Here is a 63,900-nt window from a genome sequence, read left to right as displayed (position 1 = left end):
CACATTTTTAATTACCTAAAAGAAAGTATCCATTAGGAGGTGTGTATTGGGATCAAAGTGAAGGGTACGGTTTAATGCTTCCCCTTGGAATTCATTACTAGTAACTTGGTGTTTCTTGGAGGCTAAAGCTAAGAGCACTTGGAATTACTGTTTATTAAGTGCTTATTGTAATTGTTAATTTAAATCTTTGTTCTATTTCTCAACAATTTCTTCTATGGTTTCTCTTACTGCTTTGTTGTTTTGGTGTACATGCAGTTTTCATGTGAAATCTCATCTCACCACACAATGCTATTCATGAATGGACAGAATTAAGCACCCCTATGTTTAAAGAGGTAAATGTGTATAGGATTACTTAGAAGTCACTTAATAGCCTATGGACTGGAGTTGGTAGAAGCAAAATGAAACATGTGGATTTTGTACTGACACAATCCTTTGTGAATGCAGAGGAGAACAGGCAATTGTGCACCTATGTCAACGCACCCTATGCTCTCAGCTTTTACTATGGAAGATTTGATGCTAGTTCCCCCAAACGCTCTTGATCTTGCCTGTTTGGGGACAAAAATTATGTGATATATTTATTAATTGTACTGTTGTGCTTCAAACATGAACAAAGAAAGAGGAATAGAAGCTGGTTGGACTGAAAGAAGGACCTTCGGAAGGAAAATTGTTGCTTTTCAAATATATTTCCCTATGTGTGGCATTACAGAGGTGGTCAGAAATATCTAGATCTACTCCTCTTCTAATGTCAACGTAGAATTATGTCTGTAAACTACTATTATATTGGTACGGTTGATAGTTGAAAAAAATCCTCAATTAGCCTTTCCCACCTGATACTCTTCAAGTGTGTTAGACTACTGTTCCCATCATGCAGTGATGGGATTTGTGTTATTTATCTGGTACAGTGACAAATTCTGAAGAGCTGATATTGGCAGCTCCTATAGATTCTTCAGCTGGCTGGATAGCTCAGTGAGTTAGGTATCTAGCTGTGGAGCCAGAGGATGGGAGATTAAATCCCCATTGGGCCTTCCGCAAGTAAAGCCAGCCTGTATGGTCTTAGGCAAATTGCACAATCCCACTGTGCCTCCTCCAGAAGGGAATGGTAAACCACGTCTGAGTATCATCTACCTAGAAAACCCTGGGAAGGATTGGCATAAGTCATAATTGACTTGATGGCACATGATGATGATGATAGATTCTTCTTCAGGATGCTTATAAGAGCTGTCAATTTAGCACCATACCACCCAGATATGTACTGTTAGTAAGAGTTACTTTTTAATACAGAGCTTTAATTTCATCAGCCTCCTTCCACAGAAGAATTTTAGGTTACATTAACTAACCTGAGATCAATAGGAATCAAGTATTTTTGAATATTTGAAAGCACAGGACCTATTCTCAATCATCACAGAGTGCAGGGCATGTAATAATTGGCTCAAGCTACAGGAAGCTAGATTTAGGCTGAATATAAGGACAAACCTCTTTATTGTTAGAGCAGTACAAAAACGGAACCAATGACCTGGGGAGGTGGTGAGCACTCCAAAGCTGGAGGCTTTCAAGAGAAAATTGGACAACCCTCTGTCAGATCTGCTTTGATTTGGACTCCTGCATTGAGCAGGGGGTTGGACTCAATGGCCTTATAGGCCCTTTCCAGCTCAGTAATTCTGTGATTCCATGAGTGATACAGTAAGTTTGGGGGGCACAGTTGGGCACCTGGGGGACCACCCCAGGGCACTCCAAATGCTTTCATGAGTACAGTGCGATGTTCCATATTTCTTTAGGGCTGGTACAACTCAAAGCCTGTGGACCTCATGCAGCTACCTCAAGACCTGTTAAACCCACCCCTAAGTCCTTTTTAAAATGAACAGATTACAGACTGACTGACTGACTGAATGAATGAATGATCTAGCTAATATATTTTTCTAAATCGGAAATTCCAGTGGAGAAATGGAGTTACTGTAACTATTTTCAACAGAATGTAAACCTACTTCTTTTTCCTGTGGTGCAGTAAGATGGGCTGTTGGAAAGCACCTAGCATCAGTGGGACAAGACAGACAGTTGCTCATTTTTAGTTTGGCCCCAGAGGCAGATTCTTTTTTTGAGGGGGGGTTACTTACTTCTGCAAAAATGGAACTAGATGGCTTTGTCTTCTTAGTCCATTTCGCAATGGCAGACAATGAATCCCCTCAGACTATGACAAATGGATACGGAGAATGTACCCATGTATACTTCATTTCCTCTGATGACAATTTATCTCTCTGGTTTTATCTCACAGCTTTTATTGGAGTTGATGTGCTGTTCTCAAGAGTGACTCATGTGTTTTTTCAGCTATGTTGAAATCTATTTATGGACAGGAAGATAATTATAAAAAGAATAAAAGATAAAGAGCTTTTGAAGTTGTAGTGTTACCACTAACCTCAAAAGGCCTTTTCACTACCTGCCATTACGTCACTTCGGACTTGGCGAAATCCTGTGAATTAATGGTATCCAAGAGGTCCTATCATGAATAGGTCTTCCAACCTAAATGAAGTGTGTACCTGTATTGAGGCAATTCATCTCATGTAAGATCTTCCTTTTTAAAAAATGGCCCTCACTTTCAACATTATTGTCTTTTTCAGTGTGTCTTCTCATGGTATGTCCAAAGTATAATATCCTTATTTTAGTTATTTTAGCTTTATATGAGAGTTGGGAGTTTCATTTGATTTGGAATCTTCTTATGTATGTTTCTGCTGGTTCATGTATCTGCAAAGCTTTTCTCTCACAGCACAACTTGAATAAGTTGATATCCTTATACTCCAGCCTTTTCCAAATTCCTTCATAGCTGCCCTTACCAATCTTCTTCTGATTCTTGGCTGCAGTCTCCATTTTCATTTCAAACTGAAGCATGGTGTAGAACAATTTTGATTTCTTTATTATTAACGAGAAATCTATTTAATTCTCCTCTACTCATAATTTTTGCCTTTTAATGGTTCCACTCTAATCCGGCATTTGTACTTTCTCCTTTAACCTTTTCAGTGGCTGCTTCCAGCCTCTTGGAATGACCATCACATGCAAGGCCTGGTTGTCCCTGTCAACCATCCTTTTGGTAACAAATAAAGTCCTTCTTGTCTATTCAGGATTTTAGCAATTAACTTGGACAGAGGAATGATGTGCATTTAGTTTTCTTTTCTGGAATGCTGTACCAGTATTATTTTGTGGTGCATCTTTAAACTGCTTTAAAATTATTTTTTAAAATATTATTATTATTTATTTTTTTAAAAAAAATAAGTTTAATTTAATTTTAAACAATCATTATGTTTTTATTAGAATGCATTTTTTTACGGTATGTGCACTGCCTTGGCACCCTATGCTAGAAAAGGCGGAAAGGCAGCGTGGAAACAAAATGGAACCAAACCAAGCCAAACATAAATCTTCATCAGTAGTCATTTCAAATTACTGCTGTTTTCTGCCAGTAATACGGTGTCACCTGGATATCTCATATCTTACTTTTAATAATTGATAATTTCTCTTCCTTTTTAAACTCCTCTTTTGTTTGAACCTAATTGACATTCTGTTTTGTAACATCTTAATCTAACCCTCTTTCTGTTTTATGTATGTTCCAAGTGAACAGGTAGGGAGAGAAGATGTACGGTTGCCTGACATCTTTGACAAAGGACTGTAGCATATGCTAAAATATGACCAAAACACAAAAAATGATGTAACTGACAGAGTATCCCGGACAGTGAACATAAAATTTTAATTACCTGTGAGTATAGTTATATTGAAGATGGATCTTGGAATATGTCAAGGTGTTAACAAAAGCGATTTATAGTCATGTGCTAGTCACATGATCTTGGAATCACCACCATCATCTTAAAATTGCAGAGCTATGCTTCATTGAGTCCAGACCTTGTGGAGGAGGCCCAGTGGGACCTGAACTTCCAACCTCTGGCTCTGCAGGCAGATACTTCAACCACTGAGCTATCCAGCTGTTCTGATCGCTGTGCGTGTTTCCTGGGGCAACTGCTAATCTAGTTTTTTTTTATATATAAAGGAGTCATCACCTTAGTGCTTTGCTGGCATCAGCACCAATGGGGAGAGTCAGTACCAGCTGGTCCTCTGCTGTGGGTGGTGGTGGCAGCTGGCAGCAGCGCCTTCCTTAGCAGCTCCAGTGGGGAGAGTTGCTTCCAGCTTGGGGAAAATCATTCGCTCCTCCTCCTCCTCTTTCAGAACCCTAGAAGCTCAGTTTTGCTTTGCAAAGGAAGGAATGACGTCCCCCTCATGCCAGACTTTGCTCTCTCTGCTGGCTCATACATTTTCATTCACTTCCCCTCTTGACAGTTCAGCGCACATAACATAAAAACATTTTTAAAAGTAATGAGGAGTGTAACAGTTACACTCTAACTGCTAATGAATTACAGGGCGTTGTTTCTTTTCAAAGTGTGTTTTTAATGTATTTACATTTCAAAAGTAGCATGTTGAGTGAGCAATGAGGAAGGCTTTCTGGTTATTTTTAAACATTAACAGAACATTTTTAGAGGCATGTTGGCCTCTTGTTTACATATTTTATGTAACATATTTTATTTTTCATTTCTATCAATTTCCAGGAGGAACAGAAAGGCGAAAAGCAAAGCAATGAACTATGGAGAAGAGGTTTTCGACACTCTAATGACCAACTTCAATTTTAAATGCTAAAATGAGTACTGGTAATCTATTCCTTTCAGAAAATTAACTTTTCAGGCTTTTTCTGCACCATACATCCGAATGTTGTGTAAAGAGACCCTCAGCTGTAAAAATATCAAACCAAGATACCACTGCATATGAAATATATAGGGCAGAGGAGCTGCAGACAGTTCAGAAATCACAGATGAGTAAATAACAACAACAACAACAACCAATCAATCAATCAATCAATCATGTCCCCCTTCCATTGGCACAGGAGGGGCTTGCATGCGTCAGTGAGGTTGAGAGCTATGCTGAAGGGTCTCCCAAGCCAGACAGTTCTCAGCTGAGAAACCAGACCAACTGCGTCCACCAGCTATTAACTATGATGAGAGGAAATAAACAGTAATCAATACCGGATTGGTCGTTGCCTGGGTGAGAGAGAGAGAGAGAGAGAGAGAGAGAGAGAGAGAGAGAGAATTTCTCAATTGTTACTTAAAGGACTGTCCCCAAATCACATCAGAGATTACAGCTACGTTTTAAAGAATAAAGTGTTGCTACTGATCTGGTAACCCAAGTGCCTCCATCAACATGGCATCAACTCTGCAGAACAGAGGTGTCAAAAGGCATGGAAGTACCTCAAGATCTGAGAACATTCAAATAAATACTTAGGAAAAAAAAGGCCCCAAAACAGACCAGTGAGGTTGAGCATCGTCAGTAGACGTAGAGCTGGCAGCTGGGATTAGAAACTAAGGGAAAAGAAGGAGGAGAACAGAATGAAGTTCCTTTGAAACTTAACAGTAGCACTTCTTGCAGCTTCTACTTGTGCATAATTAACTTGGACCTGAGGTGAACCCCTTTCACTTGACAATTTCCTGGGAATTGGACATACTCGACCAGCAGGTTCGCAGTCATTCAGCTGATTAAGCTCTCCAGAATACAAAACTATCTGACTAACCACAAGAGTCTCATAATGAATATCTCAAAAGTGGGTCTAAGTATCAGGAAATGCCTTACAAAGTTTTAAAAATTCTTCCGTCATGATCAACCAAGTGTACGTGACTTTTTAAAAGGAACTCATCCTGTCACTTCTTTGAGTTTAACTAACGTATAATTATTGTCAGCCCCTCTAAAAAAGTGCTAGTTATGTTGTTTATTGCTAATGCTTTGCTGTTACTACTGCATCTAGGGATGTGCACAGTGAAAACTTTCATTTTGGTTTTGTTTCAGGGTTGCATCTATCCTTTTATTTTTCTTTCTTTCTCTCCTTCTTTGTGCACTGGCCCTTTTGTATCACATGAAAGGGAATGCCTCATTCGAGTCATTTCATTTCATTTAATTCCATTCCATTTACCATATTTTTCAGTGTATAAGACATCCCCATGTGTAAGAAACCCCCCACTTTTCTAATCCAAAATTAAGAAACTTAAGTGGGGATTAGCAAGTGTAGGGGGAAAGGGATCAAAGCACTGCAAGATCACTTTGATCGCTGCTTTCCCCTCGACTTGTTTTTGTTCTCTCCTCAGCTTACTTCTGTGTATAAGACGACCCTCAATTTTCAGTCTAAAGTTTTTAGACAAAGGACCAAGTGAGGATGTGGTAGGTTGACAGCTTGCCAGCACCCTGGAGGCTTTCTCCATTGACACCGGGTTAAACTGGAGCAATCAGGGACTAGTCTGCTGATCAAATCAAGATCAGAATGAATGGCCTCATATATTAGTTCAAAACTCCTAAAGAACCTTCAAAACTATTCCAAAAGCAGGGGCGAGGCAACAGAGAATCAATCTAATCCAAAGGCCGGCAATAGTGTAACCTATCAACACCAACACCAAACAAAAAAGTGCCCAAACTCTCACCAAATATACATTTTGATGGAATAAACACAGTAAATTAACAAAGTATCTATTTTTAAAAATCAGTTCAGAACAGAATCAAGCACCTCCCTCCTACAAACAAGGCAAAAATAGCAAAATAAGTGCCATTAATTTTTATAGTAGACAGCTTATACATTATATGTGATATTCATATACTGCCTTTTAATAATAATAAAAATGAATTTCTGAGCAGGATCACAGATGTAAATTTTAACCAGAATGAAAAAAATGGGCAGAATCCTGTTCATATTGGCATAATGTAAAGTAACTCTGGCATAAATGTGCCAGGTGTTGCAACAAGGAATTGCACTATATAATAGTACAACTGGCCATGTGTCTCTTGCACAGCTGATTGTGCAATAGGCTGGTGGAGGTGCTAGTACAAGTACCACGGGCACAATCTTGAGTGGCATATGGGTACCTGCACAGCAGGATTTGGGCTATAATAAAATATTTTCAAAAGCATTTAAAACAAAGTCAAGAACATCTGTCAAGAAATTAATTTGTGAAGAACCAGTGAAGCAAAAAAACCCGTTGAGCTATTTGTCGATCTCATAAAAGACTAGAGAGAAATTAGGAACATAAATGAACCTCCCAAGGAAGAGTAACCCCCAGCTGTGGAACCACAACAAAAAGACCCTGTTGCTCTTGGTGACCACTAAAAATACACATTCAGTGAAATCCATCTTCTCCACTCTTACAATACTTTCTTTCCAGCAACATGATCTGCTTTTTATAGACACGGGAGACGGCCTCCTTTGTTGCTGCTCCCAGACTCTGGAACTCCCTCCCACAGGAGACCAGACTGGCCCCATCTTTTCTCTCCTTCCACAAGCAGGTGTGGAAGGACCCCCCTCTTCAGGCAAGCCCTCCCTCAGTGACTGGCTGCCTGAGTGGGATTGTTAAATAGATTGCTGTTCCTTATTGCTTTGAATGTTTTTGTTTTCGTTCACTGTGTTATAATGTGTATTTGACCCTTTCTAGTATTCATATACTTACTGTTTTTGGCTTTAAATATTTGTCTTTTAATGATGTAAGCCACCTTAGGTCCTTTTTAAGGAGAAGAGTGAGGTAAAAATATTTTAAATAAAGACATGCATTTGTTACACATGACTCCAGAACTCGGCATAGAAAGAAAGTTGTTTACATTATAGAGATAATCCCAATGGCCCTGTGTGTTTCCTTTTATCATGTTTTTATAATTATACTCTTGGTTTTTTGCCGCTTGAAGGAATGTTCCTGTTAGAAGTGAAGCATGTGCTTCGGTCTTTAGCTATAGGGATGAGGTGAAGACTCAGACTGGGGTGAGGTCTTCAACATGTGAATCAACCTACTCACCAAAAAATAAAAAATAAAAATAAAAAAGGGGAAAAAAGAAAGATCACTTTGATTTTTCAAATGGCTCAGAAGCACCCTTCCCAGATGTTCTTGCACATGAGGGAATATTTGACTCTTGTAGGTATGTGAGTATGCTGGCTGCCCTGGCTATACAGTGGTGCCTCGCTTAATGGGCGCCCTGTTTAATGACGAATCCGCATAGCGATTAATATTTTGTGATCGCAAAAGCGATCACATTGCGATGATTTAAATGGGAAAAATCGCTTTGCGATGATCGGTAAGCTGTTTCGCTTACCGATTTTCACATAACGATGATTTCCCAACAGCTTATCGGTGGTTCCAAAATGGCCGGCAGGTAAAAAAATGGCCACTCGCTGTGTTTTCGCGCCAATTCCTCACTTACCGGGCAGTGAAAATGGCAGCCATATGGAGGATTTTCGCTTAAAGGGAAGTTTTTTTGCCCCTTGGAACGCATTAAACGGGTTTTAATGCATCCCTATGGGATTTTTATTTTCGCATAGTGACGAAATCGCTTTGCAGTGATTTTTGCTGCACGGATTTTCGCCGCTATGCGGAGCACCACTGTATATCAGAGTTGCCAAGTTTCTGTCTCTGTGATGCTTTGCGGGTTGCAAGGACTACTGAAACTGAAAAACGGCTGAAAAAAAACACTTTTTTTTTTGCTTGGGGGGAGCATGTGACCTATTTAAAATGTCAGTCACTGCTTCTGGAGATTTTCTGGGAGTTCAGTTTACCTTTTTTGGGTGGAGAAAACTTTAATATTTGTTAAGAGCAGGAAGGTCTGCTGGAAACAATGTTCTGGAAAAGCCATCATAGAATCACAGAATCATGGCGCTGAAAGGCTCCTATAAGGCCATCAAGTCCAACCTCCTAATCAGTAAAATAGTCCAAATTGAATTATATCTTGTGTTGTAAGCCGCCTAGAGTGGTCACAATTGTCCAGATAGGTGGGGTATAAATGGAATGAATGAATGAATGAATGAATGAATGAATGAATGAATGAATGAATGAATGAATAAATAAATAAATAAATAAATAAATAAATAAATAAATAAATAAATAAATCTGACAGATGGCTGTCCAATTTTCTCTTGAATGTCTTCAGCATTAGGGCACTTATCATCCCCTCCCAATGTAAGTAGTTCCATTGCTCTACTGCTCTAATGATTTGGAAGTTATTCTTGATAGTCATCCAAAATCTGGTTTCCTGTAACTTGAGCCATTATTACGTGTCCTGCACTCTGGGATGAATAAGAATAGAGCCTGCTATTGCGGGCTACACCTTTCCATGTCTGCTCTATAGGAAACTCTTTTCAGTTCTGGAAAGATAGTGCTTGTGGGGTGCTGTTGTTTCATTCTGTCAAAGCAACACTGTGACTTGACAGTGACTCTAATTAGGTTTTCAGGGTAGCTGAGATGTCCAAGCGGCATGAGTTTCCACACCTATGCAGGGATTTGGACCCAGGTTTCTTGAGTCCTAGACCAGCCTTCTATCCATTGCACCACACTGGACCTCTGAGGGTAAGGTCGGCGATCTTATTTGTCAATTTTGGGGACAATGAACCAATCTTGGGTAGTGGTGGCAACCATTTTTATTAATATTTATCTTTTTGCTGACACGAGTAGTCATCATGGCGCTCCTACTGGAAGCTGCTTCCCAGTCATCACCCTTTCCCCCTGACCCATATCATGTCTTCTCGCAGTGAAGCTGTATAGCATCGTTCTAAAAGCACTGCAGGGACTGACAAGACATAATAGCCTCATTCAGGCATTCAATGTATCAACACGTGAGGAGGTAAGAGTACGAGTCACTCCTTCCATTCTCACACTGCCCATGTGAATTGAGAGAACAAATCCTTGGCCTCAAGATCCCTGAAAAAGATAGGCTTCACAATGTCACAAAGAGCCTTCAGAGGTAGAGAAGTTTCTACACCCCAAATCTATGTGGAGAGCAATAATGGAAGAGGTGGGACAGGTGCTTTCTCATATGCGTGTATTGATATAATCCTTATGTTGAATGCTTGCATGGGGTAATGATATACAGTGGTGCCCTGCTGGACGATTACCCTGCTTGACAACGAATCTGCTTAACGATGTTTAGATGGGGGAATTTCGCTTAATGTTGATCGGTTCCCTGCTTCAGGAACTGATTTTTCGCTTTACGACGATCAGCAAACAGCTGATCGTCAGGTTTCAAAATCGCCACCGGCTGTAGAAAATGGCTCCCCGCTGTATTAGGGACGGATTCCTCCCATTACAGGCACCAGAAAATGGCCGCCGTATGGAGGATCTTCGCTGGACGAGCAGGTATTTCACCCAATGGAACAGTTTTCAATGCGTTTCAATGGGTTTTTTATTTTGCTTGACGACGATTTCACTCTACAGCGATTTCGCTGGAACGAATTAATGTCATCAAGTGAGGCACCACTGTAATACTGTTCTGACACTTAACAGGGTGGTAATGGTGGTGGTTTGCAGGAGCTGACAGACACCAGGAGGTCTGTGTCCCATTTTCTACCCCTGGATCTATCAGACAGACTTTTCAAATGTGAGTTATTCATACAACAGGGGCATATCCAGAATATCTATGGGCTGAGGAATTTATTTGGTTATCTGAAATACCATTGCAACATTTTTGAGGAATGTCTTTCTCTCTTCTTTCTGGACTTAAAACGATAAAACACCTGTTATCACTGCTCTTTAGAAGAGAAAGCTTGAAGAAATTGACATCTTTGGTTCCAGTTGACACGATCCACTTCCTCTGTTAACTTCCATGTCATTGTGGTCATCCAATGTCTAATTTTAGATCAGCAGCCCACCCAGGAACTGGATTTCACAATATTAACCACATCTTCCTTTTCTCTGTCATATTTATAGGCTTTGGGGCCTGAAAAGAAGTAAATAAATCCTAAAAAGAGAGAGAGAGAGAGAGAGAGAAAGGAAAGGCAAACAAAATAAGTGCTGTTTCTCATGTCCACAATAAACTTTTTAATGTGATCTGTCTCCAATCCACCAATATTATTCATTTTTTGTAAATTAAAAATCAATGTAATTATATTCTTCTTTCACATTAACACACACACACACACAAACAAACAGAGAGAGAGGGAGTGAGTGAGAGAGCGAGCAGTATGCAACATTATACAGTGGTGCCCCGCATAGCGATGATAATCGGTGCAGCAAAAATCGCTGCAAAGAGATTTCGTCGCTATGCGATTTTAAAAAGCCCATAGGAATGCATTGAAACCTCTTCAATGAGTTCCTATGGGCTTAAAACTCACCTTAAAGCGAAAATCCTCCATACAGTGGCCATTTTCGCTGCCCTGTAAGCGAGGAATCGGTGCGAAAATACAGCGGGTGGCCATTTTGTTTACCCAGCGGCCATTTTGGAACCGCCGATCAGCTGTTAAAAAATCATCGCTTTGCGATGATCGGTAAGCGAAACAGAGTACCGATCATCACAAAGCGATTTTTCCCCATAGGGAACATTGCAATGCGATTGCAAAAGCGATTGCAAAATCTTCATCGCTGTGTGGTTTCGTCGTTAAACGGGGTGCCCGTTAAGCGAGGCACCACTGTAATAGCTAGAAATAGGATTTTCGGATTTTCTCAGAATTCTTCATTCTGAGATTTCTCCCTACCTTGCAGATACCTTACAAACATGTGAATGGGGTGCACCTGAGAGAAATATCAATTGGAAGTCTTTGAGCTTAACTATGCCAAGTTTTGCCCAAGTATCCTGCTTAGAAAGAAAGCTCTCAGCTAGCATCAGGGCAGAAATAGTACTAGCTTGACTATTATGACAGCCAGGACGTATAAAATAATTTGTGAACGAAACTGTGAGTTGATTGTGTTGCATGGTTCCTGTCTGGACAGATCTGTTGTGTGTGAATGTATTTGTGAAAGAGGTAGTCAGTTACAATTTGAGAGTGGGAAAGAGAGAACGAGAATGAATGTGATCTATTTTTAGAAGGGGTTCTGAACAAGAGTTCAGTCTTGTTAGTGGTTTTGTTAAAGCAAGCATCTATCCAAAAGTCTTTCAATTATAAAGGAGAAAAGTGAAGACAGATTGTTGTATGTGGAAGAAAATCACAAGTTGAAACACTAGTCTTATGTTTTGCTTTTTCCTGTTCACTGAATCTCTTCGTTTGTGGTTTTTGTTTTAAAAATAAAAGACTTTTTGTTTTATAAATATTGCATTTTATTTTACAGATAACAGTCATCAGATATTACACATACCTAAACAGCAGCTCCCAGTATAGTGTTGGTGATTGTGTCAGTGTGTGATTATCATTTGGGTTGTGGCACGAACATGGCTTGTATGTACATGATCCTATGTAACATATGCCTAAGTACTCACACCTACAGTGTTCCCTTTTCCAAGAAATTGTTGCCTTGAAGTGCCTTGGCCTCCACTGTCTAGTTTAATTTAATGACCTGCACCCTGGACAAAGCACTTTCGGGTTTATGTATTTCACATCACTCTCATTTTGCTCAATTATAATTACTATGCAGGAGGATCAGGGGTCCCTTAGACCACATATTGCTAAGGTGTTATTTCTGCACCCATGTGGGCTATTGATGTGGGGAGAGCAAAATCTACTAATGCCTGGTTCTGGAAACTGTGCAAACATGCAGAGCTGGCCTTTGCTTTACACGGAGTGAGATAACCTCACAACTAGTAGAGTGGAGGGATGGCGAACTGTTTCCCAGCTCCCTGAAAGACCCTCCCTGTCTGATCTCTGCCTATAGTCTAGGTCTCCAGAACAAGGCACTAGCCAGCTCCTCAGAGGTGCACCATTTGATACAGAGGAATGGCTGGCATGTGCCTTCCTAGAATTACTCTTGCTTCTAATGCATGAACCAGGCATTCTGGGAGACTATCCTGGAATTTATTTATTTATTTATTTATTTATTTATTTATTTATTTATTTATTTATTTATTTATTTATTTATTTATTTATTTATTTATACATACCCTTCCCATTTTGTCAACTGACTACTCTGGGTGGCTAACAACATATAAAATAAACCATTTAAAATATAGAACTAATAGTACATCAATAGACAAGGACTCAAGATGAAGGAACAAAATAAATCAAGAGGTGGCTGGAGGGCCTCATCTATGCCTTGGAACTAGGTGTTTGGCCCTTGAAGGCTATGTGGAGCCCGCTTCTTTCCTAGATCTATAGAGTGTTCCCTTTCCTTCCCATGCAGGTAGTGGAAAATCTTAGGACTTTACTGCTTACACATCCAAGGTCTTTAACTATGGCATATAATGTCATGTCTAAATAGGGCCTCATTTAGAAGGAACAGAGTAAGCATGCATGTAGGAAGAGCCATTGCTATGTCATGGTTTCTGTGGTAATATAAGGGCATTAGGTTTTTAGCTCTGGAGCAAGTCCAGTCAATTGTGTAATAGGAGCGCTGTGTACTTTAGAATACCAGGTGGGTGGGATACTCATGTCTTTATGTCTGACATCCCTACCTCATTTCATAATGTGAGAATAAAACTGCTTTGAAACAACACCGTCTTCATGAGGAAAATACTCACCATTCACCTCTACTGCTGCATCTATGTTGCCCCTGATTCCTGAGAATTCTTCCTCGATGCTCTTTGGGTAATCATTCTCCATTTTTCTTTTTGCTTCATCATAGCTTTTAAGAGATGGGAGAATCATAAAGAGGAACTTCATATCTATCTGTCTCTATATTTGCTATGTCTCAATATCTATATATAGAGACAGTTGGAACTTTGACTCAGTTGAAGTGTTGTTTATGCAATATTTATGCTGTTCCTTGAAAACCATTTCAATGTAGCTACTGCACTAGAACTCAACTTTTGTTCACTAACCACTGCACTTTCAACCATATGTAGGCATTTCTGTGCTGAGTCAGCTCTGTTCGATTGTCTGGTTGTGGCTTTGTGCTTCCCGTCTCATGAGCAAATAAGAAATGCCTTCTTGGAAGAGACTAGGGTCCATCTCCTCCAGTGGTTCTTTACCATGGGTCCCCAGATGTTCTTGGACTACAATTTCTAGGAATCCTGGCCAGCATAGCTGGTGGTGAAAGCCTTTGGGTGTTTTAGTCCAAGAATATGTGGGGTGTAAAGTTTGGGAACCACTGATCTATTCCATCATTATGTTCAGATAGAACTTAGAAAAGTTATATTGTATGGATTATAATTCTGTAAATCATCCAGACAATAATGTCCATTGGCCATGTTGGCTATAGGAATCCTAAAGGACATCATTCAGAAAAATTTGTTTTTGTCTTCAATCAACCATAACCAGATAGATGTATGCTAGTCATGGCAAGCAAGTCTTAAAAGAGGTAGCTGACACCTCCTAGTCTTTGCTATATAGAAAGAGGCATGTTGCCTTTGTATCTGGAGGTTCTATGATAGTTCTCAACATATATGTCTAAGCATCACCATACCTTATGGCAAACAATTTCAGTAAAATAATTGTGTATTGTTGGGGTAGATAGATTAGATTTTCCTAGTTCCATATTGTTAGTTTTCTGAAGATTGCTTGGGGTACCCTGTGTTAGTTCCCTGTTTCTTCTTGTTTCTTTGGGGGATGCCTACAATTAATTTGGAAGGTTCACACAAACAGATCCTTCTGTTTGTTGCACTGTTTTTTCCCCCACTTCCTTTTGAAGGCCAGTCATGCTCCACTATGCACATAAGAATTTTGCCTTTTTTGCTGCCTTCAGTGATAACACGTTGGTTACAATTAAATTCCTATGTCATCCTCGTTGGGCCAAGAAAGGCATGGGTGTTTTATCCAGGATAGCAGAATAATTAATGTGACTAAAAAGTGTGGCTGGTTTAACAGTTTTATGCTGATTCAGGTCAGGAAATCTGTATTAGAGTGCCCACCCAGAAATGTCTGCTCAGGTCTAGAACAAGATACCTGAGTGCCAGTCGAGTTATTTTATTCACCTCCACATTTGTAAAAAACCCAACAGCCCCAAACCACATGGCAGAGAATCTACTATGAAAGATAATGACAAGCACTATTGACTTATTTACATTTTGACCAGACCACTGATTACTATATACTGGAACTACTAACTATGCAAAACTCAACATTTCTGAGCACAATCTTTTTTTAAGTTCCCTTTACTAAACGATAACATTTTCTACGCTAACAATTTCTCAACACAATCCTGGCCATTCCTGATATGAGAGAACGTGCGCTCCACCCCCTTTCCTTTACAATGCAATCTCATCAGCAACTTTTTCTTAAAAATCTATTTTTATTAGGAGACAATGATAGGGGGAACCTGTAATATTCGTCTCCTACAAAGAAGAGGGTCTTCTTTTCATCCTGAAGGTAGACAGCAGCATCTATATGTAGCACATTTCTAGGAAATCCAAAGTCCAGAATGGTCCGGGGTGGACCCTGCATCTGGAATCCACGAGTTACCCAATAATGAGGACCTGGCAAACAAAAGATAAACCCAACAACACAGAGACTATTGTAGTACATTTACAACCAGAATCTCCCATCATCTAACTTGTGGATCTGTGCCTCATTCCATTGAAAGAGAAGCCCAGGGAGCCTATTCATAGGTAACAGCTTCCATCCCTTTATTGATAAATTTCAACTTGGTTTCCTGTAAACATGAAGTTTGTGATCAATTCTTTTTTCTAGCACCTTATTTCTTTTGCTGTCACATTTTGTCACCAACGGGGGTGGGGAAACTGGCTAAAGCAAATAGAAACTCATGAAACTTGCTTTAAAAGTGCAAAACATTTGAGCCTTATTACCTTAAGGCTGAATGTAAAATGTTAAATTGGACTCAGGCTCTCATATTTCCCACCATCCATGCTTACAGGGGATTATGGGAGCTGTAACCCAACACATCTGGAGGTCACTAGGTTAGGAAGGTCAGGTTTCAGGAAGCAGGGTGTCCCCCAAATACCTCTCCCTTCAGTTTCATCACAACATTTATGTGGAACAAAAATATAGAATGAGTTCCTTACTGTATATGCAGCAGCACCTCTTCTGTTTTGTTATGTTCTAGGCTAATAATATTTTTTTAACATCTGCTTCCTGAACACCTTTTAAACTTCAGATAATATTGTTTTGTCTGTCTCAGGGGTTAAGATATATGGCTCAGGGGTAAAGATATGTGGCTGCAAAACTAGAGGTTGGAAGTTTGATTCCCTGTTGTGCCTCCTGGGAGAAGAGACAGTCTGTGTGGTCTTGGGCAAACTTCACATTTACACACACACACACACACACACACAAAGAGAGAGAGAGAGAGAGAGAGAGAGAGAGAGAGAGAGAAAGAAGCAAAAATGACCATTCATAAATGATTGTTCTGATAATTAATAAGAAGAGCTCTATTAAGTGCTGTGGATAGAAATATGATGAATGATCCCGCCCCCCCATAATCAGGCTTTGGAAAATGAAACATAACTCTGAAATCAGGTAATAAATACTCCGAAAAATGACGAACCCTTGAAAAAATATGCTATCCCTCTATCCGGTAATTCATAGGCAGCATCTACATTGGACATGAGCTGAGGGAAAGAGCTTCTGATGGAAAGTGGGTGAATACTTGCGGTTAGCTGAGCTTGCCTTCTCCAGAAGATCCTGTATAGAATGAGGAGGAGGAGAGGGAGAAGTAAACAAAAATTTAAAACTTTTTTTAAAAATTAAGAAGTTTATTTTACAGGATGTTTTAAAAACGGTGGAATTACCTGGCAGATTTGTTCTAGTGAACAGAAACGACCCTCAAGAACGTCCCAACTGGTCAATCTTTCGGTTTTCAGACAGTTATCAGAAAAGGAAAGATGCCTAGCTGAATATGGCGATAATACTGTAATTTTTGTTCTGGGCTTAACAACATTTTTTTAATGTTGCCTCCCACTCCTAGATACATCCATGTTGCTGGGCTCCATATTACAGTCCCCCAAACTCTCAGCCAGCACCAAAAGGTGGCTTTCCTAGTATAAATAATAGCAAACTTACATTGGTACAAAATACTTTCAGTGTTGATTGATCAATTGCATAAGTGTATACTGTATTATTTCCTAGACAATATTTTGAAGCTGTACAATATTTCTGGCAAAACAATGGAGCCAATGACATTATTTAAAATGAGGGAAAGGTTCTTATGTCATTACAGGCATTTTAGTTCAACCCGTGTAGGAAAAGAGCCAAGTCATCCTACAAGAGGAAGCAGATAAAAGGAATGCTCAAATGAGTTGAGTTCTCCAGAGCCTTGAGCGGCATAGGGAGTCATGCCTGTCTAGTCTCACTGCGAGAGTCTATTGCAGTTTGTTATGCCAAATAAGGGAATTTGAACTGAAAGGCCACATTTGGCTTATGTGACTTGGGAGCAGAAACAGGGTTGTGTCAATTCAGCAGCATCCCATTTCATGGGATTTCAGCTCCAGAATCAAAACGTCCGGTGATGTTGTGGGGACAAAGGTTGGGAGGAGGTCTAGAGTTATCACTTGACTAGCATGTTGCATAAATCTGGGGAAGCTGAGCAAATGGGTCCAAAACCCAGTTTATTTGACAATAAGGCAAGTCAAAGAGGGGTGGTTTGATGGATAAGAAGGTGGCAAAATATGCCCTGCAACTGCAGCAGTTCTGTCATTCCTCTGAGCCTCAAATCCTGTACAGGTTTAGTGACATCCTTTGGAGGCTGGTTCTTTAGAACAAATGAGGTACCAGACCCACACCTGTTGATTGAAACTGGTGGCTGAGGCCAGCCTTTTCCCTTCAGCAGAGCCTTAAATCGATTGTGTAGAAGGCTAATAAACAGGCATCAAATAATATTCTTCAGTACTGTTTGATGTAAAATGTTAAGAAGTTGTGTTTCCATGTCATTGGAAGACAGGAGGAAGAAAAAAAAAACAGAATTAGCTTGCCTACTGTTGACTTTGGCTTCCTTTCCACTGACCACCTAGTTCTATCAGTCCCAGTGGGCATCAATTCACACTGCACATATGACACATGGGAAGTTTTCCCAGAACAAACACTGTTGCTGGAGCATGTGGAAAACTCGTGATGAGCTGAGGGGTAGTTACTCCTCCTACGCTTTCTGTCATTGATTCCAAGATCTTTATCTGTGCAGGAAGGCTCATGAATCATGATAGTGGTGCCCCTCTTCCTGTTTGCTTCAAAAATTACCTACACCAAAATGTATGTACTCACCATCTCTTTCCCAGTCCTTTCCCCTTTTGATACATATAAAAACATCTTCACACTGAACTAGGCTGTCCTAGTGCCTCCTGTGAGTGGGTGCCACCACTTTTGCACAGAAAAATCATGCACCCTCTTACTGCACTGCCTCAGGGACCCCATGAGTTGTCTCCCCATTGGGAGACCCAAAGAGGCACATCAATTCCCTGAGACTTCAATTGGCATACCTGAGACCCAGGAACCATAAATAGAATTGCTTACAAACGAACGAACGAACGAACGAACGAACGATCGAACGAATGAGTGAACGAATGAACAAACGAACGAACGAACGAACAAATGAACCAACCAACCAACCAACCAACCAACCAACCAACCAACCAACCAACCAACCAACCAACCAACCAACCAACCAACCAACCAACCAACCAACCAACCAACCAACCAACCAACCAACCAACCAACCAACCAACCAACCAACCAACCAACCAACCAACCAACCAACCAACCAACCAACCAACCAACCACAACTTGTAGTCCATAAAAAAGAATAACATTTCCGAGCTTCAACAAACAGACAAACACTGGATACGCTGCTTTTACACAACAAAATTACTAACATATTGTGGTCCCTGGAAGATTTGATAAATCTGTCTTACCTATCTTTGAAGAAAAGGAGTTCTCTCCCCAGCATTGTAACTGCATCAAATGAAAAGGTGGAATCACAGTGATCTGGATTATTTGGAGCTGCTGGTTTGGGGACTGGCTGATTTGGTATTTCAGGTACCCCAGATCCAGGCTGCCGTGCCCCTAAAATACCAGATAGCAAACTATTTGACTGAGAAGTGGAAACTATGCATACTTATTAGGAGTCATTTGCCGGGATCACAATGGGATCTAGACATGGCAACCACTGTTTGGGAATTCTGTGAGTTAAAGTCCAGAAACAGAAATCTGCACACTCTAATTTCTTTGAATTTTGTGTCTGCTTAATGCAAGATTGTGAATTCTTCTACACATTATTTAATGTAGGGCCGCGCCAAATATCTTTGCATTTTGTTTCTCAGGTGGGAAATAAGATTTTGTTGAATCAGATTTCTGTTTGTTTGTTTTCTAAACTAAACAATGGAAATATTCACCTTTAAAGCCATATCTGTTTGCTTTACTGTCTGCTTTCTTTTTGAGAAATCTTTACTGGATTAGTCACATCAACCATCCCAGACAATCAAACATTGGACTGCAAATGGAATGACCTCACAGCACTATGCAGCCATCTGGCCTGGCCTTGTGATCTTCTTTATTCGTATCTGAGCATTGCATAATCTAAAATTATTGATATATGAAATTTAGGTAAAATTAAAAACAAATTAAAATGTGTAGATAATTAGACTATTTTTGACCAGAGAAGGGCTACTTCTATTGCTTTGTGTCGTGTGACTGATTGCATTTACTGGCAGCAAGTGAAGGCACTTGGGAATGGGGGCCAAATATGAGTCCTATTAAGGAATAAGGGTTGGTGTTTCTAAAAGTAGTGCTGACAACTAGCTGGTTTCGCAGTTTGGTGCAGTTCATTTCACAGTCAAACAGCTGATCTGTGATTTGGCACCCCGCTCCCCCCACAGGTGCCCACTAAGCAGCAGCACCCTGCCCACTGTCTCTGAGTTGGCGCTCACTGAAGTGAATGGGATGCTGAACTGTGGACCAGTTGCTGGGCCAGGAAATGAACTGCTCTGATCGACTAAATGAGCGTTTCATGCCCATCTCAAGTCATGAAACTGGATCCAGTTTTCCTAAGTAGAATATTATCCATAAAGTTGTGACCTTGTTCTTTTGACTTATTTACAACTTTTAATTTTTTATTTTTATTTATTTATTTATTTGATTTATATCCCGCCCATCTGGTCTGGTCGACCACTCTGGGCGGCTTTTCATTTTTTAAAAGCCCCAAAGTGATTTGCAATAGTGAAGTGTGTGTGTGTGTGTGTGTGTTTGTGTGTGTGTGTGTGTGTGTGTGTGAGAGAGAGAGAGAGAGAGGGGGGGTACATATCAATACAGTATGTGGTTCCAATCATCCAAAAATACAAGTACTTGTGGAAACAGGTTAAGTTCTTCTAGTTTCGTGGTTACTAACCTTTTTTTGAGTTGTGACCTCCTTTTATAATAGCCAACTAACCTGTGAACACCCCTCTTGTCATGTTTGCATAAAAAGGCATTTTTAATGGCTTTCCTTTCCCTAGTGTTTGTCCCATCTTGCTGTAAGTTTCTCCCTTATGTAAATTGTTTTTATTATATCGGTGTATTTCTTGTTGTAAGCCGCCTAGAGTGGTTTTAACCGACTAGATAGGCGGGAAATAAATAAAATTAAATAAATAAATAAATAAATAAATAAATAAATAAATAAATAAATAAATATTCATTCATTCATTCATTCATTCATTCATTCATTCATTCATTCATTCATTCATTCATTTATTTATTTTATTTATATCCCGCCTATCTAGTTGGTTAAAACCACAAATAATAAATAAATAATGGGCTAAAATAGTCCCTTCTCAGAAAGTAGAAGCTTCTTTCTCCCTCAAAGGGCTTGTTTCTCACATACATGTTTATATAAATCTTAACTTTAATAGCCCGCACTGAAAGGTCATGGAAGAAATTATTTAACAAGAGCAACAACACATTATATAAGGTGACTCATAAACACCCCCTGCAGAAAACACTTTCAGGAAATATATTCGCGAAGGCTTTCATGGCCGGGATCTAATGGTTGTTGTGGGTTTTTCGGGCTCTTTGGCTGTGTTCTGGAGGCTGTTCTTCCTGAAGTTTCGCCAGTCTCTGTGGCCGGCATCTTCAGAGGACAGCAACCTGTGCTCTGGTGTAGTTGGCTTGGGAGTGCAGTATTTATGGCTGTGAGACAGGCTTTTGTCTTGACAAAAGCCTATCTCACAGCCATAAACACTGCACTTAGGAAGAAAACATCCTGTTGTGTAACTGTTTGTCAATGTAACTTGGATTGGGCACGAAACATTGAATTTAAAGTAATTACAAGTTTCCCACCTCCTTCCTTTTAGACTCCAAGGCTCCCTAAGGCTCCCTTGTGCCCTGGAAGTGTTTGGCAGCCCTGGGAAGAGGGAGAGGAAGGTTTTAATAGCAAAAAATAATAGTGGGATCAAGACTGCTGGCAGTGATCTGGCTGCCATTTTTACTATTAAAGCCCATTCCAAGGCTTTTAAAGACTTCCCCAGAGCAAAGGGAAGCCCCGGAGAGCCTTGGAATGTAAAAGAGGGGGATAGGAGGCTTTTAATTGTTTTAAATTAAATGCTTCTGGCGCTCAAACTTTGCTTTGCAAAGTTATGACACAGGATTTTGCCCAGTAAAAAGTGACACAGAACATTGTTTCTCCCCATGAATCCAAAGGTGGGCAATGTTACATTTTGGACCAGAAGCAAGGCTAGATGGCAAGCAGTGTTGGCTGGAGGATTTTGGGGATTGTCCAAAAAGCTCTGGGTGGATCACTTGGATATTTTTTTTTGCTATTAATAGTAGATGTATTATGTCTTCCTTTGCTATGCAGAGAGAATATAATTTATTCCATCAGATGAAGGTCAGAAAGCAACAGAAGAATGAATCTAAGGAATGTAAAGAATTAGGGGAGATAATGCTTATTAAAATAGGAAGAAGCTTCATTTTTATGTTATTACCATATAGTGCCTGAATTCCTTTCACATCATCTTTAGGAAGGCGGAAGCCAAACGGATGCTGATATTTATATGTTGGATACATCAGAGCTGACGGATCAGAAGAATGGGCAAGGCCCAGGGCATGGCCAAATTCATGAGCAGCAACAGTGAACAAGTTAAATCCTATGCAATACAAAAGGATATATTTCATGTGAGAAGTTACGTCTGATTAGAATACTGTATGAACTATCAAGCACTCATAATTGTACAAGTCAAAACAAATATGTATAAATTTCTAAGCATGAAAAACCACAACCAAACAAATAAAGTACTAATATACCTTAAATAGACACTGTGTAGGAACTACAAAATTGAGGAAAAATGTGTATGGAGTAATACATGATTCATAGAGACAACGTTGCATACACAATACTTAAATAATATTACATTCCAAACATGGATGTATGTTACATGTACCTTGCTATCAGCATTTCTATGGTTCTGGACTACTGTAATCCGTTAGTCTATTTTGGGAACTCCCATCCACTTTTATTGCCTGTGAATGATCCAGAAATTAGAAATGTTTAATAAATGCTTTCATTAAGCATTTCTAATTTCTGGATGCTTCACAGTCAATAAACAATGCTGGCTGATAACTGAAAAGCAAGGGGAAAATTCAGATGACACCCACAATCTTCTTGTTAACAACAGTAGGTTCTAGAGATCCCATTTCTCTTCCATGGTTGACTGCCACATAGCCACCGATTGTATAACTGTTACTGAACAATGATGATGAGTTAGGATGTGTTAGTACTTTCCCAATGATTGCTAAATGCTGAATGATGTTTCTTCAAAGACATATAATCATCTTATAATTATAATTATATAATCTTATATGCTTACTATTTCAAGTAGATACCATACTGTATTTTTCCATGTATAAGATGCCCCATGTATAAGACACCCCCAATTTTCTAACCCAAAATTCATAAATCAACATTTTAAACATTAGAAAGGGACATATTTTTAGTAATTAGGCAACATTTACATACCAGTACTATGATATTATGCATCACACTTAGCTGAGCAAATCACTTCATTCAACCTAGTTTGAATAACTGATTACATTCAGTTTGAATTTTGCAGACTAAGACATTCACTCATTTTCTTTTTTATTTTCTGACATCTTTATGGGCTCAATTATCTTTACCAGTCACTGTCGCACTGCCTACATGCTCTCTTCCGCATCAGCTTAAGTCATTTACATAAGGCTCATGATTGGAGGAAGCCTGTTTGCAGAGACAAACTTTCGGCAGTTTGTTCATGACTGAAGGCAGACTGGTTTGCAGAGAGACATGGAAAGTTTTGCAGCTGCACGGTTTTCTTCTCGGCTTACTTCCATGTATAAGACGACCCTCAATTTTTAGTCTAACGATTTTAGGGAAAAGTAGCGTCTTATACATGGAAAAATACAGTAATACTATATGCTTCCTTTTTCATGGAGAACACAACCTTCTCTATATTCTGGTTATATCAACACATTTTAATAAACATTATTTTATCAAGTTTTTTTTTAGTTTTGGACCCAGTCTTTCCCCAGCTCCTGTTAACCATGTATTTATCACTACAGTAACAAGATATCTCACAATCCCAAGTCTTCAAAGCCTTTCATTCAGACAAAGAAAGTGAAAGCATGAGGGCTTGGGTAGAACTTTGTGTGCTTGTGAGATTTATTAATGATGCTTCTAATCTGTCAAAGGTATGTTCATGTGGCTGAAATTGCCCCCCCCCCAGTATGTGCTGCAATTCTTAAATGGAAGCGGCCATAATGCAGACGAAAGAAAGAAACTTCCCATGCACCAAATTCCATAGATGTCTTTATGGTGTTAGAGTGAGAATTTCCTTTAAAAAAAAGAAAAAGAAAATTAGATCCCTTCTTTCAACATGTTAACAATGACCTTGCATTCCAGAACAGCTTTCATTTTACTAATTTCTGCCATCCTTGGTTGTTTTAGAACAAATCCCCTCCTTGAAGCTTTCCAGTCAAGGCATACTTTTACTCTTACCATTCATTCCCATTGTCCACTTCTCTGCATTGTCAAAGTGAGTGTCTCCACCTAGGCCTTCCCCAGGTGCGAAAGCATGTGCAAGAGTCCCTCGTGGTCCATCAAATGGGTAGGAATCCCCGTGATCTAAGAGGGTACAAGAATACAACGTGATCCCATAATCCTGGCAGATGGAGTTGTAGTTTTGTTGTTGTTGTTGTTGTTGTTGTTGTTGTTGTTGTTGCTGCTGCTGCTGTTGCTGTTGCTGCTGCTGTTGCTGTTGCTGTTGCTGTTATCATCATCATCATCATCATCCTGTCCAAATAGTAGTTAGGCTACTACTCTACGATTAACAAACATTTAGCTTTTTGGTTTAGACATGTATCTGTTATTTAATACCAGTCAATGTTTTATAATTTTGATTATGCTTGGTATTTTTGAAAAATAATAATAACTGCATGTGGTCAAGTTGATTTGGACTTATGGTGACCGCTTCTGGGCTTTCCTAGATAGAGGATACACAGAAGTGGTTTCCTTCTTCGGTTTCCCTTCTTCTGGGGTCATCTCGGGACTGTGCAGTTTGTCCATAACTCAATAGGGTGGCTCTTTTCCCAGGAGGCAGAGTGGAGATCCAAACTCCCAACCTCTGGCTCTGCAGCTAGATACCTAAACCACTGAGCTACCTAGCCAGGTTAAGAGAGTGTGAATTGCCTAATGCTCTCATTCCTTATGTCCCAGACATTGGTGTTTTCATAGAATGGGCCTGTCTATGTAGAACCATTTGGCCGCCAAATGTGCTAGAAGTCAGAAGCTAAGACTCAAAAGCCCTTTTCCTTTTTAGGATGATCATTTAGCAATTGGAAGAGAGAGGAGAAGTTAATTTGACTCTGAAGAACTTGGAAAAGAGCTTTCCTCCAACTGACTTTACCTCAGCAGATAAGTGGACTCACACTTTTAACCATAACAACAAACCTTTGGCTTCTAGGGCATAGACATTGGCTAAAAAAAGTTTACCTCCATTTTCAAATGAAATCATGATGTCAGCTTCTCCTGAGATTGTTTTTATAAAGTTCAAGGGGGTGGCCACACTCCATGCTTTCAGCCCCATCTCCACAGCCTTGTCAACTTCTGCGTGACTTAAGGTGGATGTATATTTTTTCACCCTGGGGGAAGAAAAGGCACATTTCTCAATGTCTATACACAGATGTGGAAAGCGGATTATGATGTCTATGATTGGAACTTGGTAATTATTTTCTTAACTGATTAGACTAATCTACTAATTTTTTGCTGTCATGGTTTGGGCATATCATGAGAAGACAAGACTCACCAGAAAAGTAAAAAATGCTGAGAGAAGTGGAAAAAAAAAAAAAGAAAGATTGAATGTGAGATGGATTGATTCAATTAAGGAAGACACAGCCTTGAGTTTACCAGACCTGAACTGGCTTGTTAATGAAAACCTTTCTGCTTTCAACAGACTGAATTGGCTCAAAAAACTTCAGAGGTTTAGCTTCCAAGAAAAAAAATGTTTCAATGAAACCAACAAAAATTCAATTTTTCAACAAGGAAAACACATCCTGTCAGCTTCAGGATTATGAATGGCTTGTAAATAAATAAATAAACGAACGAATGAACGAACAAACGAACAAACAAACAAACAAACAAACAAACAAACAAACAAACAAATAAATAATAGGAGCTTTTGGAAGTCAGTAATCAATTAGTTATGTGCTGTCAAGTTGTTTCCGACTTATGACAATCCTAGTAGGGTTTCCAAGGTATGTGACATATTTAAGGAGTGATTTTACCAATGCCATACCCATTACATTTCTATGGCTGAGCAGAGAACTGAACCCCAGGTCTCCTGAGTCCTAGTCTGAAGCAGTACTGTGCACTACACTGGTTCTCATTAAGTAATAAGGTCATAATAATTTAGAAGTGACTAGGCAGCACCTAAAAACAATAGTTTTAACTTTTGAGTTGCACAGCTATTACTGACAGGCCAGAAAAATAGAGAAAAATGCTCTATGCTTCTCTCTGGTGGCCAGTTCTGATACTGCATCTAAAAATGCACAAGGCAAACCTGAAGAATATTTCCCTTGCTGCTTAGGACTGATAAGAAAATGGTGTAACACCTGAAAAGTTTCTAGCCAAATGCATTTACTGTAAAATGCTTTGAAATACTCTTAGAAATAACAGGGACAGTTCTCTTTTGAAGTTGTTTGATGTTTGAAGACAATTTCTCCAAGAAACTGTGTTTTAATATATTCACGAAGGCTTTCACGGCCGGGATCTAATGGTCGTTGAGGGTTTTTCGGGCTCTTTGGCCGTGTTCTGAAGGTTGTTCTTCCTAACGTTTCGCCAGTCTCTGTGGCCGGCATCTTCAGAGGACACTGACGATGCCGGCCACAGAGACTGGCGAAACGTTAGGAAGAACAACCTTCAGAACACGGCCGAAGAGCCCGAAAAACCCAGAACAACCATCAAACTGTGTTTTAACTGGCTTTTCTTTAGAAGAAAGAGGAGTGTCTATCACCTAATGGCAGTCTTCCTGCTAATGTGAAATATATCAGATTAAATCCAATTGTTGGAGTTATATTATGGTGTAGAAATAGCATATCTGACTAGGACTCAGGAAGCCTGCATTGAAATCCCCACTTGGCCATGGAAACTCTCAGGTGTGAGAGTGGCAATGGTAAACTACTTCTTTAACATCTTCATAGAAATATAGAATCATAGAATAACTGAGTTGGAAGGAACCTATAAGGCAATCGAGTCCAACCCCCTGCTCAATGCAGGAATCCAAATCAAAGCAGATCTGACAGATGGTTGTCCAATTTTCTCTTGAATGCCTCCAATGTTGGAGAGCTCCCCACCTCCCAAGGTAACTGGTTCCATTGTCGTACTGCTCTAAGAGTTCAGAGGTTTTTCCTGATATTCAACTGAAATCTGGTTTCCTGTAGCTTGATCCCATTATTACATGTCCTGCACTTTGGGATGAGCGAGAACAGATCCTGCTTCTCCTCCACCTTCCAACTTTATGAAAAGTGCTATCACATCTCCTCTCCATCTTTTCTGAAGGCTAAATATGGCCAGTTCTTTCAGTCTTTTTCTCATAGGGCTTAGCTTCTTGCAAACTGTGTTAAGACAGCCGTAAGTCAGAAGGGAATTGAAACTGCATAGCAACAAATCTGAATGCGAGCACCTTGTTAGAGTAGATGGATCACATCAATGAAACAGATGTAAGTACAGTATTGACTTATGAAACTTTCATTGATTCCATGCCATCCCATGCAGGTCTTGTAACAATCATGCACCCTTTCAAAAAGCATATGGTGGATAAGAGCACAACATTACAGCTAGTTGGCTTAGCATCTGTTTTAGATAAAATCAGAGAAGTTTTAATAGAGATAACAAGTAGCAAGCTTGTAGAAGGTAACCTTAGCTAAGAAAGAATCATTATGGCTTCTGCAAAGCTAAGACCTTTCTTACTGCTGTGTCTGAGGTCATTCAGTGTCAACAAACAAGGAGCCAAAGGTGATCCAGTATACATGACTTGCTATCTTGTCTCCTTCCCAGTGGCTTTGCCAGAATTATGCTATATCTCCATAACTCTGTGACTAGAGATGAGTGCAGATTGCCAGTTTGGTAGTTTGTCCTGGTTTGTCTACTGGTTCAACAGGTGTTCCGCTGTTGAGTGCTCCACCCCCTCTGGCAGCTCCTTGGGTTCTAGGACTCACCTCCTGTGGGTGCTGACTTTGAGTGGGCCCCCCCACTGGCAGAGGTGGGGCTTGAAAGCACTGAACACCTGCTTAGCTGGAAATTGAACTGGGATGAACTGCTAAACTACGATTCATGCCCATCGCTATCTGTGACACAAAAAGCCCAGTTTTCAACATGGAATTCTGAACAAAATCCACAGACGGATACAGCTAATCTTTCTATTTGGGTTTTCAACTTTGGTCTGAGGGCAAACCTCACCACCCCTAGAGGGATCCAGAGGTGAAATTAGGGCTTTTAAAATCCCAAACCTGGTTCCTTTTAAAAACTGGGGTGTTTTCCTGTGATCTTGGGGCCAGTGCCAGCTGGGACAGCATTAAAGAGGGATGAGATATATTCATGGAGGGTAAGGCTATCAATGGCTGCTAATCAAGATGGCTGCATATCACTTCCAGAATCAGAGACTACACACTTCTATGTATCAGCTACCAGGGAATATGACATGAAGGACTTCCCTGGGCAACAGGCTGGCTGCTACAGAAATAGAGAACTGGATGTCTTCTTATGTTCTTAAGATGCTGCCAGAAACATTAGCAGGGGATGAAGCAAAATGGAGAATAATGTGCAATCCACCCAAGAAGTGGACAAGTTGGTTTGCAGCAGTACCTTCAGGCAGCTTCCATTAGATGACATCTATGTTAATCTTGAGAAGAAAAGGTAGGGCTGGCCTGGTAAAGGTAAAGGTTCCCCTTGACAATTTTTATCCAGTCGTGTTCGACTCTAGGGGGCGGTGCTCATCCCCGTTTCCAAGCCATAGAGCTGGCGTTTTGTCCGAAGACAATCTTTCGTGGTCACATGGCCAGTGTGACTTAGACACGGAACGCTGTTACCTTCCCACCGAGGTGGTCCCTATTGATCTACTTGCATTTGCATGCTTTCGAACCGCTAGGTTGGCGGGAGCTGGGACAAGCGACGGGTGCTCACTCCGTCACGTGGATTCGATCTTACGACTGCTTGGTCTTCTGACCCTGCAGCACAGGCTTCTGCGGTTTATCCCACAGCGCCACCACATCCCCAGGTCTGGCCAAGCAAGGGTCAAATCATACATTACAACAAATTGTTATTGCCTCCTTTCAAACAGTTGTTTGGGAAACTAGATAGGCACACCAAGACCTGCTATCTGGCAGTTGCTCGATTACAAGACAAAAGCAAGCTGGTTTAGCAAACGTGTATTGAGGCAAGCTCATGTTAGAAAAAAAAATGCACTGTCTTTACATCTGAGGAGGAAAATGTTTCTACGTAGATGTGGAACAGCCTGCCAAATGAGTCCCAGGTAAACCAAACAAAATGGAATCAGTAACATAATTTCGCAGGAGGTCCAACAGGGAAAATGTCCACCAAAAAAATCCGCCAAAGAAATCTAATCTAATCTAATCGCTAATGATGGAGAATGGAAAAAAACTGATCACATGAGAAGTCTATTTAAATACTTTCAGTTTGAAAAAAGTTGAAGCCCTCAGTGGCCGAGGAAAAAACACTGCATTGGCAGCAAAAATGCTGAACTGGACTGATTCAAACTGGCTTTTGTGCCTTGTGAACTTTTTTGTTGTTTAGCCATAAAGTCATGACCCCATGACTCTTTGTGACTCCATGGACCAGAGCACGCCAGGCCCTCCTGTCTTCCACTGCCTCCCGGAGTTGGGTCAAATTCATGTTGGTAGATTTGATGACACTGCCCAAGCATCTCATCCTCTGTCGTCCCCTTCTCCTCTTGCCTTCACACTTTCCCAACATCAGGGGCTTTTCCAGGGAGTCTTCTCATGAGATGGCGACAGTACTGGAGCCTCAGCTTCAGGATCTGTCCTTCAATTGAGCATTCAGGGTTGATTTCCTTCAAAATGGATAGGTTTGTTCTCCTTGCAGCCCAGGGGACTCTCAAGAGCTTCCTCCAGCACCACAATTCAAAAGCATCAATTCTTTGGCGGTCAGCCTTCTTTATGGGCCAGCTCTCACTTCCATACATCACTACAGGAAAAACCATAGCTTTGACTATGCGGACTTTTGTTGGCAAGGTGATGTCTCTGCTTTTTAAGATGCTGTTGAGGTTTGTCGTCGCTTTCCTTCCAAGAAGAAGGCGTCTTTTAATTTTGTGGCTGCTGTTATCATGTGCAGTGATCAGGGAGACCAAGAAAGTAAAATCTGCAAATTCAACCATTTTACACCCGCAGTGTTTAGTGTTTTGTCACAGTCTTTTTATTCATTTCAAACCCCCAAATACTATGCATTCATATCTACTTATGATACCACACAGCAACAACTTAGCAATGGTAATCTTCCAAACAGGCTATGCAATACAGAAGTAGCACCAAAATTCTCTAATGCAGCTACACACCAGTCCAGGCACAATGTAGGTTACCCATTAGCCTGCAGCATCATCAGATTTCTTAAGCTGTTCTCAACCTAGTTTATAATTCTTTATGCAACATATCTTGACTTAAATGAAAAAAGATTTCTTTATACGGAACAATACTTACAAAATATTGCAGCTGGCCTAGTACAATTTCTTTTGTGCCCAATAGTCAGGCCATACAACCACACAAGATTGTAAGATTGTTTATTTTCCAGAATATTTCAAATCCCAGACAAATGATTTAATAGGCAGTGTTCCCTGAGAGTGATCATCATGGTGTGTGCACGCATGTACATGTGTTCATGTGCAGTTTCTCTGTAATTTTATCCAGTTTATTGTGTTTTTCTCTCTCAAAATGTACCAGAAAAAGTAGTTTCTTAATTAAGACTGAGACAAGTAGGTCAAAGCATGGATGGCCTTCCTTTATGTATCCCATTTCTGCATTTGAATATCACATGGATCCATAGTTTTGAGAATGCATCATTTTATGCCCAGGGCTTGCTCGCTCCCCCTTCTTCTCCTCTTCAAAGAGATTGCCAGAATGACTTTGGGCAGTTCTGTTTCCAGATTAGATCAACCAGGGCTTTTTGTATCAATTCCAAATGTGTGTGTGTGTGTGTGTGTGTGTGGTGTGTGTGTGTGTGTTAATCCTCACTAACAATAGTTTGTTTGAAATAACTGAATGTCAAACTATGGGTTAGGAATATAAAGCTGGCTTGTTTAAGTGATCAATAGTTTCATTATTCACATTTTAGAGATTAGATATCATACTAATTGGTAGTTAATTGGAATCTGGAACAAATGATACACAACTGTTCCTTGTAGTTGCTTTAAATGTGAAAAAGGAAAGCACATGATGTTTAAACATGGGTTTTCGAAGGCTTTCACGGCCTGGATCTGATGGTTGTTGTGGGTTTTTTGGGTTTTTTGGCCATGTTCTGAAGGTTGTTCTTCCTGACATTTCACCAGTCTCTGTGGCCGGTTTCTTCAGAGGACTGGAGTAGGAACTCTGTCCATGCTCTGTTGCTGTTTGTTGGATAGTATTTATAGCTGTGGGAATGGCTTTTTGTCTTTTTTCAGGAGATAGGGTGATCACTGTGTTTTTGTTGTGACAAGGGGGGGGAGATTATATGTTACTGTGATTGATGGGTGTCTTTAGTGGTCTTTTTTGTGCAATGATCCCTGGTCCTTGTGGCTGGGTAGAGTTCCTTGACCTTTTACAGGCTGTATTTTTCAATATTGGGAGTTCTGTTGATGTTTATGAATTTCAATGGCTTCCCTGTGCAGTCTAACATAGCAGTTGCTGGTGTTGTCCAGTACCTCAGTATTTTGAAATAGAATTTCATGTCCAGCTTGTTTTAGGGCATGTTCAGATACTGCTGATTTTTCTGGTTGTTTTAGTCTGCAGTGTCTCTCATGTTCTTTGATTCTGGTGTGAATGCTGCATTTTGTGGTTCCAATATATACCTGTCCACAACTTCACAGTATCTGGTATACTCCTGCAGTGGTGAGGGGGTCCCTTTTTGTCCTTTGTTGACTAACATTTGTTGTATTTTTGTGGTGGGTCTGAATGCTGTTTGTAGGTTGTGTTTTTTCAAAAGTTTCCCCATGCGATCTGTGACCCCTTTGATATATGGCAGAAATACTTTATTTGTGGGTGGCTGTTTTTCTTCTTCAGTTTGGTGTTGTTTTCTTGGTTTGATGGCTCTTTTGATTTCATTCTTGGAATAGCCATTCACCTGTAGGGCCCAATTCAGATGGTTGAGTTCGGTGCTAAGAAATTGAGCTTCACAGTTCCCATTTGCACGGATTTAAACATGGGTTGTTTGTGAGCATTATCCTGGTCCATTTGATCAGTAACAGTCCTACCTCAGGCTATAAGGGCTGACATGAAGGTCTGCCCGTGGAGTATACAAGGAAATTGAGCTTTCATGCAATCTGGTAAATTGGAACTTTGTTTACTAACTCAAGAGCTGCAGCATAGCTTCCTTGTTCCTCTGACACGAACTCACTAGGACGAAAATGTGAAGGATTTCCTTGTAAGCCATGGTTTATATCCTCAGCTGGAGATGAAAGACTGTGTGAAGAAGAAACACTTTCTGCATTCGGAAGCTCAAAATATAGATTTTCTGTTAGGAAGGACCTCACCTTTAATTACTCAGTGGTCAGTTTTCTAAGAATACCTGTGGGCAAACATGGCAGAAAGGAGACCTTTGGTAACCCATCTTCTCACTGTAGATACTTCCTGGTTCAGGGAGAGACAATGGCATTGTAGCTTTTATTTGTCCAGGAACTCAACTTGCATTGTGTACACACTTACCCTCCTTCCAATCCATAGTACAGTTGGGCAAGCATCTTTCTAGGGAAGCAAACTGATGTCAGAAGGAAGTTGCTGTCATCTAAATTATTAGGAAAGACCTGCAACATGCAGATGTGGGATAGACTTGGGTATTAAGTGCTGTAGTCAGAATTGGCTCACTGGCGGAGTTGTAAGGGCAGAGAGTGCATTGCCCCAAAGTGACTAACTGAGACACCCCCTGGATTAAAGGTTGCTGTTGGCCATAATACAACTCTCCAGCTTGCAACCCTTTATTTGGGGGACATGCCTCAGAATCTCTCACTTAGTTTTATCCATACTGGCAATGGGAGTTGTAATCCTAAACATAACATATCTAAGCTCTCGACTAGTCACACTGTTAATATAATCTTCTAGGGGTTCTACAGTGAGCCCTCTGAATTCTAGGAGGTAATAATGAATGCAGCTGGCTGTCCAATTACGGTTCAATGCTCTTGGTCTGTTTGTCTTACAATGTTTTGACTTATTTGATTTTATTACTGTACCCTCTATTGTTTATTGTTTATTTTCATCATCATATTACTGTATTTGTTTTCATTTGATTGTTAACCGCCCAGCATGAGCTGGGTGGTATAAAAGTTAAACAAACAAACAAACAAACAAATAAACAAATATTTAATGCCTGTGGACATGGCCCTCATTGGCTCATGTCTAAATGTGTGAACAGACCTACTCTGAAGGAGACCAAAATATTTGAAATTTTGTCAATAACAATTGCTGTTTGCAAACTCAGACCATCCCTGAACATTGTGTCACTGGTAAATGAAAATAGGTTTCTTTTCTCTTTTCTGTACTGTGGACTGTAGCCGCAGGCCCCCACTCTTGTCTGATCTAAACGAAGACCGCTTTGAGAAGCAAAGCTTTAAACTTCTCTCCTGCACCCTCCCACACAATCATCTGGATTAGGCCCCTGGCACAGGAAATTTATGATCTGGAAAAAAAAAACCCTCACCACTCAAAAGTAGAACAACACAGTTAGGGCCCCATATCATTTGGCTGTCAGGGAAAACGTAGTGAGACTAAAATCTGTAGCAAAATAAAAGAAATCTAAAATGCAGAAAAGAGATAACGTTAGGGAATTATAAATGTTTTAATGTTAATTATTGAAAAGGAAAAAATATAAAAAGGCCAAATTTAAAAGTAAATTGTAAATATTATTTCAATATCTGAACTATCTAAACATGTTTAATCAAAATTAAATATCAATATTAACTTGTCACCTGTATGTCAATGTACTTTTTTTCCATTTAGGTTCTCCCGGGAAAAGGCGATAGTTTGCCACATCAGGGACGCCACACCGAGGTCTTCTTATTACATCCATGGTGCTAAAGTCCAGTTTCCCAGTGACAGGCAAGCCAAAGAAGGCTTGCATTTGTTGAACCTTCTTTATCATGGAATTACCGCCACTTGTCATTTCTCCAATCTGGGGGCCTCCTTTCGACGTGTAATACTTGTCAAGGTATTCCTGAAAGCAGAGAGGGGTGTAAGGAAACCAGGTGGTGTATTTTGAGAAGCGCACCAGCAAAACCCAACTTTTTCTGGCAGTTGCTTCCCGAAACTTCTAACCTGATTATGGAAGTCCTTGTAAATGACTAGACAGGGACTACTGATTGTCAACAGACTGACGGTCACAATAGGATGAGTTTCAGATCTGTTTCCATGACCAGAGAAATCCACAAAATCCATTTTTCTGCTACCTTAGTGGTTCCCAACCTTGGGTCCCCAGATGTTCTTGGACTGCAAATCCCTGAAGCCTTTACCACTAGCTGTGCTGGCGAAAGCTTCTGGGAGTTACAGTCCAAGAACACCTGGGGGCCCAAGGTTGGGAATCCCTTGGCAAAATTCCTCTCCTGAAGCCCTTTTTTTTAAAAAAAGGGGGTGAATTGACTGCAGATTGAAGGCTTCTGAATGGAGGCTGTTTGTGGGTATGAACTGCTAAAGGGAAGGATCAAGCTCCTTGCCTAGTACAAACTGCTACGAGAAGATAAATCATGCTTTCAAGAGTAAAAGGAGTGGGCAGTCAAGGGGAAAAACTACTGAACAAAGCGAGATAAGGGGAACATCCTGGAGATGATAGGAAAAAACACACGGATAATGTTAGGGCAAACCCCCTTAGTTCAAGGAGAACAAATGCTCCATCTTGAAACTTTGGAAGACTTCTCTGTGCCTGCCTGTTCCTTCATAAGAAAGAGAGTTCAGTGCCTGCCATAAAACACTTCTTGTAATGTTATTCCGCCATAGCGCATTTATTCTTTCTTCTGTGCACTTTCCCTTTTATGCCAATTGTTCCCACTCATACTGGTTCCCTCTCTACTACAAACTTTTCTGAAGCCCGTAGGATACAGTAGCACACTTTCCCCTACTTCCTTAACTAGTTCCATACCAATATTGGCAAGGTTGCCATCTGACCGGGACAGCAGAACAACAGTTTAGATCCTCACTGTGAAAGGTCCATAAACACCACAGGCCCAGCTTACCAATCATTGAAGTTAGTGAGCAAAATTCAGTTGAGGATTTACACCAGTGTAAGTGTAATAGCATAAACTGCAGCAGCAAATTGCCCCTAATTAATAAGTTTCTGTATGCATTCCAGGTCGTGTATCAAGTGTGATCAAGAATGTGGCAACAACTAATTTGCTAGGGACAAAAAACTGCCATGATTTATGCAGTTATACCTAGTCTGGTGTAAATCCTCCACAGGATTCTGGCTTTCGCAATAATAATATATATTACAATATAAAGGACCCACCTGGAGTCCATGACATCTGGAGTCTAAAATTACTTAACTGCATTGCTGAATTTTGATTTAAGCTTTAGAATGCCCCATAGGAAACACCCTTCGATTAAAGGTAAGCTCTAATAAGACCAAGAAAGTACTGTTTCCAAGTTGTCTCCTCAATGCTGCAGCCTAATTCTAGTCACCTTTCAGCTGGAGACTTGGTCTTGTTGAAGTCATTAGTGCTCCCTTCTAAGCAAGTCCACGTAGAATTGCAATACAGCATATCCCATTGAAGTATTCAAACCATCACCAACCTGAGCAAGATAGAGGTCTCTCCAGTTGGATGTATGAGGCAATGCAAAAAGAGCAGGGGCTGAAGCTGAGTACTTCAGAGAAAGCACCAGAAGTACAGGTGGACAAAACAAAGGAAGATGCTCCATTTCTTCCCAAGAGCAGCTTGGAAAGAGCAGCCAGAAGGACCCTTTACATCTTTTATAGAGGAAAGCTAGTTTGGGAGCTAAGAAACAAGGTGACTCATGTCTCAGAAGGTAATTACACAGCTCCAGGTCTTGATGAAGGGGTAACACACCAGTACTTAGATAGAGGAAAAGGTGGATTCTACCTAACTTATAAAAATATCTCCAGCAAGGAAGAAATGCTGTAGAATTTCAGTGAAGTTCCACTTGTAGAATAGCTTACCCAGAGTTACTAAAAGTTACATTTTGGATTGCACTAGGTATGCTGGGCTTTGGGAAGTTATAGTCCAAAAAAGTAAAACTTCCTCACTCTATATGTTATAGATCTTTGAGTGGAAGAGAACATTAAGCAATGGGATTTTTAAATATTGATATTAATAAAGCATTTGGCCATTTTGTTACTGCTTTACTGTCTTATCACCTTTTTTGTATCTTCTGGTTTTGAGCATTGTCATGTTATTAGCTGTATTGGGATTTGATGGACATAAAAAGCAGTATAAAAGTATGGTGAATAAAATGAATGGATGGATAGAGGGATGGATGGAATATTGCACTCTCTTTTGGATTGTGACCCTTGTCTTTAGGGGCTACTTTAGAAAAGGATGCTAACGCAAGACAACAATGCTAATAGGACGTAAATTGTGTGAACTTCATTTTCAGTTTCTATAAAAGGTTTCAATATTGTGCATCAAAATTTGAACAGATTCAGGGCCAAATTTATATTTTTAAACTGCATTTCACATGTTTGATGTAATGTGTTTGAATTGCAATAATCTTGCTCAGCTTGTTGGATCTTGCATCCTTCAATTTCGTTAGTTTATTTCAAATATTTAGATGCTAGAATCTCAGATTTTGGTCCGAGAGTCCTTCTCATGTTTGAGAATTCACTACAGCATTTTATAGTTTCTGAATCTGAAGTACTGAAATGGTCTCACTGGCTGAGGCAAAATAAAATTCCAGCCATTTTGCAACCCCCATGGCAATTAAGATCTACAATGAAGGTTTCACTCCAGGTAACATGCATGAAATAAGATATTTTAACTGTGGAGGCTGAAAAAGCAGAATTTGTATTTAATCTGGAAATAATTTGTCTAGATACAGTTCATCAGACATCCAAGAAAAAAATCTGACAAATGGGGGTTATTTCCAGAGTTAGAATTCACCTATTATTTGCTTTAATTACTAGATTATGTTACTGATATAACAGTTTTCATAAAACTATTTCTCCTTCCAATTTACTATATGGCACACCTTCACTAACATAAGAATGCTTCCCCTTTTTGCATAAAATTCAATATCCTTCCACTTTTAAAACAGTAATGTAGCAGTGATCATATGATGGCCTGGCTTCACATCTGAGTCCCAGTGAATGCCTGGTGAGAAGATGATCAGGGAGAACATTGGGTGGGATTAAGATTTAGCAGTGGTTAAGAACCAATCCACTAACATCAAAGGAAGTTGTGATTAGTTTAGGACTAAGTACAGTATATGATGATAACTTGGGGGGGGGGGAAGTTCTCTATGATTTTCAAATCTCACCTTGCTGAGACTCTCCGCCAAGATGCTCCAATACACCAGTAAGATTTTGTGGCTTCCTGTCCCTGGTCTGTTCCTCTTCTTTCATCTTTTGTTTTTATCAGTTGCTGTGTGCAGGGAAGTGTGGAATGCTGGACAGGAACTGCAATAAGTTTACTCGGCATTCTCTTCTTTCCAGATAAATCCTACACAGGAAAAATGCCACTCTGCGCAGGAATTGTCATAATCTTATCCAGTTTGGCTTGGTGGTTCTTCCAGAAAAAAAGACCACAAAACTTTCCTGGTGTAGAAAAATCTTTTTGCAGAAGAAAATATGGATTCCTCCTCCTTCCTTTGTTTCTTGCTGAGCATCAAAGGTTGCAAGACTCGCATTCCCACTTTAAGATAGATGAGTCTAAATGCAATATAATATTACTGGAGGAGAACAAGACACTAGTAGAATTCTACTGGTTTTCCCAAGTTGGGAAAGTGGCAGTACATTTTTTTTTGTTTTCTCCCCACATGCTACCACCTATGCAAGCAGGTGCACAGTGGGTTCCATAAATGGTTGTCCCAACTGATTGTTCAACTGGTGACACAACCAGTTCTGCAACTGATTCTGCAGTTGAATCTGCAACTATAATTGACTGTCCAACCAGTTCTCCGACTGTGTGTACAGTTTTGCAATCAATTGTGCAGTTGATTGTCCATCAGACTCACCTGCTGTGTATAATGCAAAACCAGTCCACTAGAACTTCAGACTAGTACAATTACACAATTGGATGTCGGCCATCCATTTCGATTCGCCTACTATTTATGAGTAAATCTGGATTATACCCATTTCAATTAAATTCATTTAGTAATTATGAGCAGCTTGAATGGAAGAACACTGGGACTGTCACATCAGAATGAGATTATCTGTCCACATATTGACCTATCAGCCTTGGGGTGACTCTTTGAGAGCTCTTTTTGTTAATAATCTGTTCATAATCAATGGGAGGAAAGGACAAGTATGATATTTATTCAGGGCTTGGTTAAATGAACTGCCCATGTAAAATCTTTTCATATTGTTACAAGTTATGCATAACAATGGAGGCTGGGAAAGAATCTGGATGGATCTACAGATGACTCATGAGCATGACTTTCTTCAAATATGGCAGCCTCACAATGGATCCATCTTTGTTAGGTGGAATCATATGCCTATGATATTCACTTGAAAGCTGTTTCCTAATCACAAAAGAGATAATTTATAAGATGAATGACTGCCTCTCTGAGTGAAGCAATCATATATCTCAAGAAGTAGAAAGGTCATGCTAGAATATCCATGAAATGCCAAGGTAGAATAAACCTAGCTTTAGAGTGCCCGAATTCTTTGTTGTTTTGCTGGAACAGACTAACATGGCTATTCTTTTGTAAATGAGTCATTTATGTGTCATTGTTCCTACACCTGTCTTTAGGCAGACATTCCAATTTATCTCCTTTCATTTATTCAATAGTGCTCAAATAACCCTTGTACTGGGGTGAATGCTTGTGTCCGAAGACAAACTCCTTTTAGTCTTAATTATCCTGCATTTGCCAACTTGTATTCTGAAAAGTCTTCATTAACAACTATGCAATTATAGCCTGCATTGGGTCAATATGCAAAATCAGAGAAAAAGGTGTATACTGGATGTATTGGCAGGGTATCAGTGTTGTTCCAATGTATCTGTCTACTAAATTATATGGTACTTGGGCATATGAATCAGCCTTTTCTCTAGGCGAAGCTGCCTTTTCTCTGAAATATTTCCAATTATGTTGGATGAAACTATATTTTAGACATTTCTGGGTGGGACGCCAGAACCCAGTAGAAGGGTGGGGAAAATTGCTACCTCCTCCTTCTACTTCCAAGGTGGAAATAAAGGTGAGAACATGACTGTTTGGTACCACATTTATGAGGTGTTCCAACTGCTTAAAAATGAAGCCTTCAAGTTGGACTCAGAAATGAGGTCCTTGTGCTTGGCTTTTGGGGTATCTGAGTTGCCAGATTGGGGAGTGGGTGGGTAGGGTTTGCCATGTTTACCAGAATGTGGTGGAATATTCAGCTGTGTGCGTAGAAAATTATTTTTCTCCATCTACCATCCTCTACAGACTTCTTCTATATTTTCTCTGAGCTTAAGTGCAACCCTCACAAAAGTTGGGATAGAAATGGATTTTCCCAGAACAGCATGATGTTACAAGCCATACCTGTACGTAGGCATCCTTCAGTCTCGAAAGACTATGGTAGCGTGCTCTGTATGGAGGACTTGGAACACCGTCTAGTGTGGCTGAGGAGGCCAATTCGAGAGTTACAATCTCTTCCACACTGAAGACAAATCCAATCTGTCCCCTGTCCACCTCCCTGGTTTTGCTTCCTTTGTGACTTCCTCTTTGCCTCGGCCTGCTGGACAAGGGTCTCTTCAAATTGGGAGAGGCCGTGATGTACCGCCTGCCTCCAGGCTGAACGATCAGATGTCAGAGTTTCCCATCTGTTGAGGTCTATTCCTAAGGCCTTCAGATCCCACTTGCAGATATCCTTGTATCGCAGCTGTGGTCTCCCTCTGGGGCGATTTCCCTGCACTAATTCTCCATATAGGAGATCCTTTGGAATCCAACCATCAGCCATTCTCACAACGTGCCCAAGCCAGCGTAGACGTCGCTGTTTCAGTAATGTATGCATGCTGAAAATTCTAGCTCGTTCTAGGACTACTCTATTTGGAACTTTTTCCTACCAGGTGATACCAAAAATCCGTCGGAGGCAACGCATATGGAAGGTGTTCAGCTTCCTCTCCTGCCGGGCACAAAGTGTCCAGGACTCACTGCAGTACAGGAGTGTGCTCAGGACACAGGCTCTATAGACCTGGATCTTGGTATGTGTTGTCAGTTTCTTATTGAGCCATACTCTCTTTGTGAGTCTAGAGAACATGGTAGCTGCTTTCCCAATGCGTTTATCCAGCTCGACATCTAGAGAGAGGGTGTCAGAGATGGTTGAGCCAAGGTACACAAAGTCATGAACAACCTCCAATTCTTGTGTGGAGATGGTAATAGAGGGAGGTGAGTCCACACCCTGGCCCATGACTTGTGTTTTCTTCAGGCTGATTGTTAGTCCAAAGTCTTGGCAGGCCTTGCTGAAATGATTCATGAGTTGTTGGAGGTCTTCAGCAGAGTGGACAACGATGGCTGCATCGTCTGCAAAGAGGAAGTCCCTCATGCATTTCAGTTGGACTTTGGTCTTCGCTCTCAATCTAGAGAGATTAAAGAGCTTTCCATCTGATCTAGTCCAGAGATAGACACCTTCTGTTGCAGTTCCAAAGGCAAGCTTCAGCATGACAGCAAAAAAGATGGCTATGAAAAATATTGGGTGGGTTGAGTAGCTCAGTGAGTTTGGTATCAGGCTATGGAGCCAAAGTATGGGAGTTTGATTCCTCACTGTGTCTCTTGGGAAAAGAGCCAGCCTAGGTAGCCTTGGGCAAGCTACACACTTCCAGAGTGCCTCCCACCCAGCAAGGGAAACTCATAATCATGACATCCATATCAACATTCATTTGACCTGAAAGAAATGTGAGATTGTGCTTGCACTCTGAATAGGATAGTTACCAAAGAACCGTTTCTGATATATTGATATGGACCAATCCCTCTGTCTTTATGGACTCTGCTTGAGAATGGGTGGGCTGTCATGATGAATGCCTGGACTTCCACATTTACTACTACATCATTAGATGGGGGGGCAGCGGAGGGGAGGATATTCAGATCAGTCTCAAATCTACAGGCAGAATCTTCAGTTTCATGATATGTTCACTGAATAAAAGTGGCATGTACCGAACTAGGACCCTGGACGGTGATCGTTTTAACCTCTGCATTGTCATCTGCAAATCCATTCTTAGCTCCTCTCAGGTGGTGTGGCTAAAAAAGCAAATGAATTGACAGGTTGGCCTTTGCAGCTGCCCATTTTAGGCATTTTAATTAGACCCTGGAATGTCTGTGTGTCCCCAAACCAAAGCTTTAATCATAGTCATGTGATATCCTAGAAGCACCAGCACAGATCAAAAAGACCTGGTGGTACGTTTTTATGTTCTTAGCTTCCACACTCCCCACCCCAACTAGAGGAGATATCTACAAATGGGGGAGAAGCATGAGAGTGAACATAGTTCAATCAGAAATGCAGATCCACCGACACCCATAGGCACCACTCATCAATATTTATTTTTTTTCCCTCCAAAAATTTTGGAATGCTCGCCAACTTGCTCCTGAGTTGACTGTGCAAAATGCTGAAAAGGTATGGCTGTATTTCACTGAAAACATCTGACAGGAGAACTTTTACTGAGGAGAAACTAATTCTTACAAGCCAGAAAATGACTTAATTACATGTTAGACATTTTTTGCTATGTCTTCTCCTTCTGTTTTTGTATTTCCTCAGAAAGAATGCTGATATCCATATTTTTGTTCTCCGTGGACTTTTCCTCACAAGGTATGTTACAAGAGTGAAATAAACATCTCATAACAAAAATAATTGCCTGTTTATATTAGCACTGCAATCAAAACCACTGGTGGTGTAAAGGCAGGGCTTGGGGAACATACCTCCAGGGCCCCATCTGGCAGAATGAGCAGAAGAGCTTTCCATGTGCAGCAGGTTACCACATGTTAGAAAAAACAGAATGATGTGCATTCCCCCTTGTAGAATCAGTAAATTCAAACACACACACATTGAGTAGCATCCATTGCACAGATATTTAATTGTCCACTGGAAGCTCTCATCTTTACATGTGGGAAATCTCGAATCTCTGTACTGGTAGCATATCTGATGAACCACCAGAACGGCAAGTCAGAACATTCTACAGGTTGAAGATGGTTCCTGGACATCAGAATTACTTGAGTCAATGTGGATATTCATTTGTCCTTTGTTTCAAAAAGGCTTCCACTGAGCTTGGAGAACTTACTTTTGAGGACTACAGCTCCAGGAATCCGCCAGTACCTTTTGCAAACTCTGGGTTTCCCGTTCAGACTGAGTCTTTTGTGGAGAACATTTCTATGAAAGTACCTCTTGGTTCAACAACTTAAGGGGGGAAAATCCCAAATAGTGCCCTTCGTGTATTCTAAATGGCAAATGCCACCATCAGTTAACAGTGATTGTGCTGGCCAAGGTTGATGAAATTGTTGCCCAAATTCTAAAGCTGGCCTATCAGTGTGAAGGTAGAATCAGGCCAGCCAAAACAAGGTCTTAGATGACACATAATTGGGTCCCTCCTAAGGTGTGCAACATTTATACTTACATTTGTTGCAGCTCACAAAGGTGAGGAATTGGCTACTTCATTCATCAGCTACCTCCCTTTCGTGAACTAGTTCCATTCAAGTTTATTATTTTTAAAATCAGGCTAGCAGATTTTGGACCTGTTGGAGTGGCTTTCCTTAAGATTGTCTATCTTAAGGACTACCCAGTCTTCTAGTCTTTGTGGTTATGGATGGTCACCCCAAGAGAAGCCCATAAATCTACCACCAGGAACTCAGCCTTTTTGGTGGTGGCCATAACTGTGGAACATGTTGCCTATGAATATACACCAAGCTCTCTCTCCCCTTTGACCTTCAAGAAACATGTGAAATCTGAGACCCCCCCCCCCGAGAAACATCCTCTCCTTGTGATTTTCTTGCTGCCCCATATGATTGTATTTGAATTTAGTTTGCTGTTGACCTTGGAGATTTCATTCTTCCTTTCGTGTCATTTTTATGACTTGGGTGTCTTCTGCTGGTCAGTGGTTCCCGGGTGATTTCTGTGTTTGTTTGTTTTTATTATCCACCCAGAACAGTGCTTTGCCACCACATGGGCAGGAAATGAATGAACGGACAAACAAAGAAACAAATGAAAAAATGAACAAACAAACAATGTAAGCATCGTCACACCCCACCCAGGTTCCACTGGCCGGCCATCATGTTTCTGCTCTTGTACTGGCTGCTAGATCAGTCAGGGGAGGGTCACTTGCACAACATCCTTTCTGCCACATGCTTAGACAACAGGAGTCAGTCTGTCTGTTTGTCTATCTGTCTGTCTAAATCATATCTGACAGATGTTTGTTTAACTTTCTTTTGAATGCCTCCAATGTTGGAGTGCTCACCACATCTTGAGGTGGAATGATGTTGAAAACTAGCTATTTGTTTGATTTTATAGTGGCCTATTTTAAAAAAAATTCTAGATATACACTAATAGAATAAATTTAGGATTCTTGGGGGTGGAGTGGCTCCCATTGCTTGTCCTTGTGGAAACCTATTTTTCCCATTAATTCCTGTGCAAAAGTGTACCCGATCAATACAACTTTTAATGTTTTTAGTTGGAATACATCTGCAAAACTTTAGCATGTGCCAAGGTTCTTATGTTACATTCTTTAATCAGACCACAGATTACAGGTTTTTAGAATTATAGAGTTCAGATGCAAGAGTCAATAATATGACTTTTGCACAGATGGTTCGGCTAAGTGAAATAGTAGAACTTTTTGAAATAAATCCACTAGGTGGCAGTCGTAGATCTTCATTCAGAAAGCTGAAGGCACAACCTGTTCAGTATGTGGGCAGGTTCCGAAGTCTGCAGAGCTTATTCAGAGTTAGCTAATTGATTTTTCCTGCAAATTAAAATATTCAACATCATATGATTTCTGTTCAGCATATTTGTAACCAGCTTCCTGTCAGTTTTGCACAGATATTATTTTTATTTTCATTTTGTACAAGACTTTACACCAAAATCAAGTGAGACCTTTGTGATCCATGGCCAATATTCTGTTCAATTTCTTTGTGCCTGGACCTCCAGCTGCATGCATCACTGCAGTGATTTAATAGTGCCAGCTGCACAAAATCGTGTCTGATACGCAAGACAGTATTGCAACCAGGAACATGACAGGGTGTGATTGGCAGCTTGTCTGATAGCTATGACAGCTTCCACAGTTGAAATTCCACAGGCATAAGTACTGAACAGGATCCCGGGCCATACAGTGACCTGTTTGGGTGACCTGATTCTTCTGCATTGGCTTATCATAGCGCCTGATGAATGACAGTAAGCATTCAATGGTCATGTTCAGTGGAAAATCTCTTTCCAATGTGAAGTGATGGAACACAGACATAGTTTGAAAAAGATGAGTGAAGCAGATAATCTAATGACTTGGATTTTATCTAAAACTGGAGTACATTTTATAGGACGTTTACCTCTTCTCTGGCAGGTCTGGCCTTTTGGTCAGGTGAAATGAAATAGCAGCCTTGAGCAGCAGATCTTGCATATCATGAAAGGGCATACATTTTCAGGGGACAATCCTGTTAGTTTGTTGAAACATAACCAAGAGGAGTCTTGTGGCATCTCAAGGTCTAACAAATTTACAGCTCACTTCTTTGGATAAATTTGAAGTGGACTATGCCTAATAAACCTTGAAAGCTTATGCCAGGTAAATCTTGGTTGTATGGGGGAAGCCAGAGGGTATTTCTGTTGAACATACATAATGCTTTGTTTGCTACTTATATCTAGACATCCTCCCCTGTTCTTTTAATGGCACTGCTTAGATATCATCTTAGGTAGCCTGTCCAGTTCTAGACACCACATTTTAAGAAGGAGGCAGATAAACCAGAAGACGTTCAGAGGAGGGCAACAGAGATGGTTAGGGGACTAGAAATAGAGCCCTGTGAGGAAGGACTGACAGATCTGGGTGGGTTTAGCTGTGAGGAAAAAAGACTGATGAGAGATATGATAGCATTCGTAAAATTCTTAAAAACCCTTGTGAGGAGAGCGTCCTAAGAAATCTAGAAGATTTCAAACTGTTGGATATGTTATCAGTCGAAACTCTGCCAGCATGGGGGAATGGCAGCGTTGCACCATAGCGTCATCACTGTCTGATAGACAGATGCATGTCCACAAATACGTCTGGGATAAAAGTTATCTGATAAAAGTTATGCAATAAATATACTCTACCTGGTAATAGACAAGCATAATATAAAATAGTGATTAATGGTTGAAATGATATTTCATGTAAGTAACATTTCACTTCCGGTGGAAGACTCATTTGACTCATCAAACACAATCTTTCAATTGGGATTGGAAAGGTTATACCTTGTCTATCTTCATTTAATCTTCTGTGACAGGGAAAGGTTAATAGGAGGTGTCTTCTTGCAGTCTGAGTGTGTGATGATTTCCTTCCCAAGGATATGATGGCATTTCAATGAACTCCCACACTCTGGCAATGGATTATCAGAAAACTCTTTGTTGGGATTGTAAATGTCGGTGTTGTTAAGAGACTCGCCTAGTTCTGTAAGCTTTGCCCTCCAGATACACTAAGATGAATCAGTGACACCAGCACCCTCTTATGTGGATCCAGCAAGGAAAATATGTGTGCTTTCCACATTATAGCCGGCAGTCCCTTAATTGTTCATGGCTCCAATTCATAGATAAAGATACCATGCTTTCTTACCACAAAAGGTTTATAAAAGCCAGAGAATAATGTGGTGTTGTGGTAGGGGTGTTGTACTGGGACTTGGGAGATCAAGGTTCTAGTCCCCATTGAGCCATGAACTTACTGGCCAAAATCCTGTTGCTTAGTGTAAGCAATGGGACTAGACTAGGCCCATTGAATCCACAAGGATTTGGTAAGCCAGCTCCTCCATAAGTTCCATTATATAAGAACATAAGGAGCCCTGCTGGATCAGGCCAATGGCCCATCTAGTCCAGCTTCCTGTATCTCACAGTGGCCCCACCAGATGCCTCTGGGAGCACATGAGACAGCTATGTACCTGTCTCTTGATACCACTCCCCTGGCCTACTCTGAGACTTAAAATGCTAATACAAGTTCCTGTTACAGTAGGCCCTTTTGAATCAATGGAACTAATGGAGTAGTTGACTCATTTACTCCTCATTGATTCAATGGGCCTACACTAGTCTGATTTATGATGCTAAGCAACAATATTTTGGCCACTTTTTCCATCCTTCACACTTAGCCTAAAGTATCTCACATGGTTGCTGTGAAGATAAAGTAACTGGAAAGCCACGGATGCCATATTGAGCTGATGGAAGGGAAGACAGCATATTAATGAAAATAATAATATTTTTTAAAATGTTGAAAGGTTTCCTTGCTAGCTTGCTTCGAAAGATCCCAGAAATGGTGAGAGATAGAAACATGTCATAAGTTATTGTGTTCACATGCTTCGGTGGGTAGGTAGACTTGAAAACAGTGAAATCTGTGGGGACTGAAAGGCAGAAGGTACTGAAAATGACCTTCCAAAGAATTTGTTTAACAAAATAATAGTTGAGGTAATAACATAGATAGCCTTGCACCAAGGAATTAGGCAAAACTGATAGTATGATAAAATACCTTTGTCCCATCCAGACTTGCAAAAGCAAATGCAGGAAATACTATGGGTTGGAGGTGGGCTGATTTGCATTTTTGTTGTTGTTGCAGATTGCATGAGGCAAATGCAAATCAGCCTGGAGTTTCCCCATTCAAATCCAAAGTTTTTCTTCTTTTCTAGCTTTCTATTTTTTTGGAAAAATTGAATAAATTCAAATTAAGTTCAGTTTAGTTTCCTTTTCTGAGTGGACCAGAAAAGGAAAAACAAGCTGTGTGAACATGCATGCAAGCATACAGACTTTCTCCTTCACCTGTTGCATTGTGAAGGACAAACTGCACACAAACACATAGACACACACATAGACACAAATATACCTTCGGCCTCAGATCCTTTTTTCTTGCAGTTTCTCTCCCCATGGGTGGAGAGGAGGAAGCCAATAAGCACTCAGCAAAGTCCGGTCTGCAAGATTTTTATTTTATTTTTCTCTGTGGAGTCTGTGTGCCTCGTGTCAAAGAAAGCTCATGTCCCTATTTACTTGAGGAAAGAAGATCAGGGTGCCTTTCTTGAGTTCAATCCCCTTCTGGTTTGCTTTACATTCTCTCTCCCCCCCTTTTTTTTGGTAAAAAAAGTAAGGAAAAAGACTCTTGCATTTTTACAATTCAGGGCATTGTTAATTCTAATACGATGCCTTGATTCTAAGCTTCCTCACTTGCTTGTTAACTGCACCATCTGCTGGTTTATTGAACCCCCCCCCTTTCCCTGCATGGCCAGTTAATGTGCAGAGACCCTGCCCGGGGGGGGGGGAATCTGAACCCCTTCTTGCAACTTCAGAGTGAACGAATAGCCTCATGAGCAACAAGATGTGGAATGGAGAACTTGTATTCCTGCACTGAGATAGGGGTTGAACTCAATGGCCTTATAGGCCCCTGCCAACTCCATATTCTGTGATTCCTTGATTCATTTGTAGCTGTTTCACCAGGGAACAAGCTTCTGATGTTCCTTTTTCAAGAACAGACTAGTGAGATCCACGGCAGGGCAACCGTGGGAAGCAGAAATGTTTCTTTATTGCATAGGTGGCTCACAACTGGAGCAGGGCGGGAGGGGCACATATTGATATATCACGAAAAGGCATCTCAATTCTACTTTGGTAGCAAGATGCTTATGGCTGGATGTTTTTGAATAATGCCATTTAACAATGCTGTTTCCTCTGGAAACATCCATACTAACTAACCTTTGAAGTGTACTCTGCTTGGACTTTCTTGCTTAGATAGAGTAGTATATGAATACAACTAATATAAGTTTGAAGAGAGACAATAGGATGAGTCCTAGTAAAAGTTCACATCCAAACAGTCCTTAGAACATGTGGAAATTGTTAGATGTTGTTCTGTGTCAAGTTCCTCCATTAGGTGTGATCCAGATACATTGGAGCACAACTGACATCAGCGGCAGGCAGTGCTACTGCTAACAGCAGCATCGTCTGGTCACAATGAGAGTTTAATCCCACACATTGGAAGGACCAAACATTCATTCATTCCACTCCATTCCATTTCTTGCCTTATTAGTGCAATGCACTATTCTGAGTGGTTAACAGAATGAAAGCCAAACAATAACAAACAAATGGTAAATCAAACGGTAAATCAAGATGATAAAAGTAACCACAAGAGTGAAATAAGCAACATTGGGGGAAGCTGCTCTTCCATTGGGATGATTGATAACTCCAAGTTCCTGGGACAGATCCATCTGCTCTGAGCTTTTGTCTAAATTTTGCAGGAACTATTCAAGGGGCAGCTAAAGCATATCCCCCAAATGGTTTCAGCACCTTGGATAGCAGCTATGCAGTTCAGAGTAAAACCTGGTAAGGAATGACTGAGTCTGAGAACCCAGAATCACTAGCTTTCTCTATTACAGATGTCAGTTAGGATATTTATGTCCTATTGCTACTCAGTTTGTATCTACCCACCATATTACTTTCCCTGACTATTCTCTGACAATTCTTTGGTACAACCATTTCTGCTTATAGCGATAGACTAATACAAGCAGTAATTTCTTATATAACCTTCAGTTCTCTGCCCTTTAACATTTCTTACTATATAATGTGTGCGTGAATCCTGAATTTTATATGAAATCTTACTACAGAATATGAATGTAGAATATCATATGAAATTTTGTCGTGTATTATATGAGTTATATTGAAAATTTAAAAAAAACTCAGAATATAGTAGCTTCAGATTCCCCCCTCAACCGTACATAAACTGTCAACACAAGGTGTACTGTAGAATAAAGGCTTTATTGAAAATCTGTTCCAGACTATAAAACATTAAGGCTGCAGTTCTTCACTCCCTGACTCAAAAGTAAGGCTGACTGAACACTGTATGGCTTACTCCTGAGTAGACACATATGGTATTGCCCTGCAGGAAAAGTGCACTGCTGATGCCATTTTTTGTATAATTAACTAGGCTCTTTGTGCCTAGGCACAAAATAATAAGTAGCTTTTAGTGTCATGAGAGACACATCCTGAAAAGACTTTGGTGTTTAATTTTTCCCCTTCCTTAACAGTTAAACCAGCTGTTGCTTTTCATTGCACGGATCACTCTTTTAGTATTTGGATCAAACTCCCATTGCTTAGACCCTTGGAAAAAATAGAAGAGTCCTAGAAAGAAAAAAAAGAAAGATTGTATTATAGCAGAGTTATATTGCTGAGGAATCTTGTTCTTTTAAAGAAATGAATTCTGGTTTCATAACAAGCCAGCTGGAAACCATGGGTAATTAAGCTGCCATGTTAAATGAAGTGCTTTCTTTTAGACCAGGATCACTGATTTGAGTGTAATGCAAAGTTACTGGTCATTGGAATATAAGCACGGCTTTTGTTTCCACATCTGATGTCTAGGAATGTAGCTCTGAAAGATTTGTGTGCCTAGAAGGATAATTTTGTAAGAAACAGAAATATACAACAGAAAAACTGGAAGAAAGATAATCTCTCCTGCCTCTTACAGCTTCCTCTATCATGCATCACTAAAACCATCTGAATCTGTTTTTCAAGTGGCAGAGAACTATTGAAAAGTATGATCCTGTGATTAGAATGTTTCCCCAAAGTTGGGCTCATGTTTGACTTGATGCTTCTGCAATCAGACTTGCAAATTAGGTCTGCATTTACTTTCCAATGACCAATCACAAAACAAAATATGTGAAATGCATGACAGGCAGTTGAGGACAATCACAGGAAGATGTCTTTTACCATTGAAAGGAGTGATTCTCCTATGTAGATAATCTACTCTAACCTGACTCTCTTTTCACTTACCATTATGCTGAAAAACAGCATCAACCTTCTGCCCAATTGCAGGAAAATCATTCTTTATGTTTCGCGGGTTGCCTTTGTCCATAGATTGACTGTTTTCATCATACCTGAATAACACAGTTTGAGGAAATGAATTTATTTACCATAGATCCTGAATCTGCCTAATGAATTTAGCACATAGGCCTACATTTTGCATGTACCTTTATCCTATCGATTTTTTTGTCTCACTATAAGCACAAAACAACCCAAAACCAAAAACCCAGTAAAGATCATTGCCATTTTCCAAAAAACATTTGCATGAAAGGAATCTGATTGATTGGATCTATTGATATTGAATATGTTGCAGACAATCTAAATTTCACCTTTGCCTTGATTTGGAAAAGTGATTTTTTTTTTTGGAAGATTCCAGGAATTGTTGTTTAGCCTCCTCCATGGGCATCTATTGGAAGGTGAGCACTCTAAAACTCATTTTTGGATGATGTAGCCTAAAATCATGTAGGGCTTTTAAGACTAATGGGAACCAAGGAAGTTGAATCACTTTGACACCTTTGGCGTTGAACTCATGGGGTTCTGGGTGGTTGTGTGTTTAGTCGTTTAGTCGTGTCCGACTCTTCGTGACCCCATGGACCAGAGCACGCCAGGCCCTCCTGTCTTCTACTGCCTCCCGGAGTTGTGTCAGGTTCATGTTGGTTGCTTCGCAGACACTGTCCAACCATCTCATCCTCGGTCGTCCCCTTCTCCTCTTGCCGTCACACCTTCCTAACATCAGGGTCTTTTCCAGGGAGTCTTTTCTTCTCATTAGATGGCCAAAGTACTGGAGCCTCAGCTTCAGGATCTGTCCTTCCAGTGAGCACTCAGGGTTGATTTCCTTTAGAACTGATAGGTTTGTTCTCCTTGCAGTCCAGGGGATTCTCAAGAGCCTCCTCCAGCACCACAATTCAAAGGCATCAATTCTTCGGCGGTCTGCTTTCTTTATGGTCCAGCTCTCACTTCCATACATCACGACAGGAAAAACCATAGCTTTGACTATTCGGACTTTTGTTGGCAAGGTGATGTCTCTGCTTTTCAAGATGCTGTCAAGATTTGTCATCGCCTTCCTCCCAAGAAGAAGGCGTCTTTTAATTTCGGGGCTGCTGTCTCCATCTGCAGTGATCATGGAGCCCAGGAAAATAAAATTTGACACTGCCTCCATATCTTCCCCTTCTATTTCCCAGGAGGTGATGGGACCAGTGGCCATGATCTTAGTTTTTTTGATGTTGAGTTTCAGACCGTTTTTTGCACTCTCCTCTTTCACTCTCATTACAAGGTTCTTCAATTCCTCCTCACTTTCTGCCATCAGAGTGGTATCATCTGCATATCGGAGGTTGTTGGGTGGTTAGGGGCACTGTATTTATTGAATATTTATTTACTGAATATTTATTTATTTATTGGAATATTAATTGATTGAGAAAAAAACTGTGTATACCCAAAACAATGCTGCTCAAACATGTGCAATTCATGGGAGAAGTGTACATCTTATGATAGCCTCATGAGTTGCCTATATATTTCTACAAAATGTATGTAATCAGATATCTCACCTCCAATACTTGTTACCCACGAAGAAATAGGTTTTTTGAGTATTTTTATCAAAAACAGCAGCATCAATTTTCTTAGTGCTTTGTGGGAAGCCCAAACTGTCGATGGTTTTAGGGTAGCCAGGCTGCATCTGAAACCCGCTAATCATCCAAACGTGATTATCTGTTCAAGTAAAAAATAAATAAAAATAAAGAAATAAACTTTTGTCAAACAGTTTCTGCTTTATTTTGAAAAGTCTCACTGGGTCCTCTTTACAGCAAATCAATATGAGAGCAATTCACTGTTTTCGTATCTTAGGACTGGGATAATCAGTTTTGCAAGGGTGGTGTGGGGCCCACTGGATTACAAAGTGCATTGCATAGTACTCTGCCATTGCTGAGCCATTTAATTTAGTGGTGGTGGTAAGAAGAAAGACAACAATTTGCATGTGGAGAAACAAAGCCTTGTTTTCAATCAGAATTGGACTTCCAAGGTCACAGTTGTGGGGAAAGACCCCCCTTGTGCCTTTCATCAAAGTAGTTTTTTCTTTAGACTTTGTGCCGCCAAAGTTCAGGGGTGCGGCAGCAAATTCAGTGGTAACAGTGGTGGCAGGACAGGGGCAGGGGCTAGACAAAGGCTTGCCTTCAACTACATCTTGGTCAACCCTGCTGCGCAGTAATAAATTCTACCTTTGCCTCTACTTGGTTTTACCCACACCTTACACCATGCCATGATGGATAGTGTGACGGGATCCATAGCAACCTCCTTTGGTGTCATGGCCCACAGGCTGGAAGCTTGTGATCTATAACAGCAATTTCTGCTCTCAGTCCATTGCTTGAGGATAGTTTTCTGAGAAAACAGAAATTGCGGTCCTATAGCTTTTCACATGAAAGAGATGTGCAAAGATCCAACTCACTCATGTGCAGTTAATGTTCAAGTGTTGCATAAACTGGCAGTACCCTCGAAAATAACATTTTCCACTGGCTGGATATTTCAGAGGAAGACAAAAACAAGCTTGGTTTTTAAAAGTAAACATGTCTTTCCTAACTGTTCTTTTTACCAAGGAAGCCCTAATAATTTTCTAATGAATTCCAGTGACATTCAAGAATGTTCTAGAAGAGTCCTCTTAAGACTCTATCTCAAATAATACAAATAATAGGGATTACCTTTGAAAAAGAAAACTTGATCATTCATGTTTTCATAAGCTGCTTGGATGCCAGATGGTAAGAAAGGCCAAAAGGTAGAAATCAATTCCAAATCTACTTCAGAATGACTTGGGTACACTCTCCAGAGATATCTGAAATCAATGCAATATTAATCTATCTTCCAAATTATGACTAGAAATCATTTTAAAATTAGGTGAGAAACACAACTGCTTTATTCATTCATTCTGTTTGTACCAAACCTTTCTCCCAGTTAAAGGACCCAAGGTGCCTTACAAAATATCTAAAAGACAAATCCTAAGCTAGTTAAAAATATGCTTTATTACAATATTCAAAAACAAGCACATTACATATTAAAGCTACTGAATAGAACAGTTTAAAATCACATTTGGAAAGACAAGGTAACACATCGCCATCAAAAACATTTCCTTGCCAGCCAGTTACTTATTCCCTAAAAAGAAAAGTCTTTGCCTGCTGATAGATGGATTGCAAAGAAGGGGTCAGCCTAGCTTCCAATGGGAAGATGTTCCACAGCCTGGGGGCTGCCACTGTAAAGGTCCTCTCCTGTCCACTCATGACATCTGAGCATCCATGCTCACAGATGAATCCAGGAGGGTTAGCAAAGTAAAAATCTGAGTTTTTAGAAGAATTGTGACCTCATACAGCACAGGTTGATTCCCTGTTCCCTGGTCTGCATTTTAACTAGCTGACCAAGAATTTCTCTAGAATTCAGTATATTTGCACTCATCCTGTCCATTATGAAAACCAGATACTTGTTTGGGACTGAAATAGCCTCTTCATATTTGGAAGGAAAACAGATATTGGTGTGATCTGCATACTGGTGAAATAATAATCTTAGAACTGCAGAGCTGGAAGGGACTCTATGGATCATTGAGTCCACCCCCTGTTAAGGAGGCACAGTGGGGAATCAAACTCCCACCTCTGGTTCTGCAGCTAGAGAGCTAAACCACTGAGCTATCCAGCAGCTCAACCTGGAAACTCTGGACTATCTATCTCAGTTCTTTCATGTATATGTTAAATAACATGGGGAATAGAATGGAGTTCTAAGTGGTCCCACAGGCCAACATCTTGGCCATTAGAAAGGAGTCTCGCAGTACTGCCTTCTGAGTTCACGACACCCCTTGAGTCAGACTCACAATCATCATGAAGGACCTGATGTCCAGAGCCACCACTGATAGGCCAGTCTTTGTATGCAATGCAGAGACATCTGAAAAGACAAGCTGAGGATACTCCAATGCAACCCTGAGAGCATCTTAGTTACTTCTGAAAGAGTTGTGCTGTGGGGTGGGCAATACAACAACAGAAACTCTATTCTATCTTGGGTGTCACTATGTTTATGTTACTGTAAATCAGTCTGATCAGCTTCTAAACTGGGTTTCTAAGAATTCCTCTTAGCTACACCTATGAGAGGAGCTGTTACAGCTGTTGATCAATTCATTAATCAGTCAATCAAAGAGACTGAAATGTCATTGGTGGTTAGGCAAATAAAGTTCTCTATTGCCAATTGACTTGTTTTGGAGTATGTCGTGTTTACCTGCCCTTTAAAAATATTATTTCTCTTCGAAGTGTAGTGACAGCATCAAATGATATTTTAGGACTGCAAGCTTTAGGTTTTGCTGGCTTCACTGGCTTCTTTGGAGGATTTAATGATGGTCCTGAAATAACCAAATGGATAAATTAGATATATAAAATTTTTTATGGTCAATAACCCAATATTAGAAATACAAATAAACTAATAAATACATAAAATATATCAACAAGAAACACCGAAGAAAACAAAAGCAAAAATAAAAATATATATAATGAAGACAAAAACGTTGTGACAATGTTTTTCTCTTCATTTTTTATTTTTGTTTTTATTTTCTCTTGTTTCGTGTTGATATGCTTTCACAGACTGTCATGGCTACCACTTCAAAAAGCACATAAAATATCTTTTCCAAGGATCTGCATTAATCTCACTCTAAAAATAAAATAACTAAAAACCTCCTAATGGCATGGTGGCATGCTGACTGTGTTCCCCTCTTTTGTTGCTGTTGTTTAGTCATTAAGTCGTGTACAACTCTTCGTGACCCCATGGACCAGAGCATGCCAGGCCCTCCTGTCTTCCACTGCCTCATGGAGTTGAGTCAAATTCATGACCACTTGGGGGAACACCTCTTCTAGAAATGTGCCAAATGCATCTCATGTTAGATAAAATATCTCACCCCAGGTTAGATAAAGAGTTACTTTGGTTTGGTAGGCAGGTTGAGAACTCCATAGAAATAATGCTGCTTTCATGTTACTTAAAGAGGTACATTTCTCGTCACATCTTTTTGTCTGCTTGAAGTTTCTCCTACCCTCAAATTGAGTCCTACATTGAGATAATTGCAAGCATTAGTTGGAACTACAGAGGTTATTACTATAATTACATTAAATTGTGGGAGTTACTTCAAAACGCCTGTATTTTACAATAAAGAACTTAATTCTTTGCGGGTGTAAAATACTTTTTGAAGATTTATTTTTAATTATCATTTCTAATTTCTTCATACCATAGATGGCTTGAATGCCATCAATGTCATCTTGGGCAAGTGGAAAATCCTCAGGATCAATGGGTTTATAATTTGGGAACATCAGTGCTCTTGGGTCACTTGAATGCGCCAGGCCAAGCACATGGCCAATCTCGTGAGCAGCCACCAACCACAAGTTGAATTCTAAATAAAGACATAAATAAGAGAACAACGATAAATATGGACTCTGATGTGAAAGAGAACAAAGATAAATATGGACTCTGATGTGAATGCAAACCTCAATTCCACTGCCATTCTTGTTTCTGGACTCACATGGATAAAATAATCCACACTGGAGAAGACAATAATGCTAGAAAAATTCAGAGGCAGCAGGAAAAGAGGAAGACCAAACACGAGACAGATTTACTCCGTAAAGGAAGCCAGAGGCTTGAGTTTAAAAGAGTTGGTCAGGACAGTTGAGGACAGGAAATTTTGGGGATTGCTCATTCACAGGATTGCCATCAGCTGGAGGCAACTGGATAAAAATAGACATATAAGTACCAGAACATGCTGGGGAATCTAGTATCCTGTTGACCTGAGATAGGGATGGAACAAAAAAGCTGATGGTTCATTTTTAAAGGTACTGTGGCATTTGCCCTCGTGACTCCTGCTTGTCTTTCCCTCACAACGGCTCATGTTGCGTTTTCTTCTTGCTGCCACCAGTGGATTACCTCAATCCACAATATAAATGGCGTTTGTCAGAACACTTGACTTGTGAACAGAAACAGAACTTAATTTATCGAAATGAAGCAGATTGAATAATAACAGAAGTTCTTCAGATACACATTATGCATAAGCAATTCATCAACAGTTCTCTCAGAACATACTTCTTTTCTCTTGCAATATCATGACCACCTTCTTTACCTATTTTTCTAACCAGCTCTATCCCTCTCAGTATCTCATCCCAATCTCTATCCCTCTGCCTAACCAGCCCTATATCTCTCTCTCTGACTCCTCCTTCTCCCGTCAAGCCTCATGCAGCGGCTGACTCCGCCTCTCCAGTCCTCTCATAGATTCATGCGAATCAGCTCATGAATATGAATGGCATGAGTGACATGGGGGATTGCCACAGGTACATTTGACCATCTGCCATAGCTATCTTGACTGGGGTCCCAAGAAGAGGATGAAATAGGTGCCTATGAACAGTGGGACTCACTTCTCCAGTTATGCTGGTATCAAAAGATGGAGGAAAAGATGGAGGAATGAAGGAGGCTGTTCAGCCCAATACATTCATCCCTATCTTGGCAATCTCCACTTGGAGCTGAGGGATGGGAATTAGCTATACCAAGTCCAGGGTTCAATGAACTGCTAGGCCCAGGTTAGGCCTGACTGGTGGAAAGGAGTGGTCTATCTCATTTTTTGAAGAAATAAAAGTTTCTCTTTGCATCATTCAGGGGATCCCTTATGCTTCCTGAGCCTTGACAATGAAAGAGCCACTGAAGCTAAGCATCTTTGTAAATACAAATGTTCTCCCCTCCCACCAACATCTACCTTGGTTTCTTGCAGTGCTCCACAAATACAGATTGAAGAAAACAAGAGTGTCTGCAGGAAGTTTTTGGGGTGGGTTGGGGGAGAAGGCTGGTCTGGTGGCATCATTTGTGCACACATTATCTTTCTTTGTTTAATAAATTCATTTAGGATTTTGTGGGGCAGGCACCGCCTTTCCATTTGAGGGTAACCATGGAGCAAATATCCTAAAAGAAGAGCAGTGGGCTCTGTTAAAATATATGGAAACAATCAATTAGAGAGAGGAAAAATGGAACTGACTGTTATTATGTTAAAAGCAGAAAGATTGATATTTCCAAGGAATTTGAAAAATCATAATCAACGGAGTTTGGAAGAATGGAAGAATGAGATATGGGATCTAGCTATTAAGGATAAGTTAACTTGCAAACTGAATGTTAGAAAAGGATTATTGAAAGAAAACAGTTTTAAAGGAATTTGGAATGTTTTCTTAGAACATGTTTTTACTAAACATAAAGATTGTACCCCAACAGAAGAATCAGTATATTTTTGGAAGAGAGAAGGCACAGGATATAAATTAAGGAAAAATGTATTGATGAAGAGAGATAGATATAGATATGTGTCCATAGAAACACGGTTCCCATTCATGTATATATACAGTATATACATTCCTGACAAAAAAGAAACATACAGTACTGGAAAACATTGTTAATGTATTTAAACTTGAGTCCTCTGAAGGATGCCATTTCACTTTTGTTCATTATCTTTTCATCTGTTTTGCCTAACATGATAAAATAGTTTCTTTGTTACTGCCATCTTAATATAAAGCAAGTTTATATTAAACTATAATATAAGTAGATGGGCCCCTGGGAGTCCTTGGACATGCTTTCCCACCTGGCCATCCCCTTCGTGGAAATGTTCATTTGGATGAAGATGAAGCCTGGACGGCCAGACTGGAAGGTAAGCAAAGGTGTTGTCTAGACGTTGTCTAGAGGGGCGGGGTAGAAATTGAATAAATAAATAAATAAATAAATAAATAATTTGCAGAAAGTACTGGTTTTCAGCTTACCAATGGTGCTGTAATGAGCAGGGATCACAGGTGAGTATAGCTCTGGGACCTTTCTCAATGCAGGAGCAATGACATCATCAGGGTATTTGACTGATCTTCTTCGCCCTGGGGCTGGAAAACCAATGAAGTGATGAGGAGGCTTTCAAGTTTTATTGTTTTTTCTGAAATTCATACACTCAGAATAAGGAAAATAATCAGATAATGGCTGTAATTTTATGGGCACTGTGGGAATGTAAGGACAAATTCTTTATAGCTGGGATTATGTTGTGTTTTGTATTCCAGAGTTTTATAGTTTTCAATTTCAACCACTGGGTTCTCTGTACATTGAACTTAAGAAAATAAGGTATTGGAGACTACCAGAATACATTCTGGATTTGGGAAGTACAGAATTTGTGTGAAATGTCTCCAGTCACCTCTTGCAGCATGGAGCGTAAAGGAGACACAAATATGATGTATCCAGCTTAAAATATGTCTGAATTAATGCTGTTAATCTGTTACCTTTCCTTTTTAGAAAATGCAAATTCTTGGAACATTTCTTACTGTGTTTGCAATATAAATGCAAAGGCTAACCCTGTTGTGCCTCGGAGAATAGCACATGTGTCTACATGAATTTCAGAGCTTTGCAAAGTTAATTTTGTTGACTTCGATTCCCAGAATCCTCCAGTCCTCATTATGGCTACTTTCAAAGCTCTGGCTCTGGTGAACTCTTGTACTTCTGATTTTAGGACAACACCTTTGCTTACCTTCCAGTCTGGCCGTCCAGGCTTCATCTTCATCCAAATGAACATTTCCACGAAGGGGATGGCCAGGTGGGAAAGCATGTCCAAGGACTCCCAGGGGCCCATCAAAATGCCGAGGACAGCGGCCATGCACTAAGCAACATCACAGGAAGGCATGATTATACACAGAGTCCTAACAACTGCAACAGCTGAATGAATTTTAAAGTTGCTGCAGCATGCACAGGTTACCTCGAGTTGCAAACTCAATGATGATGTCTGATCTCTCATTATGAACTCTCCTGAAGGTTAAAGGAGTCACTGTACTCCAAACTTCAAATGCTCTTTGGATGGCTGTGTCCACGTCAGCTTTTTCCATATCAGGAGTATAATTCACAATCCTAAGAGAATAAAATGGAACTGGCAGAAAGAAAGTCTCGGTTTCATGTCGTCAGTATCATCGTTATGATAATTGTGTACGATAATACACCCCAACACCAAACATTTTCATTCAGAAGCAGAGATGGAGAATAGAGTGGAGGAAGTTTTCAGATAGCTTTTGATTTCATTTCCTCCCCACCAACTGCTTTAAAATATAAGTCCAATTCACAGGGGGGTTATTTTGTTTAATCAAATGCTGTGAACTGAAGATGATTACATGATGTATCTCCAAGGCATTTGCTAAGAATGTACTGATTTTATACATTGACCAGTTTGAAATGCCCCAAAGTATATGTTATAGATAGTCATTGATTAGAAAATAGAAATCTTTAACTACTGAAAACATCTGAATGTCACAGCAGAAATTTATCACACCTCCTACAGTCTGCATATTAGCTGGTCTTCTTTTATGGTTGGTCACAGGGAAGTACAGTAAACACAATCTTTATTTGGAAGTATGGGTGCTCAGTCACAAAGGTCTGTGATTACACTGACAAGTTTCAACTTCAAGTGATCAGTAATCTGTAACGGTAGCCCTTATTTAGTACTACTGTGAACTTAGAACTAAAAGTGACTGTTATTATTCACACTGTGGGTAGTATAATGCACAAACTGTGAGAAAAGGAAAACGGATGGTGATTGCTATTTAAAACCTAATTCATATACAAAAGTTGGTGAATGTGTATTCAAAGGGCTTGTTGGACTCCAAATCCCATCTTTCCTAGCCTACATAGCCAGTGGAGAGGGATAATGGAAACCCACCCTTGTCATATATAATGAACTTAAGGCTTGAAAAAATTACTTCTGTGAGACCGTAACTCCCAGAATCTTTAAGTGACTGAGGAATTCTGGGTATTGTAGTCTCCAGGCTTTGCAATGAAGGAGGCATTTGTTGCAGCGGCCAAACCATATGCATGTTCACTTAAGAAGGAAGTTCTAGTTATTTATTTATTTATTTATTTATTTATTTATTTATTTATTTATTTATTTATATCCCACCTATCTGGTCAAGTTCTCTCTGGATTCAGTGCTTACTCCCATGTCAATGTACATATGATGACGTGGACAGCTTGTGGCCCTCCAGATGTTGAGGATGGTAACTCCCATTAGCTCTAGCCAGCCTAGGTAATGGATTGTGGGGGATACGGTCCAGTCATTGTAGTTGCTCATTCCTGATGTTGAGGACAACTTTAATTCACTTCTTATTGCACCAAAGTATTCATTACCTGTATGTAAGCTTGGTTTTCTCCCACCCAGGAAGAGCCAAGACATACTGTCCAATATCAGGTACCCCACACCTCGGTTGCTGCATAACTTCCAGTGTGGCTGCATTGACCTTTCCGGTGACATTCAGTCCAAAAAATGTTTGCATCTGTCGGATTTTGTCCATAAAGGAGTAATTGCTTTTCCACCCCCGCTGCCCTGGTTCCTGTTCTTGTGTATAAAACTGATTTAAATAGTCCTGGCAAAATTAGAAAAATCACAGCAAAGGAAGAGCATCATTTAATTATATACGAAAAACAAATGCTACAAGCACAAGATTTTTGCAGTTACAGCCCCAATAGTTGTTCAAGGCTAAATTTGACTGTTTGCAACCACGTCATGAATTTTTTATATATATGTTTGCTCTGATTAATTTTAAAATGCCCTCCTTTATTGGCTGCTACAGATTTGAACCTGAAATAGGCACTATAAGAAATGGGGCCATTTAGCAGGATACCACTTGGGCCTCCTTTTCTGCCCTTGATTTATTCTTCCTCCATTTATACATTTAAGATTACACTCTGGTTTCTATGTGGGCTGTTTTGCTCTAATTTCAGTCTAACTGACTGATTTGTGTTACAGTTCATCATATTTAAAGGCATGTATGAAAACCCTGGCTAAAATCGATTGGGATTTAACTCCAAGTAAACAACATTGTATGATTTCAGGCAGAAAATTGCAGCTCATCAACAAAGTACCAGATGTGCTCCTTGTCACATAACGAGGCACACAACAGACACAGTGCTAATTAGTTACAGTTTGCCTCCATGACGTAATGTGATTTCACATACTCTGGAATCAAGTTCCAATAGGATATTTATACTATTACAGCACTCGTATACAGCACATTTGTATTTGTCTAGCATTACATTTGTGTAGCATTTAAAGCCATTCACTTACATTATGTACTGTAGTAAACATTACTTACAATTATGTATTGTTATCAGTATAGTAACTTAACAATGTATATTAACGAAGCCAGTTCCATTATCCTCCATATCACAGAACAAGGGGCTCAGACAAAGCAAGAGAGAGAGAATGAGAGCAAAATATACCCTTAAAACCACTTTGAGAGTTTTTGACAAAAATCACACTGGATACTTCTATTTTTCTTTGCTTCCATGATGCCAAAAGAAGACTCTCCCTTGCTGAGCCCCAGATCCTCTCTTTCTGCCCCTACAAGCAAGCAAATATATCTTTAAGGTCCACCTTGCCCTCCCCTTAAAGTCCTCTTTGTACTTTCAGAGGAGACAGACTGTGGCAAAATCCAGAATCTGGAAGCCAACGCCTCCAAGCTTCTCAGAGAAGGGAACACATTGTTACCTGTGCAAGCTGCATCTTTTGCTCTTCACTTGTTTTCCCTGACAAAACCGGGAGTCCGTATGAGAATGCAGCAGACAATAGCAAAAGCAGAAGGCTCTTCATCTTAAAACACAGCCCCTTTGTTTAAGGAGCGCAAAAGTGTCACACTGGACTGTTGCAATTAATTCTGACTTTCAAGCTTTATGTTTCATGAAGCCAGCTGTAGACTGACTCACAGTTTATCATGCTCTGATTAGCAACAGAAAGAGTACACGTCAAGAGAAGGTGTCACAATAAATCTTGGTTTTGTAATCCTTTGAAGTTTATATATGGTATTTTCTTTACAAAAACAAGCACACACACAAAATCTTTCTGGCTTATCTCCAAAATGGGTTCCTCGGCCTTAGCTGCATGCCCTGCTTTTAACACAATTACAAGAAGTAACTGCATCTGATGATTACAGTAATTTACTTGTTATCCAGTAAGTTGTTGTTGTTGTTAATAGTTATCAAACAAATATATAGTATGTAGGAAGATAAAACAGCAGTTGAGTGCTTTAAGTTTTCTTCAAAATTTATCCCTTTGATCTAAAGCTGGAATTACAAATTGTCTCAAATTCAAATGCTTCCTGCTTTCTCTCTCTCTATTTTTTTTATTTAAAGTTTCGCTTCAGAAGAGTGTTTGTGGGAGGTTCCTCATGATGGATACAAGGGCCGGCCTATGAACACCAAGCAGATGCTCTGAGAATGAAGAAGTGGTTTTGTCATAGAGACACAAATTGGCCAATCAGTGGCGTGCACATCTGTCTTACATTCAGATTTCCATTGAGATTTAAATTAAAAAATAAATAAATAAAAAATCAAGATGAGGAGGAAGACAAAGGTAACACTATGTGCTTCAAAGGTAGTGTGAGTATTTTCAGTCTAGGATCAGTGTGAGAGTAATTTTATTTCAGTAACACTCTTGGGCATAAGTCACATCGGTTGTGCACTTCATGAACCATCAAGGCTGGCCTTAACATGAGCCAGAGTAAGGCAGCTCCTCAGTGCAGCACAATGAGAACTGTGAAAGACCAGGAAATTGACAGACACAGAGTTTGTTGCAATTGTGATTTTACACCTAGATTTGGGGAGTCTACCTGTAGGATTTTCTGCTTCATGTATCAAACTAAATTCCTGGCTGTAGATACACTTCGCCTTGAAGTAGTGAGTGGGGAAGGCCATTTGATCTTCTTTAGGTATCATAATGACTTGGGAGGACCTTGTGTATCATAATGCATGAGAATGACTCTTCAGTTCCGCTGTCATCTCCTTGAAAGTAATCTTATTTTTGACACCAGGTTTATGAGATGTGTCCCTCAGAGATACCAAACATATTCACTCCCCCAAGCCCCCACCCATTTCTGCATCTTAATACTGATTTTAGAAGGCAACATCCCAGCAGCAGCATGACAATTCTATTCTTCCAAAAACAACAAAAAACCCCTCTAGTTTATGAATGTGGGATATTGTGGTTCTCTCCTCTGTCCACCTGAAGGTGATGGGACTGAGAGAAAGGCCTCTTTTTTTTGATGATCTTAACACCCACGTGTGCATATAAAGCTTTTTTATGGATTGCTGCCTTGTCGTGGTGAAGGAGCTTGAGTAACTCAGAGAAGCTATGGGCTATGCCGTGCAGAGACACCCAAGACAGACAGGTCATAGGGAAGAGTTCTGACTAAGTCTCTATCTGAGTTGAATTCACCCATTCCTGTCCATTTTATTTCACTGACACCCAGGATGTCGATGTTTATTCTTGCCATCTCCTGTTTGACCATCTCCAGCTTCCCAAGGTTCATAGATCTTACATTCCAGGTTCCTATGCAGTATTTTTCTTTCCAGCATCGGACTTTCCTTTCACTTCCAGCACGTCCACAGCTGAGCATCCTTTCAGCTTTGGCACAACCACTTCATTAGCTCTGGAGCTACTTGTCCTTGTCCTCCGCTCTTCCTCAGTAACATGTTGGATGCCTTTCGACCTGAGGGGCCCATCTTCCAGCATCATATCTTTTAGCCTTTTGTTTCTGATCATGGGGTGTTCTTGGCAAAGACACTGAGTGGCATTGCCAATTCCTACTCCAGGTGGATTGCATTTAGTCGGAACTGTCCGCTATGACCTGTCCATCTTGGGTGTCCCTGCGCGGCATAGCCCATAGCTTCTCTGAGTTACTCAAGCCCCTTCGCCACGACAAGGCGGCAATCCATGAGAGGAAACAGATATATAGACACATCCCATACCCAGCAAAATGCAACCATTTCACCAAGCAGGCAAACAAAGTTATTACACCGTACGCTCCCCCAGTGTTCCATTTCCCAAATACAATGTAATGATAACATATGTAACTGAAAAGTAGAAATTGAGTAAAAGAAAATAGAAACTCACTGTTCCTCAAATGTCATTCGTAACACCATCCAAGTGAGTACGTTCAGCTCACTAGAGGCCTGTAGCTTAAAAGGGACCAAAAGCTAAGTGAGAGAGGGAAGCTGCAGGATCTTCACCAACATTTTCTCCTCCACAACTGCCTGTCCATTAGCCCTGTTTGATGACTTATAACCCCAGGAAGTAGATCACAGTGACTGATGTCAATGGGACATTTGTAAGAAATAGGGGTTGCCACAGAGGTCACCTTTGGGGAGGGGGACTCAATGGCAACTCTGAAAGTGCTTATTTATTTATTTATTTTTATTTACCCAATGGTTTTTTGCTTATTTACATTGATGCCAGGGGTGATGTATGCAAATGAGTCAT

General features: G+C 40.2%; 2 protein-coding genes across 3 annotated transcripts; both read right to left on the bottom strand.

Annotated features, from left to right (window-relative positions):
* Positions 1-10,223: 10,223 nt before the first annotated feature.
* MMP20 (matrix metallopeptidase 20) lies at positions 10,224-39,157 on the bottom strand. The gene is made up of 10 exons (XM_020811851.3): positions 35,279-39,157; positions 33,466-33,710; positions 24,777-24,925; positions 23,784-23,909; positions 21,739-21,900; positions 18,697-18,847; positions 16,341-16,477; positions 15,159-15,315; positions 13,423-13,526; positions 10,224-10,776 (listed from the first exon to the last, which is right to left on the bottom strand). Exons 1-10 carry the CDS (start codon positions 35,402-35,404, stop codon positions 10,676-10,678), a joined length of 1,458 nt encoding a protein of 485 aa, XP_020667510.3. The 5' UTR covers positions 35,405-39,157; the 3' UTR covers positions 10,224-10,675.
* Positions 39,158-48,547: 9,390 nt separating this feature from the next.
* On the bottom strand, positions 48,548-61,377 carry LOC110089071 (matrix metalloproteinase-27). Of its 2 annotated transcripts, XM_078390092.1 has the most exons (12): positions 61,135-61,254; positions 60,867-60,987; positions 59,775-60,010; positions 58,360-58,508; positions 58,135-58,263; positions 57,392-57,502; positions 54,841-55,002; positions 53,847-53,967; positions 52,295-52,425; positions 51,152-51,311; positions 49,578-49,681; positions 48,548-48,929 (listed from the first exon to the last, which is right to left on the bottom strand). In XM_078390092.1, the coding sequence occupies exons 3-12, from the start codon at positions 59,936-59,938 to the stop codon at positions 48,829-48,831; spliced, it is 1,332 nt and encodes a 443-aa protein (XP_078246218.1). In that variant the 5' UTR covers positions 59,939-60,010; positions 60,867-60,987; positions 61,135-61,254; the 3' UTR covers positions 48,548-48,828. The 2 variants fall into 2 exon arrangements, with proteins under 2 accessions (XP_078246218.1, XP_020667506.3); XM_020811847.3 differs by lacking the exon at positions 60,867-60,987 and having other exon boundaries at positions 61,135-61,377.
* Between the last annotated feature and the right edge of the window lie 2,523 nt (positions 61,378-63,900).

Source organism: Pogona vitticeps, chromosome 3, assembly GCF_051106095.1.
Source record: "Pogona vitticeps strain Pit_001003342236 chromosome 3, PviZW2.1, whole genome shotgun sequence".
Taxonomy (NCBI): Eukaryota; Metazoa; Chordata; class Lepidosauria; order Squamata; family Agamidae; genus Pogona; species Pogona vitticeps.
The sequence above is the reverse complement of the archived record's forward strand: the minus strand, read 5'-3'. Positions and strand labels throughout refer to the sequence as shown.

What these genes read in the sequence shown, in the direction of transcription:
- MMP20 (XM_020811851.3), bottom strand. Translation starts at nt 35,404, where the DNA reads ATGGAGCATCTTCCTTTGTTTTGTCCACCTGTACTTCTGGTGCTTTCT. An exon ending in AGGAATTCAGGCACTATATG is followed by an intron (nt 18,848 to 21,738) that starts GTAATAACATAA and finishes CTGGTATTTTAG; the next exon opens with GGGCACGGCAGCCTGGATCT. An exon ending in CTCCTTTTCTTCAAAGATAG is followed by an intron (nt 16,478 to 18,696) that starts GTAAGACAGATT and finishes CATTCTATACAG; the next exon opens with GATCTTCTGGAGAAGGCAAG.
- LOC110089071 (XM_020811847.3), bottom strand. Translation starts at nt 61,236, where the DNA reads ATGAAGAGCCTTCTGCTTTTGCTATTGTCTGCTGCATTCTCATACGGA. An exon ending in TGCTCATTACAGCACCATTG is followed by an intron (nt 55,003 to 57,391) that starts GTAAGCTGAAAA and finishes GTCTTTATTTAG; the next exon opens with AATTCAACTTGTGGTTGGTG. An exon ending in TGGCATTCAAGCCATCTATG is followed by an intron (nt 53,968 to 54,840) that starts GTATGAAGAAAT and finishes TGGTTATTTCAG; the next exon opens with GACCATCATTAAATCCTCCA.